This window comes from Pollicipes pollicipes, unplaced genomic scaffold (assembly GCF_011947565.3).
Source record: "Pollicipes pollicipes isolate AB1234 unplaced genomic scaffold, Ppol_2.1 Scaffold_4295;HRSCAF=5057_pilon_pilon_pilon, whole genome shotgun sequence".
Taxonomy (NCBI): domain Eukaryota; kingdom Metazoa; phylum Arthropoda; class Thecostraca; order Pollicipedomorpha; family Pollicipedidae; genus Pollicipes; species Pollicipes pollicipes.
In genome coordinates this window covers 22,025,287-22,096,496 of record NW_023596461.1, presented here as the reverse complement: position 1 = coordinate 22,096,496, position 71,210 = coordinate 22,025,287, and the positions used below count along the sequence as shown (strand labels likewise).

Genomic DNA, 71,210 nt, shown 5'->3' with positions numbered 1-71,210 from the left:
AAGAAAGGTTTTAAAGGTTAAGAAAGGTTTTAAAGGTCAAGAAAGGTTTTAAGTATAGCAGAAAGGCTCAAGCGCATGGTGCCATCATGAGTTACTATGCTGAAAATAAGTTTCCTTGCTTGAAAGGCCATCCTGAAAGCCTGATGTATTTGTTTAACTAGCGCCTCCTGATATAATGGAGACCGGCTAACTTCGGCATAATTTCGGTATTAAGCATGACAGACAGGAAATGTGGTCTTAAATCGTTGCTGACTGGTTGAAGTTATTACAACTTAATCTTTTGTAGCCATCGGTTTTGGAAAGCCTCTCTACCACCATCCACATAAAGATGTAAATCTAAACGTTTTGCTCTATTAAACTAAAACACGAAAACCATCTTCACTTCTGTGCCAAGATTTTGGGGCTGTGGTAAACCCAAGCGCATGCTAAGCCGTCTACAGTTTTTAACGTCGTTCTGCGCCCATGTAAAGGGACGTAGGTTTGTATTAGGCTAATGATATATTATTTAACTTCCGGCACGATATTTCTTGATGACTTGTCGTAGCAGCGATTTAAAACGCGTGCGCATTATGTTATGCAATGTATACCTGGTCAAGACGACGTCCCACCAGCGTGATGACTGTTGCACAGCTTAACTATTAAGACTGGGTGCTGGTTAGAGCGCCCAATCTGGTAGTCACAGCACACGACTGGGGTCGGTTGCACACAAAACTTAATAACGCCATGTCGTCATGACGCGTTGTAAAATTGTGGAGCTTTCTTTTTGGTCAGGGGCCGAGGACGCTGACCTCAGAACGTTAAGCCTACTCTCAGGCAAGCTCAGTGTGTGAATGACGTATAATGGATTGTAAAATACTTGAAAACAGAGGCAGCATCCCTGTTCGGTGCGGTGAGTTTTATTTCCCCATGTAGCTCTGACTCTCACATTTGTTTTGCATGCCTAAAATCACATTTGCAAGATAGGTAGAATTTTAGCATAATTGCGTAATCCTTTAATAGAGTCAAAACACAAGGCGCAGAACTTGGTCATTCCTGTTTTACGCAGTGAATGATTACTAGCCGAACATTTTTCGGATCATTGTCTTCGTTAGTTGTTGGTATATGGTCAATGTTTTACAACGGCATGCTCTTATATTTCGATGGTAAAACACCCGACTCGTAATTAAAAAAACCCGATTCGAATCCCAGTAGTCTTCGAACCAAACACGACTTACCCATTTCCATTCAACCATTTTCAAGACTGAGCAGCACCTGAAGGTGGCCGGATAATTGACTGGCCAAAATGTTGTGACAGATAACTCACCATACGAGGATGGCAGAACGAACGATTTTACATGGGTAATTGTTCATTGGCATTGTATAGACAAAGTCAAGCATTGTTTGAGCATCTCAGAGATTTGCTCAAACGACAATATGACATCAAGTCCCAAATGTTCACTGCCTTCACCACTTTCAACCACCACTAGTATTGTAGGCATGACCTTTAATTCAACCCGTTCACCGCAGGAAACCTCAACTTGTGATCTAAAGATGCGATTTTTCTATCTGTTTAACTACACAAAATTACAGCTGGGATTAATTTAGGATAAGTGACCATGCCCGAGTTTGATGGCATTAAGAAGCTAGGTTTAACCCGTTTTACCACGTATCCTTCTAAAATGTTCTCAAAATGGTAGGATTCGGCAGTCTATGGGCCCAAATGTATATATTTCATGGATCTATGTACCACACATAGCAGTCTTCTGTTGAGTTCGGTGAGAAAGTTTCGGGGCACAAAAATAGCACAACAATATAATCCGAAGTGTCAACCGGAAATCTGCAATGCCCGAAATCCATAATTTGTTCGTTCGGACACCAAATTCCAGGTAATATCACGATGTCGCGTACCTTCGTTATGTTGCAAGAGATTCAGATTCATAATCAGATTCGCCGAGTAGTAAACTTAAGGTTGACCTGAGGATTTCAACAGAGCTGTAAGGTGAACTTCTGACCGTGTTAATTACAAAACCTAAGGCCGGAGCGCAGTTTCACTTAGGTTCTACTCCTGATGCATGTTAACCGATGAACTTAATCGCAGCGATAGCGTGAAGGATCATAGCATTTAAAACGGTCTCCTTTGGTCTTCACGAAGACTTTTGCCAGAGATAGATGCCGACCTCCTCATCACGATAATGACTTAGGCTTTGCCACCAAGACCTTCACAGAGCTCATAGTAGTCAGGGGCGACACCATGGATTTTGCGTTGAGCGCGGGATTTTTTCAGGGGGGCTCCTGGACAAAACGGGCCCTTTTCGCAAGGAGGCCTGCTGGGCGGTGTCGTATTGGAGGGGTGGGGCACCGAGTGTACGTGGCCCTTTATTTAATTGGTGCATACATTACATCGAAATGAATAAATGCCGACAAGGGAGAAACGCACACTCAAAAGCAGGGCCTCCTGTTCCAGAAAAGGGTCTCTTGATGCATATCAGATCAAGGGCCTTTTGATCCAGAACAGGATGCTTCCGAATCACTAAGAGGCCTCTAAATCCAGACAGTCTAGAGTAAGAAGGAATGTCCCTCCTGCCCCCCCCCCCTTCCCGTTCTTGAGTCTATGATGTACATAAGGTTCATAAAACCTGTGGACGTAACTATCAACTGGTTTACAGAATCTAGGAGCAAGAATATGACACCTTCTTTAGGGTCACAATCGCGTTCACCAATTGGAAGGCAAAGATTACGAAAATAATTATGTCGCCAAACACGTTAACACAGTTGGGCTGAGCACGACCAAGGTGCATATTTGTAGCATTACTTTTGAATACGGATAGATGACTGGCCAGGCAGTTTTAAAGAGTGTTTGCATTAATTTTCTTGGATAGTCTAGCCGCTGCACTCGCCAGCGGCAGTCCAAACATCCCACTGGCACAACAAATGAGTTTTAGTAACATACCGGCAAGAGCCGCAGGCCTTCGGCCATCATGCATCATAGCTCGGGCCAAACACAGCGCTATAATATCCAGAAAAGCCTGCGGGCACGGACGGCACTTGAGCTCACAGTTATAGACCTTTAATATACCAGGAAGCACTCGTTGAACGACATGTCAAGCAAGCAGCCTTTAAATTGTCGATGCTCGACGTTCGAGGCGGTATTTATGATCACGAGTGAACAGCGCTTTCCTTTAAGCCCGTTAATCGAAGCATGGCAAATTTTGCTCTTAGCTGGGCACGTTCGGGTTGCTAGCGCTGATCGGGCCAGGATAAACCTTAAACCTGAACCGCTAGTCCATGCTACCCTAAAGTTGTCGCGCTGAACTGGATTCGGCCTCGTTCCCTTCGGTTCGTATTCGGAGCCGGTTCCACTCGTCAGGCACAAATCTGGGTTCATATAATGTACGCCACTTCTGACGGCATGAGTACGATTTTTGATCCAAAAAGAATCAAATATCGGCACCTTACCGCATCACGTTTTGTTTGTTCATCTTGCAACAATGTCATCTGCATATTGTTTATAGCTTTCCTATTTCCATTCAAACAGCGATTCATGTCGTGAACCCGTCCAGATGTTTTGGCTTGTATTACGTAAGAACCACTCGGAATGCAAATAAATCCGCTAAAATAACAAAAAGAAAGAGAGGTTGAAACAGGGTGACCAAAAGCAGCCTCTAATATGGGCAGCTTCTCCAACGGCGTGGCATGAAAGGAAATGCGAAAAACGTGTCCATCACATCATCTCGGAAGCCTCCCCGTCACTGCAAGCAATCCCAGTCTATTCTGATCTCACGTGATTATTTTAGCGGGAAAAATCCGAAACACAGTCATGGGAACAGACTATTTTCCTGTCAGCAATTGCAGTTGAGTGAAAGAAGCATTCAATACGTGATTATGCCGCCCATGCCCGTGTGTGCCTATACCTAATGAGAATGAGTGGGCCCTTTCCATACATTACTGGCCCACATTCAGTCTTTCCGAAGATCGACTGTCGTCTCCGGCTAGCGTCCTCCCCCTGACTGTGAGAGGGAAGGGGCGTTTCGCCGGAGCTTCTCCCGGACGTTTCTTGTGACGTCACGGCGCTGGACGCGTCGAATGGTCCGTGTCCGGATATGTCGGCGCCCGTGGCCGCTTTGTGTGAGTCAGCGACAGTAAAATATGGCGGCGGCCAGTGTCGTGTCTGCACCAGCGTGAGCTCATTTGAATATGAAACGTCTGATCGTCACTAATTCAGGCGGCGCGCGTGCGTACGCATCAGCTGTCGCCATCCGCCGCCGACCGGCGCAACAGCTGCGTTCATTCAGACGGGCGCCGCCGCTGCTGCCACCTGCCGGCCGCCAGCGTCACTAGAGGCCGTTGACTTCATCCTACTGACCTGGTGAGAGCGCATTCTTCCGCGTTGTCGGCTGCCGCCGGCGGCCACATGCATTCCAGCCGATTTATAGGACAAGTGCCGCCGCGCGGCGGCCGTCCGCGGAGCTAGCGCCAACGTGGACAGGTACCACATCTCCGTCTCCACAGCGGACTCATAGAGGGCGCTGGCGCAGAATGCGCTTCCGCCGGCTGACCACCCGGTAAATGCTCGCGGAGTGGAACTAACGAGGGCACAGCCTTCTCACTGTGAGATCCGATCATCTCATCAGGGGAACCGGTCGAACGCATCCCCGGAAGTTGGGCTGCTCTGCGCTCTCCGGCTGCGGTCTCGACTCCCACGGCGCGGCCATTTCATGCCGGCGTCGGCTGCTAATTAACCTCACGCACCTCCCAGGCAGCCGCGGCGCGTCCAATATCTCGGCTGGCGTGCGTGATAGCGGACGCGGCGGAGGCGCAGAGGCGTGTAATTGTCTCTGACTTCAGATGCGCCGGCGGCGCCGGCGGCGGCCGACTCCGCGCGCGGCCCGACCTGACCGGATGGGGGGAGGAGCGTCCGGGGAAGGTGTGCGAAACAGGTCAGCCGGCCGCCAGCCACCCATCTGTCAATAAGCCTGCCTGCCGATCCCGCGATCGCGTCCTGACGCAGGCCGGCTGTTGTCCGCGCACCGCTAATCAAATGTGCGGTAAACTGGCCCGGTCGGACCAGGCGAACGGGACGCGGTGTTTCCGCGGTGAGGCTCTCCGCCACGGCGCCGCCACGGGCTCGTCCCAGAGACCCAGTCAGGAGGCGTCGGCTCTCTCTGGGCCATTGCGCCGGCTGCGGTCACCTGCAGTCGGCGAAATCCCGCGCGTGGAAATAGTTTACTGGTTGCGCCGATCGAGCGGAATCGTTGACCGAGAGACATGCAGACTCGCAAAGGAAACGTTCCTGAAGATGCCGAGGTGCCGTTAGACCGTTCCGACCCGAAGACTATCAGGACCGCTGTGGTCGACTGCTGCGCATTGTTGCATACCAATAAGTGCACGGCCTCCACGGCGCTGCTTGGGCGGTCATTTACACCATCAGCTGGGCGGCGCCGCGCCAGAATGCATGTCACACGCATCATTTCTCATGCTGCACCCGACTGATTGGTAAAACATTGCCGCGGTGAGACAGCGCATGGATGCGTACCTTTCAGAGGCCGGGTCATCAAACAGTATGGCCCCTCACTCCGACTGGTGTTAATTTACTCCCCGCTGGCGCAGGGATCTTGTTCAGGTGACGTGGCGAATTTGCCATGTTGCCTGCAGAACGGAGTTTGCGGGACGTCGGGACGGCGGGCCGCGCAGAGTTTTCGGAGTTTTCAGGAGGTAACAGGAGCGTACTAAGCGTATGAGGAGAGGGAAGGGGCATGAGTTACCTCGCCATTTTAGCCTGAGAGCTGGAGCCATGGAAAGGACGCATTTTTATATCTGAACACATGTAAATTAGGAATTTCCCAACTCGGTTGCTTCCGGTATTCTGCTAGACTTCCAGAAAGCCAGTGGGGCATTCATTCTTGGAAGGAAATAATCAGCAATGGCATGACCGCTTTACTAAATCAGATTCTCCACGTATGGCTTGCATTGTAATGTGACGAACAATTTCTTATGTTAGTATTCTTCACAATGCTTTTGAATAAGCAAACTAAAAATGTTTTTCATCCGAGCGATCTAGATGAAATGTTTTTCATCCAGCAATTCGTGATGCATTTGTTAAGATTATCGTACCATGGCGCAGGCTTTACGCTGAACTCATTTCATGTAAAACATTTGTTATTTGTGCCCTGTCTATGGCGCACAACTAAGAAAACAATTCTTTAATTGCGATGCAACAGGGCGTCTGTTGTTAAAGAAACTCCATTTATCATTGCGGATGCCTCCTGAAACATTAAATTCCAAAACCCGAAAGTGCTAGTGGGCAGGAGCCTTTTGGTTAAACCGGGAAGCAAAGGGCGGTGTGGATTGTTAATGAAAGATACGACTATGTGTCATATCTTGGCATGGGCTGCCCTTTTGGCCTTGTAGGATGCTAAAATATGATAATGTATGCCATCTAGTAGATGCATTGAGTAACTTCTTCCACGCTTTGTTGACAAGGTGCAGGTCCATTGGTGAGCGTTTCCAAAGAAAACGTAGCTTGTTGCCAGTCCTATCTAAACTGTCAGAAGTTCTCCGCGGGCCTTGACTTTTGGTGGTTTTGATATACGTGCTTTCACGCGGTTGGTTCTGCTTACACAGTACGTATGGATAAATGCTGTAAAGAGATGATGTAACGGGGCATATGCTGATGGTAACTTTGAACCCCTGAGATCACGAAATCCATTGCGCCGATTTTGCAGTTGCAGGGCTCAAAATGGTCGCGGGACCATTAAACGTGTTTTGCTCATGTTTCGTGATAAGTGGACCTAATCACGGTCACGGTCAGGTCAGTTTTTAATCACGGTCATGGTCAGCACGGTCAAGCTTTGAAATTTATTTAGGCTTCCGTAAAGATTATCATAGATTGCATATGGGCAGTTTTGATTAAGTCCTCACAGGAACATGCGATTAGCGGGGTTAATCTCACCTTTGGTCGTGGGTTTCAAACTGTTATGCCTTTGTTGTCAAGACACGGTTAAAGTCAGTCAGCACTGAGCAGAATCAATGATTTTTTCTAGGATTTATGAGGGCTCAGAGGCACTTGAATTTGTTTTCCATGCACTGTCGTGAGCCTAATGCAAAGAGGTCCCCAACGTTGAGGAGAGCCACGAGGTCACCAAAGCTCTGCGATAGCGCGATAGTTCCGGAGTCCATATCAAGAAGTTTTATTTTAGCAAAAAGCTGTAAACTTAAGAACGGTCTGTGGTAAAAAGTGAATACACAATTCACTAGGCCTTGCGCTTTACTGCTTTCGATGACCGTTTATTTATAGTTTGTTTATAAGCCCACAATGGTTGTATGGGCAGGCTGGTAGTTATTTTTGGAGCGGATATAAGAACTTACAGGGGCATGTATAAGTGGAAGTGCGTGATATACAGCTATCACGGTAAATCACGCGATGTCCTTTCTGCATTCTGACTGCGTCCTGCTAGCATGTTGCTAAACACAAGCAATGAAATCTTGTCATGATGGCAGATTACAGCAAAGCGTATGCACTGGAACAGCTGGAAGAAATTGGTATCAAATAGTTTCCCTCCACCTTCTTACCCATACACACCTGAGATGTTGACACTGACAATGAGTGTGACGCTTGTAGTAAAAAAGAAGACTTTCATATGTTTACCGCTCGTCTGCCGACCTCAAGCACATACCCGTTGTGTTTCCTCACACCACTTGGCTGGCACCTCGTATGTAACCATGTTTTTGTTGTTCTTACATTCGTGGCATTTACATGTATGATATCATTGACAAATTATACCTACCTCTATTAGAAATATAATGCCATCTTCATTGGTGAGTTAGGTTAGCTCTTGTGGAAATGGAAAAGTCAAAACTCCTCCCTCGATTTACGTGTCCGTCCCTAGCAGATAACCTGGATATCACACCATCCGTTTCTATCAGTTTCATCTATCAGCACTGAGACAGCAGCCTGTTATAGCCAACTCCAATAAGAATAGACCGTGTGCAGTCAAAAACATATCAGCTGGCTGGCTCGTCAACGACAGACTGTGATTTGCCTGAGCAGTGTGCAGGTATCCTTACAATTCCTGGTGTTGGCTATGAATAGTGCAGGAAGTTTTGCAAGTCGTGTGACATTGCCATTAAAAAAATAATGATAATCAAGGTTCCTCACGTCATAATGAGTGGCTTCGAATTCTACCACAAAAAGACACTCGAGCTTGGCCAACACCTTCCCTACCAGTTGCAGAAGACCGGGCCTTCCTTAACTTTTCTTATTTCGGTGAGCTTTTTGGTGTGCTTTTAACTCACTACATTAGAGGTACACTCTAGTAGCCCAACTTATTGCATTCATTTATTGCATCGTGCATTTGCCATATTCATTGTGCGTTTTTGTTTGGCATTTTTCCAGTGCACGTAGATAATAAGCATCCTTTGTGAAATTATTGAGCTGGTCAGTATCTCCCTTATTGTTGCACACCCTGCAGTGCATGGTCACTCGTCTGGAATACACTGACGTACCTTGTGTCAATGTGCACTTTGCGATTGTGTAAATATTTAATGTCAGTTGTCCCACACTCTAACATTATTTATGTTGACTGGATGAGATCTGAGCGATGCCATGTTTGTACGTGACCACGAGAGCTCTGTAGGAGCGCGCCTGTTTTATAACCAGCACCTCGTGCCGCCCGTGAATTTACTTCTCAAAGTTCGAACTTCATCGCGTTCTTTCAAACGGAGGAATTGCATTGCCGTCTTTTAGGAACTCGCAAGCTAATCGAACACCTAGCGTGGCTCAGACCATCACACTCGCTCTGGTCTGAGGCGGCGGCGTCCCCGCTGGAAACCAGTTTCCACAGGTGGACTAGAATCCGAGATCCGGTCCGTGGGGCACGCGCGGCCGAGCTGGGCGTGGCGCCGCCGTGGGAACGGTGAAGCGAATCGCGGCTAGTCCGGCTCCTGGCCGCTGCCTGCCGACCCGTGGCGACTCCGTTCTGCCCGGTCCGCCCTGAGCGGCCAGCTGCCCCGCCCCGTCCGGCTCGGCGGCGGAACGGGGCGGACCGGTCGCTGGCGGGAGGAGCGGCCATGTCCGGAAATGGCAGAGCGCGAGGGCCGTGGGACGGGCGGAGAGCCGTTCGGTACAAGCGAGAGGGGACTGGAGCATTTGCTTTGGAGACCTGAGCTACGGTTTGCTGACGCGGCTGATGGAAACAGGACAAGGAACGAGCACTTACGCACCCTTGGTTCGCCTTCATGGTAACGAGACGGCCAGCATGCCGACCAGCATGCCACTGATGCATGCCGTCTGTGCACACATGCGGAAGGCTAGTTGAGACTGCCCATGACGCGCTACATTGCTGAACGTGAGCAGGTTAGCATGGGTGGAGCTTCTTGTTCCCTCTCTCCGGGGCTCTTCCGTGTTTTTTGAACTTACACGTTAAAATTACGACCGCCGTCTGACAAGAACTGACCTTGCATCCTGACGTTTTGAAAGCTGCTACCTCATCAGTGAAGTGCGTCAGGCCCAGAACTGGATGACCACTACAGCCTGCCGCACCCGGCGGTCAGTCCAGCGCAGGACTCTAGCTGGTGACCGGAGCTGACTGACGTCTGGGGATAATGCGGCGGCGGCGGCGGCGGCGGCGGCTCGCTCAAGCGACATCCTGGCTCGCCCGGCGCCGGCCGCCGCCGCGTGCCGGCCGGCCGCACCGCTCGCCTACACAGTTACCGCGGCTGCTGACCGGCCCTGGTGCAGTTAGACCCGTCTGGCATGTGTGTGAGCGTGTGTGGCCAGCCACGCCAGGCGCGCCGCGGCGGCGGCTGCACAGTCTCACCCCACCCGCTTCCCAGGCTGCATTCAGTCGCCGGGATGCAGCCTCCTGCGGGGTCTCAACAGAAATCCGGCAGCGGCCGGGGAAGTGGGTCGCGTCGCACGCCGCCGTAGGAATCCTAACCAACCAGCTGCCGCGCTCGCCGAGTGTCCATGCTGATGCGCTGTGATGTTTGTGCTCGGACGGCACTGAAACGGCAGTAAAACAGGCCGGGCGGAGTAAATGGCCTCAAAGATTGTGGGCGCGGGATAGCTTGTTTGTGCTCGGATGCATACCCGCCACTAAATGACTTGTTAAGGTCATGCTCATGTTGTTAATTCACAACACCTCACAATTACACGTCCCGAGGCTCTAGCGATGCATCACGGTGTTAAGGTGGTGTCTGCAGTTTGTCGTTAACAATACAAACGTATCCCAAAGTTATAACAACCTAGGTCGGTAGGCCCTAAAAATAACACAGCCTAACTTCCTTCATCTACCTTAGGTCACTGGTGGCAAAATGATAAGTACCAGCTCTGTATCGGCTTTGTCGATGTAATTTCAAATGTTTTATCGTGATGACCTCTCTGGCTTATTTCTGCAGACTTTTCAATGGCTCACAGGGATGTCTCTTCCTAGGAGCCCAATTAAAAATCAATTAGCCGTTCCTCATTATTTGATCACTGTAGCGGTGAATGTGTCTGGTTCTACAAGGCAGCAAATGAGTTATAGGGTAATCAATTCATTCTGAGCGAATTGCAATTTACGTGGTCATTAATTTACCTGGCCCCGAGATATCTATCTAGAATGCGTAGGCTCAAACTGCTTAAGGTATTAAACTAATGTTTAAAAACATTCCTGCGTTTCAAAGGATTAAAACGCGGAATGTCTCCTTTAACAGGTCACTGGAGTTCATGTAAGCTCAGTGACCTTGTTTGGCCTTAACAAGGCCATGATGACCTGAAATCTCACCACATGGTTGAAAGTTTGCATTTTAATCAACGTCAGAGATTGCGCTTGCCGATATGTTCCTAAAAACAAACTGTTGGCCTAGGTCATTTTAAGTCATCGGCCTATTCTATCCTTGCAAAGTCCATGGACAATGTCTGAGGGGGTTCCTGTTTTCCTTAAACTCGAAATGAGCACCAGCCCATGCAGCAATCTCTGGAGTGAAAAGCAGGTTGGTTTAGACCTCGGTCTGACCTTCATAGGTACCCTATGTAGTTGGAATTTGTTTTGATCCTAAATTCAACTGTTGTATTCCCCAAGAACCTATCTAAGATACTATGGCTTCGTCCCACACTCCGTTGTCGCATCAGGTTGGACTATTTCGTTGGAATCGCCTTCGCTGACTTTCGGTCACGGCCTGACCACGGCCTGGCTTTCACCTACCATAGGTCAGCAGTTTTACAAGGGATATCTAGATTTTGCATACCGAAATATGTATCGTGCAATTGTCTACAGCTAAGCTATGCTGGGGCCGGCTTTGCCGTTTCTTTGAAAATTAGTCTGGAAACCCTTCGAAGGGACCAAATTGGTCTCTACCCAAGCGTGGGTTAACCCTTGCCCTGATAACGAGGGTCGGTAGGGCCCGCCCCACCGCAAGGTTTTTTGAGGATATCTGTCTGGCATTTGTCGTGACATAACGACAAAATTTTCAGTAGTCTATGGCGCATTTATTGCGCGTGTTTTGACGACAAAAATGTGTCTCTAGCTTTTCTGGTTTCAGAGAAGCGGAGGTTTTGGAGAGACTCTGCACAGCGATCCACGGCTCGCGCGGACGGCGGGCAGCGGCCGGCATCCTACAATGCCGCGGAACGCACGCGGCTGGCCAACATTGTTTCATTAACGAAGCGATAAATCATGGATATGCGGTCAAAACACGTAAAAATATATGCCATGACACTTGGAATCACATGCGCAACACGCCTGTTTAGGTAGCATGTCCCACGAGGCATGCTCTCGTACATATGAGAATGTAAGGCTAGAATAATTCGATTTTCGGAAAATTTTACTTTTGACTAGGCACAATGGGGTCAAGCATTGTTCTAGCGGCATAAAACTTATCACCGATAGCGTGATCTTGTTGGGACTAATTCACTAGAGTTGTTCGCTAAGCTTTAGCTTTCTTAATTAAGAAATGACAAAAGAAGGATCGAATCGGACCGCTCCCCCCCCCCCAACCACCCCACCCCCACTATAAGTTCGCGTTTTGAAACAGGACGAATAACGGCGAGCGATTATATCGCAAAATATCGCCGAGAAACGTTATCTAATCAAGTTGGCAGAAAATAGCGTATTTCACAGCAATTACCCGCGAGCAACAAAAATAGAGAAATGAATTCTAAGTTTTCATCTGCCAAGGAGTGGCGCTCACTCCCGTTTTGCACAAAGGGTGCAATGCATGACGCGCTGGGGAACGTTAATGGCTCTAATTGGTATGTTCCGTTTCAGTTCCGTTCCGCCTCACACCGAATAACAACACTGCAACAGAGAGTAGCCGGCGTGGGGGTTGCGGGTGGAAACCTCAGCGCCGTTATCAGCGGAAACCTTAGTCCGTTATCGGTGGAAATCTCTGTCCCGTTAACAGTGGAACTAGTGAGAACATCCGAAGACCGAGTGAGGACATCTGGTAAACTGGAAGCCGGTGTAGACCAAATTGGTTTTGGTCATGCATTAGTGAAATTGTCTGCTGTTTTTTGGACAAAGATATTTAGAATATTTCTAATCGTAATTTATTGCAATGCATGAAGGCTGCATAAATGCGTGAGCAAAAACATGCAGCTTCCAACCGTATCCAGATGGCCTTATGGCTTAAATGCACGTTTTAAACATAAGAGCGATCGCTCACAATATCTATTAAAATCAAATAGCACGGTGTTGCACACTGTCACAAATTATTGTCAAGGCTCAGCAAGTGACATGTGAATAAAATATAAACCCAGCTTTGTAGGTAGCACTGTTGGTGGACATGACTCTGAATGAGATATAACTACCGCCAAAAATTGTACCAAAGTCAATCAAATTTTGGGTTTCATCCAAATGGCTAGTGCTCAGCATTCCTGCTTCAGAACAAAATCTGGGAGCAGTCAGCGTCATTTGGAACTTGCATTCCACACCCTGAATTGAAATGAGGAAGACAATCCTAAAATTCCTCAGGTCGTAGAAAGCTATACCACGTCACCAAACCAAAGAACTAGCCTGTGTTTAACCCATGGCAAACCGCATCATATAAAACCTGACTCGACGTTTATGCAACATGTCACCTATTTTCAAAGGCCAACGCTGCAAATGTATTTCAGTGGAACAATTTCGAAACAGGTCACACCACGCGGACGTAAATCACTAGAGCAACACCGGTTTGTCCTTCGAGCCACCACAGATCAGAATGCTCAGAAGACAAACAGCACTGGGCACATGCATCCTCGTCTTCCAGCAAATGTTCTGGTCACATTAATCCTTAATCCCATGACGCCGTGTAACTTAACAAGTTCAAAGTGCCTTGGTGTGCTATAAGTTTATGTTTTGTAAACAAAATTGGATGCACTACTTTCACTTGAGAGGAATCCTTCCCAGTACTTTGAGGTATGCAAAACTACCTGGAAAGCCGATTGCAATTAACATTTTAGTAGAGCCCACGGTGTTTTCTTTCCCGACTTTCTGGGTGAGAACCAAGACATGGGATGATTTTTTTCTTGCACTTTAAATGGTAATTTATGGGCTCCCGCTCATGATATTTCACATGATATGACGTTATCATTATATTCATAAACATTACATATTATCAACGCATTTTACACGTCAGTAACAGACCTAACGTGTATTTCACACCAATTGGGACATAAGATAGTCGGAAAACATGACATGCCGGTGCGCTTTTAATCATTTCAGAAATCGGTTAGTTTTTTAGTTCGAAATTAGATCGGCCGGTTTTCGGACGCGGTGCGCACATCCACATTGGTATCGGATTGGACAACATTTGGAAACTGGTTTCATCAGATACCACTGTTGTAACTGTTCCGTTCCCTCATCCATCCCTTCCGCGGTCGCTTTGCAATCGGAGAGGCGGAGGCGGTCGAGGCACCGCCGGTTCCGCCCCGGCCTAGGATTAAAACAACGCAGCGTGTGCCGAGCCTGGGCTTAACGAACCAGCGCTGGCTGGCCGCGGCGCCGGCGTCAATCTTCTTGCAACGGTTTGCAACGACGGCTTTCTGATCGACGTCGCTGGGCAGCCGGTTGTGTCGCCTTACCAGTTTTAGCAAGCCGAACCGTGCCAAACGGTGTCCGACACCCGCCTGCAAGTCGAACTATGTCAAAGCATGGATGCGAGACGGGTGGGAAGCCGGCGCGCGGCCGGGCTATATTCAGCGCCGTCGCGAGTGATTTGCGAGGCGTTCAACACGCCTAGCGGTGGGCTAGAGAATGCGGCTCGCCGGCGGAGTGTCTGGCCCTGCGCGCCGGTTTTGCTGCGGTTTTTGTCGCCGCTCATACTCGCGGAGGGTTCCAACAGGCGGCTGTGGAAGCGAAATAAAGGCCAGGGCTATGGACCGCGTAAAAACCAGCCAGTCCGGCCTGAGTCCGCCGTTCGCGCGTGGTGCGCTGATTGATATTCAGCTCAGTCGTTTTCGGCAGGTTTTTACCAACGCGCTGCGACTGGGGCGCTACAAAAACAGACGGCGGAAACAAACACAGATGGAAGGAATTCATAACCACGCCTTCTGGATCTCACTAGTGGGTATTTACAGGATATGTTTGCATAAGGCATCGCTTCATAAAACCTAGCAAAAAGTCGTCTGCACTGACACGCGCTTGCTAATTAGAAAACATTGCAGCTGCTTGCGGGCATCTCACCAGCTAGACACAGAGTGTTCAGCAAAGCCAGTAACCTGATTTCGTGAAACTCACAGCATCTCCAAACTTCGCGGGAGGTCAAGAAGCTCGTGCAAGTTCCTGCAGCTTCGTGGCAAGGGCGCCAATTACCCCTGCAGCCCAGGCAGACAACAGCTCTCCGAGAATGCCACAACCCAACCATGCCGACCCGACCCAGCCGCCGGCGCGCTCATGCCACCGTTCCGCGAACGTGCCGGCCCCCTGGCGGCGCGCGCCTTGCAGCCCCACTGCACGGCACTCGTCGGCAGCATATACGGGCCGAAGAGGAGTGCGGCGAGCGCCGGTGCGCATGCTCGTGGGTCAGACGGCGCCGGCGGCGCCCCGATCCTAGACGCTGCTGCAGCGGCGTCTCGCGTTTCCATGAAGCCGGCACGTGACCCGCCGATGGCCGAACAACGACGCGAAGGAGTCTGCACACTGAGCCCTCGCGCTGAGGCCTTATGAGGCATGGCGGTGCTGGAGCGGCTTAGCCGACTGTTCGGGGCGTTCTGTGCCGATCATCCTCGCCCGGTGTTACCAGCTGTTGTCAAGAGCTCGCTAATGCCTTTGCACCTGATTATATGACACGGGAGAGCAGATTCAGTGACAAGCAGATTACAACGCGAGATCCAACAAAGTACTCAACTAGTGTGACTGTGTACCTCGTGCTGCCTGCCTACGCCTCCGCTGCTACGGCTGAAACAAGTTCGTCTCTCAAAGCAACTCTCGCCATGTCCAAGACCAGGTGCGGTCCGACATTGCGCTAGTCATTCCTTTAACCCGTCTTCGACACAAGGGACGTGCGTCCGCTGTCGTCCGTGCACGGAGTGATGCGCGAGTTTCGTTGAGATGCGGACAAACGCGTGCATTGTAGCGCCGGTACCGCTGAAAGAGCAGTCTTCTTCACGTTGCCTACTGCTACCACCACATGTACGATTATGCTGGCTATTAACGCGCTCGTGGAAGTGAGCAAGTAAAGGTAGACAGTGGAGTATGCCGAAAAAGTGAAATAACGGGCGGGTTGAGGAGGCAGAGGTAAATCAACGCGGTCTGGAAGAGGATAGAAATGTCTGCGATCGTTACAACGGACTGCAAAATTTCCCAAATAATATCAATCATGCTGCTGTATTCTATCAAAATATCGCCAATGAGAGCACGATTTCAGAAGACTGTTTTGTATATTCTGGCGATTTATTAGCGAGTTGACCGCCCAATGCCGGCCGACCGGGCCAGATGAGGACAGCAAGCGCCTTGCATGCACGATGTCTTTTGGACACGGAGTGGTCACTTGTGGCAGTGCGTCGCCACGTGTGGCCGTGGTGCGGCTCAGTAAAGTCACCAGTCATTAATGCATTCATTCACATACTCAGGCACCTGAGATGGGCTAACAGCCCGCTGACTTTTCGCTGACTGTGCGGGCGTCACCAACCAGCCGGCTCTAGGCATCCCACCGCCCCGGCCCGCAGCCTCACATAGTCGAGCCCACACGTGGACGGCAGCAGCGGCCGAGCCCGCTCGAGTCCTGCCGCCGCAGGCTGACGGCGCCGAATTTGGCGCCGCGGTCATCGCAGTGCAGTGAGCGGACATCGGCCCCAGAGAGTGGGGCGCCGGGTCAGCTGGTCGCACCGCCGACGGTCGCTGCGGGCGCCAATGAAGTGATGCTCCGATCTGGCGGTCCGGACCGCGACCGCGCGTCATGTCAGTGCACTGCGCGCAAGGGTGCGGAGGTGACAGGCGTGAGTCAGGTGACGGGGCTGGAGGCCCGGGGCTGCGGCTGGAAGACTGCAGTCCTGGAGCCCGGAGTCGGACACCGACGGAGGCGGCTCGACGGTGCAGCGCTTCTCTCTCTCTCTCTCTCTCTCTCTCTCTCTCTCTCTCTCTCTCTCTCTCTCTCTCTCTCTCTCTCTCTCTCTCTCTCTCTCTCTCTCTCTCTCTCGCTCGCTCTCTCTTTCCTCTCTCTCAGCTTGAAATGGATCGGCGCCGACCGCAAAAATATATCACCGACTTGACGGAGCGGAAAAACGCCGCTGTCCGTTCCCATCCGCCCACCGTCCGGCCCAGATGGCGTGAAGTATCCCGACGCGCGCCACTGCTCTCGGCGCGCGGGCTGCGTGGCTGGGGGCTCACCAGTGACCTGGGTCAGGGCGGCGCGGGTCGACGGCGTGACGTCACGGTGTGGCGGCTGCGCTGCTGGGTTGCGGCGGCGTCTGGCCGCCCGGACCAGGCTGCCGCGGTACGCTAGGCGTTGGCAGGGACCTGCCGGGTACATTGTTTCGTCTTCTATTGTTCTCGCGGATGGCTTCAGCTCCCGTTCGCATGAATCGGGTGAAGAAACAAGGGACATAGTTACCGGCTCCGGTGACGTGACAATGGGTGACGCTCGTCGAGGGAATTCGTGTTATAAGAACGCACAGAAGTCCTCGGAGAACACGCCCCGTCACGCGTTCCACTGCTCGGCTCTTACTCCATACCAAACGTTGTCGGATGACAAAATCCCACGCCCGTCTGTCTGAGGCTTGCGAGGTGTGGCAGACTAAATGACGTTCTTTACCTTCGATTCACTATCTTTTGAAGTTGGCCATGCTTATTCTGCTCGTATCCCTACTGTCTGACTTGATTAGATACGTGTCTGGTACAGCTTTTGGCCGGCAACTGCGTGTTTGCCCCGCAGTTTATTTCGTTCCAATAATAGCAAAGTCATCAGACCAAACGTGACAGCCACCCATATTGCAAATCCTGTTTAATGTGCTCCCATGCGTTCCAAGTGTGTATTATCCCAACAACTATTTGAAGAGTGTCTGTCTGTCTGTCTGTCTGTCTGTCTGTTGCTGTTAATGTCTACCTGTCGGTGAGTCTACCCGTTTGTCTGTGTGTATGTCTCTCTGTCTGTCTGTCTGTCCGTCTGTCTATGATCAGTATAATGTCGTTGCAGGGTAACGATCGAGGTAAAAGCCGATTTGTCCCTCAAACCTCCTCAGAGTATAACGCTGTTACCGGAGGCAATGCGTCAAAAGGCCAAGCGGTCCCATTTCAACCCCACAGATCAGGAGAGAACAGTGCTTAATAGTCCCCTCTCGACCAGCCGTGCTTTCCCGTCAGCACCAGTTTAGCACATTTTTTCCTCAGTCCTCAGGTAAGACACCACAGTCCTCAGGTAAGAGACAGCCTCAATTGTACGACTAAGCTCACGAGTATGAATATCACAGAAAAGATACTTGAAGATTAGGCTGGACGAGTCATGCAATGAGCAAAGTGCAGATGGCGTATTTCGTTCGAGGAAAAATAAAAGTTGTGTTGTCATGATACCTTTTTCAACTCAACATTATGGGATTTTGCGAGTTAATTATCACCTCAACAGCCGCCCAGTCAAGGGGGTGGATCACACTTGTCTAAATGACGTTTTGAAGATGTGCGTCTGTCTGTCTGTTTGCCTGAATGCTTGTCGTATTTTGCCTTTTGAGCTGTGTGCAGATTGAACAGCGGGTCGCTTAAAAATGTAAAATGAATGCAGTGTACATGTGCACGAGACGATATGCCACATATCACGTGCACAACAATTGTAAAGACAGATTTTCACGTTTTATACATCTCGGCGCCCAGAGCTGGTGAAGGCGTGAATCCAACTTCAAGGTGTCCACCAACGTACCGGCCGCAATTCCTTTAATCAAAACGAGCGTGTGGGACGTAGACCTGCGCCAGTAATCATCGTGCAAGCTGGGAATGTGGGCATTTGGAAAATGGTAGCAAATGCAATACGCCTTCGTTGAAACTGTAGCCAGGATCACGGCAAACTTTACACCACCTCATGCGCCGATTCATTGCCTGCAGTTACCATCTAATTATTTGCCATTCTCTGCTCTGTGCTGTTCAAGCATTAACTTTACTTTACTTTGCTAACGGTTTGCGATTTCACATGTTCGCGTCTTTAAAATGGCCGCCGATCGGTCGCTTAGTCCCCGCCGGCAAGAATTTCGAATAAAACGACGAAAAGTGCACGCGCCGAGTGTTGTCGGAGTCCGGTAGCTGTCATTTATTCATTCATACATTCATTCATTCGTTGCGACGAAAAAGGTGGGCCGCAGTGATAATCGAATGCGTTACATGAATCCCCTGCGCTCCGACATGTTAGAGAAACCAAGCATGTTGAAAGAAGAACTTGCAAAAGGTGCCGCGAAGGACTAGTGAAATGCAGCTCGTGTGAAACGGAGCTCGCTGCTACGGCAAAACAGCACTCCAGGGCTTCTCGGGCGGGGGTTTTGGAGTTACTGCTGTGTGACAGCACCGAAACATGGCGGCTGTGCTGAACAAGTGGCAGCGGCGAAATTAGGGAGATGTAGCATTACATTGGTAGCAGGTGCGGTTTGCTTGAAACTTTTGGCATGAGTAACAACATTTAAACTACAGTGATAATCTGGAAAGCGTTTGGTAGCAAGTAGATCGTTGGCACCTGATACTTGTGGATCATTTTGTTTTACTGCTTTCTGAGCCTTGATGGCTTCGACGCAAGAGCCCATGCTGCTATACAAAAAAACCGGCTAATACATTAAGTATGTTTTTCGTGACCCACATACGTCCCTGACAGTCAGCATATCACACCCGTTTTCCGTCAGGTATTCCGTCGGCCAGGGGTCAGATCGGCCAGAAAATCGTATGAGCAATTGTCGACGTAACCAGAAATTATGCCAACAAAAATGATCCCTTGAACGCCGCAGGTCTTTCCATGCGTTTTCAAAGAGTTGGTCCCGTTGTTAAGCGTAGTAAGCCCACAAGTAGGTACTTGTAATGCAACCATTTGCTGCCATCCACACGTAGTTGTTTCAGCACACTGCTTTTGTCTCAAGCAGTCGCATTGTTTGAACGCTATTGACACGCCTCATATGTGCATATGTTTGCGGCGTTGTTTATTTAAACAGCTGTTTGCAAACAAGGTCCATTATCCCCGTTAAAAACTATGCACGACTATTAAAAGAATTGTGAAAGCACAGACAACAGCGGAAGAAACTTTGTAAAACCTGCGGTGGCATTCCAAGACAGCGCTGCCAGCGACAATATAGATTAGAAGAGCCGATGGTCGGGACAAAATCAGCCTCAAATTCGGAGTGGTCGACAGGGATCCTGACAGGACGCGTTCCAGCAGGGATCCTGACAGGATGCGTCCCACCAGGCATTCCTCCGAACAGGTCACATAATTCAGATGTTATCATGGCACCACTGTCGTAGCACGCCAAACGAGCACGCCACATCTTTAGTCAAGACAAATGCTTCATTGTTTATTCACACGGAAGTATTTGTCTTCTGTGAATAGATAAGGCTGGATAATTGGTAAGAAATGGACATAGCGAACGGAACAGCGCAGAAATAGGACGACGTTGTCACCAGTAACTAATGGTCTTCTCGTCAAGCTTTCAGCTACAGGCGGCTTTAGAATCCGCAGAAAAAATGCATGTGTGATAGAAATGTGGTTAGTTGTACCAACTTTGGTTTGTGCAGCTGGCTTCAAGATTCATTAGGCTGGAAACCAATTTAAGCAGTTGCAATTTGAAGTGAACGCGTGTCTTCCTCATTGGTTATTCCCACTGGCACCGCGCGCGCCTGCTCATTCACGCATACACGCACACGCGCACGCGCGCGCGCGGTTAAGGCATCCAAGATGACATTATTGGCCTAAGACTGTCAGCGCTCGTTGACACCATTGACCCTGACACCAACGAACCCTGACCCCTGCGGACCTTGGCATCACCGGTCGCTGACAGAGACCTCCAACGCGGATGAGCCTGCCCCTGCACCAGTGGGCCCTGTACCAGCGGACCCTAAGCCAGCACGGCTGGGCCCTGACACCAGCGTCTGGTGACACGAGAGGATGCTGGTGCGCCGTCCCTCGCCGGCCTGACTCGTGCCCCGCGCCGGTCGTCTGGTGACGTAGGCGGCCTGCGCTGCCCTCAGGCCGCAACAGGACTGGGAATTGGCCATCCGCCGACGCTGGGCAAGCCGGCTAGAGCCAGCAGGCCAGCAGGCCGCCAGCGGAATAGTTCTCACGACGTTATCCTGGTAAACAACGCGCTCTCGGCCGGGTCTCATGAGATAAAGTCATCGGCTCATTCTCCTAAAAGCACACACGGCCGGTGGAGCAACGCGCTCTATTTCTAAATTATTTTTCAAAGCCGTTGGCGATTTAGATGGCACGTTTAACTTGTAATGGCCGGGATGCGTGGAACAGTTCTCAGTTAGTTTCGTAGCTTCACTGCTTGAGCTGGATGTAATCAGGCGCTTTAGACTGATCGCGTTTGCATGTACACACGCGTATGGCTTCATCAAAATGCATTGTTCATTGTTTCACGCTTCGATCGCCGTTTAAGTGGTGCTGGGAGGCATGCGATACGTTGTGATCTTGTGCAGTTTTAACACCCTTCACCTTAAATATGGCTCAAAATGAATCAAAGTGCACGCAATTTGTGACGAAGAGAGGAAAGTGGGTTTTGCGGAAGCAGCCTCGATGGCATGTGTTCGCGGATCACACAAACCACGGATTTAGGGTCCGTTCATGCGTTGAAACGGCTAGGATCGCAAAAGTCTTATGCGACACGGGATAATATCTCATTGGATTCAAAATTCAGCGAGTACATGTTGAGTGAATTGAGTGGGTCTGCATTGTTAGGTTGTAGCGTTCCACATGCTATTGCTCCTCTTATATGTACTCTGCACATTACAGCTGGATAGTATTTGACGGATTCCCGTGATTTTTTGCACATGTTTCTGTCGTGATGGATTAAACCGGATCGAATTTGTAAGTTGTAGAAAGGGTAAAGTGGGTGAACCAGCATTTGGAATGTTGGATCAGGTTGGACTGGTCCCAAGAACATAATCCATAACATAACATAGTGCAGTGTTAGTTTAAAAATAGACAAAAGAATGAAAAATAGTTGTGTTTTACTGATCATCTCAAACATGAGGCATAAAGAGCATTAACTATTGTCGAGGAAACGCAAAATCCGCTTCCATTGAAAGTGTCGATGTAAAGTAGAAATCAGTGCATGATTAACTCCAAAAAATATATAAATGCGTATTTTACCTGCAGAAACCCACTGGGATGACAGGCATTGCGGCCTACGCCGAGAAGAACAATTCCTAAACATCACACTTACCTGTCAAATCTCAGTGAGTACTTCTCCCCATAGATACTCTGCGGAAAGGTGCATCAGCTTTCGCGCCGCGGCTCTGTGGATGCTTTCTGAATGGTAACAGCCGCTGACAAGTAAGCCGCCGTTGATTGCCGCCCGTGAAGAATGACATGGGTGTAGCCGCGCTATTACTAAGGTCAGCCACGTCACTCAGCACCCAAACAAAACGGCGCGACCGCCCGACCCCTAATTGTAATTGTCCTGGACTCGGAAACACGCGACAGCACTGACGGCTCCATCGAGTCCCCATCCTCTCCCCAGCCCCTCTCGCGTCCCGGTTACGTCCCCGGTGGCCGTGCCGCTGGCGGTCACAGCCGTGTCCAGCACGAGACCGTCGCCGCCGCCGCCGCCGCCGGCCAGACGGCCGACGGGGTCGCCATCTTGCGGCAGCAGTGGCGGCGGCGGCGGCGGCAGCGGTCCGTTCGCCAGTCGAGGCTGGCAGGGAGGAGGCGAAGGTCTGTGCGCGCGCGTGCCGGTGAGCCCATGCAGCCGGACGACGTACGGACGGTGGCGAGAGTGTGCGCCAGCGGATAGCCGGGTCCGGAGGCTGCCCACGTCTGCAGCGGCTGCTGCCGAGGTGAGTGAGCCGGGTCTGGAGGCTGCCCACGCTGCAGCGGCTGTGCCGAGGTGAGTGGGCCGGGTTTGGAGGCTGCCCACGCTGCAGCGGCTGCTGCCGAGGTGAGTGAGCAGGGTCTGGAGGCTGACCACGCTGCAGCGGCTGCTGCCGAGGTGAGTGAGCCGGGTCTGGAGGCTGCCCACGCTGCAGCGGCTGCTGCCGAGGTGAGTGAGCCGGGTCTAAAGGCTGCCCACGCTGCAGCGGCTGCTGCCGAGGTGAGTGAGCAGGGTTTGGAGGCTGCCCACGCTGCAGCGGTTGCTGCTGAGGTGAGTGAGCCGGGCTTGTCTGACGTCGGGTCCGTCGGTCGGGGCAAGTCCTGTAGACCGCTACCGGTCTCGGCCCCGGTCGGCAGGCATGGCAGGCAGGCAGGCAGGCAAGATGGCTCGGTGCTGCCTGCTGACCTCCGCGTGTCTGGCGGTCACCGCCTGCCGGCACTCCACGTGTCCGGCGGTCACCGCCTGCCTGCACTCTGCGTGTCCGGTGGTCGCTGCCTGCCGACCTCTGCTTGTCTGGCGGTCACTGAGTGCATGAGCTGCGCCATCGTCGGGTCCGTGAGCTGATAGCGCTGCAGTGGTTTGCTAGCTTGCATTCACACTTAAATTTGCATTCATTGCATTGACTATTGGATGTGCAAAGATCAGAGCACCCCGCCGTTTTTTCAACTTCGCTCACCCCTGCCAAGTTCTGCACACTTAATGTACTGATCGCTGCATTTTACAGCGTCAGCTGGCAGCGTGGTGTCGATATTTCAAATGTTGAGCCAAGGTCCTTTTCGATTAGGAGTGCATAACTAAGGAGTTTAGGAGCAAATGGCAAAGTCAATCCTCAAGGAGCTCAAGCGTTATCGTGCTTGCATCCGTTTTGTGCTGCCCAAAGGATGAATATTTTCTATTGATGGATTCGCGTGAACATTATCCCTCGCCAACAAGCCAGTTTCCACCTTCATCGTACGGGTGCAAAAGAAGTGGCATGGTCTGAGATAACACAAAACGCAAAAGACATCATTACCAATGGTAAGTGGTTTCTCAAGGGCAGGAGCACATTGCTACCACTTATCAGCGAGCACATTTCCTTCATGGGATGGGTGTGCACTGAGATGTGTAAGTTCTCACGGATGGTTAAACCCGTCAGCAGTGAGTGAATTGAAACCAACACAATCGTCTACGGTTGTTTTTTCATTAACACCCACATAGGTAAAAATACTGGAAGCAGTAAGTGAAACGCTGGTTCTCTTCCAAAAGACAGGTGAGACTTCCATCTGCCCTTCCCTCAGATCGACAGCCGGAAATTGGACAGGCATTCCGATGGTAAACGTAATAGCAAGGGATCAAAACAAGTAGTAATTTTCATATCGGAAGAGGGGGCCGATTTATCAGCTCTTTAGTGCTTATTGATCGCGGACATAACGCTCACTCCTCGCCCGAAGTTCGCGTGCTTCTCTCCGACGGACTCCAAAGTCGCGGTAATCAGTGGGTGGGGCTCCGTCTCTACTGCGGTCTGGTATGGTGGGGATTACGTGGCTAACGGTTTGTAACGGTGGAGAAACCACGAGAACAATTATTGGACGGGCGGAACGCAGCAAAGGGTGTGGGAGTGGACCTGTAAATGCCATTGGACACACGGCGCAAAATCGTCCGATCCGCTGACCTACATCCTTCCGTGCCCTACAATCCTGGCCGCCTGGTGCAAGGCTTCCTCAGACTGCGCCACAAATGCCGGCCGCGCTGCTTGGCTGTCCTTTTGGCAAGGGAATGATCCGAAATGATGCGTTAGTAAGAAATCAAGTGAATGCGGAGTGATCAGGACATTGAAATGTAAAGGCTGCCAGAATCTGAAATGAGCGATTAACGTCATGAATGGATTCACCAGTCCCGCACTTTTGATTAACCTTTTGCCTTGCTGATGTGAGATTTTGGTTGGTGAATGCTTGGTATTTTTCCTTGTGTGGCCTGAACTATTCCCGAATTTTTAGCAAGCGTAATTGCAATACCTGCGTTGTAAAGCTACGCCGAGGGTCTCAGGATTCATTTGGGTAATGGAATATCTTACGTCAGGTTTCAGTATGATCACCTTAGATTTGGAATATACTTTTATTACAGTTCTACGCCTAGGCACGATGTCTTCCAGAGAGTCCAGTCCGGCCTTCCAGGGAGTCCAAGCTCGGACCGTTCCGGAGTAACCGCTGATCACGTGCCCTCTGCCCCTCTGCCCTCTTACGACCGGCCGGGTGGGACATAGCAGGTGTGACCGTCCTGGCACTGAATCAAGAGCTGGCAGCTCTCGAGCCATGCAAGGCCTAGCTTGACCTAACTGGCACTCTACATGCTCATCGGCGCTGCACAGGTGCATTGAAATCAGGCATCAGTGCCGTGCAAAAGACAAAATGTGGCGGGCCCCAGATCGGCCACCATCCATCCACAGGCCGCTGCCGTGCCGGCACCGGTGCCGGCGCCGGGCCCTGAACATCACTGCACGTGCGGCAGGCGTGTCGCCGCCGCCCCGGCGCGGCCTGGCCTTGGCCGGGTCAGAAAGGGAGGCACGCTCAGTAACGGGGCGGGCCGGGTTTTTCTCACACATGTCCCGTTGAGTGGGAGCTACGGCCGCGGCCCGGCCGGACCGACACGAGCCGGTCATCGCACGGCTCGCGTCACACTGTACGACGGCCGAACAGCGCGCCAAACCGAGCGTCAGCGTGGCGCCCGCAAACTTCAGATCGGGGGTGCATTTGGCTGTGTGGCGTTTCGCGCGCCACGTTGCCACTGTTGTTAAAAGGCATTCGACGGTGGGATATAGGTGCTTTAGGTGTTTTGGTCAAACCTAAGACGCTTACATTTTCCTGGATGTTGATACAGATACTGTTTTAAAATGATGATTACACTGCTAGAAGCCTGTCATTCCAAGGCTTACACACTCAGCTTGCCCGCTCATTTTTCCCGGACTGCATTTGCCCACGTAGGCACCTACCACGCCGACACAGAATATGTCTGCCTCGGCACCCGCCCCTGCTCAGCTCATACACGTGCACTCAACCAGCCTGGCAGGAAAAGCCGGCTATCTGCGCCCAAGCAGCTGGGGACCGGCTAGCGTGTCGTGTCGCCCATGGTGATTGTGCCGTGTGTGGACTAATTTTGGAGGCATTAGTGCACCAAATGCCTCCAACCACGGAGGTGGCAATTGCGTTCTCGTGGGAGGCGCAGGTGCGTTTAGGCCTGTGTGTCAGCTCTGGAAGTGACAATACGCACAGGTAGCAATTTTCTCGGAGGGCCGCAAGTGCCGGAAGTGGGCGAAACGGTTGGACCGATGGCGGGGTCAGAGGACAATGACAAGGAATTGGAGTTACCACCAGTCAGCTGTAATTTGGGAGTTAACAGCCATAACAGTTATCAGGCACGTGTTTAACTACACTGCGCCCTGTCATGTTTGCGTCATTTACTGTTTCCACTGAGATGTGACGTGTTCGGTATTTCATGTTCTTTTTAATTATGAATAGTCCACTGTCCAATGGATGTGAGTTTGGAGGGGCGGTGCAGCAAAACTGTTTGCATTTTAGACTCGTATCGAGCAGCTCTAAACGACTTAATGGCAGATGGCGTAACGCATGGTAGGGAATGTGCGACTGGGTGATAGTCGGCGAATTACACACAGACCGAATACCCGACACTACACATCTTGGGCTCGTGTGCAAAGCAGGAATCTGGGCGAAGATATCCTACTTGGGATGGTATCAAAAGTCAATACCAGCTCTATAACTGGTTATGTGTTCACTCGATACGCCAGAATCAGAGTCCAGCAGCATTCCTTCCCACCCCCGACGACTCGGGTACTGGCGCGGTGGTGGTGGATGAAAAACAGCACGATTACAAAGACCGATTTCCCTGTAATCTCCGACCCAATGTCCGAGCGTGCTTCCCTGCCTCGTCCGTTTGTCGCCTCGCAACAACCCGTTACCAGCCATCAGACTCGGGTCGGTGCCACCAGCGGACGGAAGCAGGCGCGCGCCGCGTGTTTTGTGGTGACCACCGCCGCCGTCCGGTCCGCCGTCCGGCCGGCGTCCGGTCCGGTCCGGCCCGGCGCCCGACAGATGGTGCTGTCCACCATCTGGCCAGCCGACCCCGGATACAACGGTTATTGTGTCAACAACGCGGCGATCGTCGCGCTCTGGCCGCCGCGGCGGTCGTGGCGCACGAGCGACAAACCACACCGCGGACGCGTGGCACACTGACCCGCCATGCTGTGGCGGCTGGGGTTTGTACGTGTTGGCGTGTGCGGGTCGCCCACACAATGGTGTGGGCGTGGTGTTTGAGCAGGACTGGGGAAGGAAGGCTTTCATGGTCCCGATCCTGCCGATCATCGACGAAACTCACGAGACATAGCCAGTGCCAGCTGTACGTTGTCACCCACCTGAAGTTCCAGCGTGAGCACTCTGAAACACGATGCCGTCAGTTAAAAATTAGCTTAGTCAATCGTATTTGGGGTGCCACTACTGCGTTGAGTTATTTGCCCTGATATAATTCCTTATCTGGAGTTGTCTGCATAGCTGGTTCCAGAAGCTTAAGCGTCAAGAAAATATGAATCACGGCGTGGGACATCATTGTGTGTTTACCCGCCTTAAAAGCAGCTCAAACGCGTAAAGGAAAAACTGAAGAGCTAGTGCTGTCTTGGATAAAGACGCTCTTATCAGTCGGATTGAGTCCTTATTCGGGCTGAGCAAATTGCTCCTTGGTGGCCTCAAAACGGCGATTACTCGTGACCCTGCATGAAAGCCGCATGCCCATTCGGCCGGTTAATTACAATACAGAGCACACGGACCGCAGCGGGGCGTGATGACGTCATATCCGGCGCTGCTGACCCGTCGGTCACCTGCCGAGGCCGGTGCGGCAGCAGGCTGGCTCGCCGCCGCTACGGCCGCCGGCGCGGCGCCGCGCGACCACGCAGCGGGGCTTTGGGGGCGGCCGGGCGGTGGCCGCGAGCGAGCCGGTCACGGCGGCAGCCGCCGCTGCCGGGATTCAGCCGCCTGTCCCCCGCGGTTATCGCGCGTCGTTCGGCGCGCGGCGGCGGCCCGACTGTGATATTCTGGAGGCGGGGCTGTAAATCATGGCTGCATGACGCTCAAAGTGGCCAGGAATTAACTGCCACCTCTCGCGCTGAGCGAAATGGCTGGGAGCCGGCCATCAGAGGTGGTGCAATTACAGGGAAGACATGCTCATTGCTGAGTCAACTATCTCCTGGCCATTTGCATCTACCATTATCATTACGATATCAGCTCGTCTTAGCTATTCTGGGGTTTGTCAGCTCGTGTGCAAAAGCGATTACAGAAGTGGACACAAACCCGGAGGCTCTCTGCAGCGGCATCTTCAGCCTACTTTGCTTGATATGTTTATGCACTTTTAGAGATGAACCTCCGCTCATTGCACTTGCTAGCAAGACCATTAATCTGTCTGATGCCTGGGCTCGCAGACGGCTCATCCGGGAGTAGACAACTCACCCTAGCGGATCGCGGCGTGGTGCCGATGTCGGCGTGGTGCCATGCCGTGCAGCGCGGTGCCGTGCCGGTGCGGTGCCGTGCCGGTGCGGTGCCGGTGCGGCGCGGTACCAGCGCGGTGCAGTGCCGGTGCGGCGCGGTGCCAGCGCGGTGCAGTGCCGGTGCGGCGCGGTACGGTGTCGGTACGGTGCAGGTGCGGTGTCGGCGCGGTGCCAGAACAGTACGGTGCCGGTGCGGTGTTGGTGCGGTGCCAGCGCAGTACGGTGCCGGTGCGGTGTCGGCGCGGTGCCAGCACAATACGGTGCCGGTGCGCGGACTGGCGGCCGTCACGCCATCTGGAGGCCCGATGGGTCTTGGCCGGCAGGCTGCTATCGATCACCGACCATGCGGCGATTATTATTCAAACAAAAGATGAAACATGAAGTCGCCCGGCGGCCCCGGGCGGCAATATCAATCGGCCACATCGACAGGCCGACGGTCTGCGTCAGCCGTGACCGACCACCCACGGCCGGGTCCAGCGGGCGCCGCGGCACGCGCGCCCCGCGCCCGCCTCTCCGGGCCCGCTTCGTCACCGGCTGTCCGCGGCGCCGGTCTGTCCCTCGTTTACGGGGTCGTGCGCGCAAGCAGGCGTCGTGGCTGTGGTCACAGACGTCGCTGGGCTGTTCTCGTGGTGGCGGAGGATCCGCTGATCTGAACGGCGGTGGTGTCCAGCCGGGGGGGGGGGGGGGGGGGCACGTTGTTCGACTCTGGCATAGTCACGACACATCTTCAATACGTTCGGCACGTCTTCAGCTCCCTCGCCGCGAAGTGCGTTACCTCCGTGCTTCGACAGCAGCGGTCTGCGCCTCATTTCGAGGCTCCGCACCCCAGCAGTAGCAGCTCAGTCCTCACTTGCGCTGGTGGTCATCCGCTGGCCCCGTTCACAGACGGTCACGCTCATGCGCGGAGTCACGCCAGTCACCATTGCAGCGTGCACTGCAACGGTGCAGCGCCAGGCGCTGATGTATCGTTGCAGCGGAACGCTCGCTTCGGCTTTACGACACATCTAGCGGCATCAGAACAGCTACGGCCTCGGCGCCCGCTTTTTACCTCCGTAAAACGAGGCGCGACCATCCCCCTATCAGAGCGGCGGCGCTCTAACTGCATGTTGCCGGCCGGCGGCGCGGCCGCACCGCTCCGCGCCGCGCCCTCCCCCCGTTAAAGGGGCGGCGTTCACGGCCGTCTCGCCCCGCCCGCCGCTGAGCTACGCCCGCCGGCGGCGCTGCGTCGTCGCCGACGGCCGCGCTCGCTGATTTATCTGGCGGTGCCGCCGCCCCGAATGAATGGCGATGGTCCGCGCGGCGGCGCTGCGCCGGCCGCCGCCGCCGCCCGCAGCCACTAACGGGACCGGAGTGGTGGTGTGCGGAGCGCGCGGCGGCCAGCGCACGCCGCCGCCGGCGCTGCGAGCACGCCACGGCTGTGGCGGCGCTCGCTGGCGTGCACACACGCGCGTGTGTGGCGAGAGCGCGGGAGGAGGTAGAGAGGGGAGGAGCTGAGCCCACGCGGACTTGGTGAGGCCAGATGGAAGGGGCGGTGAAGGCAGAGTGCGGGAGGTTTGGTACACAGGCTGACGCGGAGAACGCGACTTGGGACAGAGCAGTGAGGAAGGAAGAGGAAGCCCGCGCCGGGTAAACAGCAGTGTGCGCATGCGCCAGGAGAGTGGAGGTGCAAATTTGGGCAGGGGCTCCCATGCATCCGTCTGCACCGGCACTAGACGAATGTCTGCATTTCGTCCGCAGTGCCAGTGCACGTCTGCGCGGGCACTGGCAGGCGTTTGACAGCAGGAAAAACTGACGGATGCGTCAACACAGGAACCATGCCATTCGTTTGCGATCAATTCCTGAGTAGCTGTTCTCTGACGAAAGATGAAATCGAAAAACAAATATAGGCTAACTTAATTGCGCGCACGTAAGCACAGAGGCAGTGAATGTTATTGTGCTTAAGCAAGGGCATGTCCCCAGGCCGTGTTAATGTATGTAATGGTGATGCGAGTAGCCACTGAATTTGCATTTGCTGATCAGGACCAACGTGCTGAGATGCTGGTCCCTCCCATCAAAATTGGCGAAAGGTCAAATATATCGTAGGCAGCTTACAAAGAAATAATCTTTCGAGTGGCGGCCCTAATTGCTGCACCAAACATCGGGCTCAATTTCAAAGCTGCGATAAAAATCGGGTGACGCGGAGTACTTTTTAGTGTACCACCATGACTCCAATGAGCCCTGAATATGTGAGTGTTTGTGGAACACATATGGCGTGGTTTTTGTTTGGTGTTATAGTGACCCATAATCTACGTTTTTCAGATAGTTTCTGAGCTTTTCGTCTGCTACAAGATGGCAATTGAGTCCTGTCGTCGCACCATTCTGCTGACCCTTGCAATAGGGGTAAGTACCTGTTCAGTGTGTATGCCATCAGCTTCCGAATAACTACCGTGAGATGGTGCTTAAGTAAGAATTGTCATGTATTTTTTCTCCCAAGGCTGACACTGAAGAAGTATGTTGCACTTTTGCTACTGGGAATGGACCGCTTGTAGCTTAAGGGTTTGGAAGCCTGAACCTGCAAAAAAAACACTGTCCGGTATACTCATGAAAATTTGAGCATGACGTGGTTTTCAAGAAACCCAAGCGTCTCTCTCTCCAAGAGAAAGGGAGGAAGAATGAGAGAGAGAGAGAGAGAGAGAGAGAGAGAGAGAGAGAGAGAGAGGGGGGGGGGGGAGGACGCCGACAATCTAAAATGCGCCAGTGCTGAATCCCGTTACTTGCAGCTAGTGGCACACTGAACAACTGCATACGCCCTCCCCCTTCCCACACTCTTTCGACGCCTACCCGAGCCATGACGTCATCCGTCTCGGGATTCCGTTCAATGGAGTCGGTCGCGCGCGCTCCTAACCACCTCCGCCTCGTGCCGTCGTGGATCATAACCGCGCTCCGACCATGCATTATCAGGCCGTGGAGTGCGTCCTAGTCGCGGCTTGCAGGGACCCTCCCGGCGACACTGGCCGAGCATTATTATGGCGGTGCTTGCCACTGATAATGCTAGTCATCCCCAGCTCCCGTCGTGATTTGTGGAGCGGGTGGGATAATTGATACTTGTGGTGGCAGCTTCTATTATGCTGAAATTAAGCATACAGCCAAAGCGTATGAGTTATGCATGTCTGCATCAGAGGTATGCTTCGCCGCCGTTGATTTGCGGAAATGTGTTTGCATGATCCACTTTTGCCAGCGTTTTCGGCCGCTGCTTCGCCTACCTTACGGGCTAGCGTGCCTCCGCATGGTTCCTGTGGTGCGTTGCAGTCCCAGGCTTTCTCGTTACGTACCTCGCGCGCCTTGCAGTCGCTAGCGTCGTTATGTGCCTGTACCACGCCGCGCTCCCAGGCCCCGATTCCGTTTCTGTGTGGCCGTGCAGTCTTCGGTTATGTACGGACGGTCTTCCAAAGTGGTCGGTCTGTATGAAGCCTTCCCAAGCAGCGGCTGGTCTGTGTAAAGCCTGCCAGAGCGGTGAAACTTTCCCGAGCGGCCAGCCCGTGTTAAGTCTCCCAGAGCGACGGCTGGTCTGTGTAAAGCCTGCCAGAGCGGTGAAGTCTTCCAGAGCCGTCGGTCTGTGTGAAGCCTTTTGGAGCTGCGGCCGGCCCGTTTGAATGAGCCCTCCAGAGCGGTGGCTGGTCTGTGTAAAGCCTGCTAGAGCGGTGAAGTATTCCACAGCGGCCGGTTTGTGTGGAGCCTTCCAGAGCGGCGGCTGGTCTGTTTAAAGCCTGCCAGAGCGGTGAAGTCTTCCAGAGCGGCCGGCCCGTGTGAAGCCTTCCAAAGCTGCGGCCGGCCCGTGTGAAGCCTTCCAGAGCGGCGGACGTTAAAGCCGGGTGGTATGGGCCGGCGGCCGGGCCGGGCATCAATGAGTATCTAGGAGAGCGGCTGCAGCCGTGGGCCATCCGTCACGCGCCGTAGCCAGCCCGCCGGCTGCAGGCCACTCTGTGCGGCCGGCCGTGCCTCGTTGCCGGGCCGGGCAGCGCGCTGGTGTTCGTGACGTGCCCATCCACAACACGGCACGCTGCTGGAGCGGGTCAGTCGAGGGCCTGGGTGGCTGGTTGGTGATGGGGTTAAGTGGTGCTGGGACCGCCCGACCGGAGAGATTGTGGCTGATTCAAGTGCATTGTTGACATAGCACAGCAATATCGAACTGCTCAAAAACCAGTTAACTGGGACTAGCTGCGATAAAAAGCTAAGCTTTCACCACTAGTGAATAGGTTTTGTCACCGATCAAGCGACGAGTAACCTGTCGAGCAAACACTGCAGCGTTTGCCTCCGACAGAGGCATGAAGCCGTTGAGCCCAGTGCCTCTCTGATCGCTCTGTACCGTTGCGGCGCCGAACTGGGTCGAGTCAGACGATCGTCGCTGGCCACCGTCGCCCGTTGGCGTGGTTTTGCGAACGGTGCGGCGGCCGCCGCCGTCCCATATTTCGTGTTCGATATACCCGCCTGGCACATTTCGCTTGGCGCGCCGCGGCTTCCCACCGGACCGCTGTCTGCGGCCGTCTGGCTGGGGTATGCAGCTGTCGCGTGGGGTCTGTTTACGGTAATGGCCGATACTTTGAACCGCGGTGTTCCGGGCGCACTGAGCCATGCGAGCCTTGAAACTGTGGCCTAGAAGCGGCAATTTGTTCTTGCTACTTTCCATCGATTACGAGAGTTCGAAGTCAAGGGAGTATAGATATGCGTTTAGGTTAACCTTAGCTTCTTGCCTACAGCCACACTCTTACCAAGTTGCTTTAAAATCTTAAGCAGCTTTGCCAGTGTCGCTGAGCCAGCTGCCATTCCATTGTAGGATCTTCCGCACTGTCTTAGGTTACAGAGAGAAGACATCACGCTGCACACTGAGCCAAGATCTGAACCGTTCTTCATAACCGTCATTAGTATACGTGAACTTCTATGGCACATCGAGAACCATCCCAAGTTCCAAGACTGTCAATGGTCAGGAGTAAGAGTGTCAGTGGGCACGACAGTTCAAAGCACGAAAGATGTCACCTGTTCCACCAACAGAAAGGGAACCCACCACTACCCATCAAACTTGACCACGCCATTTCCCTGGGGCATAGTGCCCTGCACCACGTCGGCCCTCTCCCTGCAGCAGGGCTCAGTTTCGCCAGCCGTGGTCGTCGCGGCGCTGCTGCCGTCGGGCCCGGTCAGCACGGGACGCCCCTGCCTGAGCGGCGTCCGGCGCGCGGGTAACGGTGTCCGCCCGCCGCCGACAGCCGCCGGCGCTCGTCACAGCCGGCACTGCACCCCGGCGGCGCGGCCGACGCCTGGTCACGCTGCACCCCTAGGGTGGGAGTGAAACTCAGGTCCGGTGCGCTGCCGGGGGCGAATGGGATCCGGGTCTGGTGCGCTGCCGGGGGCGAATGAGATCCGGGTCCGGTGCGCCACCGGAGTGCGAGTGGGATCCGGGTCCGGTGCGCTGCCGGGGTGCGAGTGGGATCCGGGTCCGGTGCGCCACCGGGGTGCGAGTGGGATCCGGGTCCGGTGCGCTGCCAGGGTGCGAGTGGGATCCGGGTCCGGTGCGCCACCGGGGTGCGAGTGGGATCCGGGTCCGGTGCGCTGCCAGGGTGCGAGTGGGATCCGGGTCCGGTGCGCTGCCGGGGTGCGAGTGGGATCCGGGTCCGGTACGCCACCGGGGTGCGAGTGGGATCCGGGTCCGGTGCGCTGCCGGGGTGCGAGTGGGATCCGGGTCCGGTGCGCCACCGGGGTGAGAACGAGATCTGCTCACGACATTACAAAAAACAAAACGGAACTGAAGTTCACCGATGCACTCAACAAATTATGTTGTTAAGCGTGGCAGCCGCTGGCGCCGACCGTCACGGGCGACGCCACCCCCCCCCCCCCCCCTTGGCCGCGGGTCGGGCTCCGCTGGCGTTATCGCGTCCAGTGTCGCACCCCGCGTTGCGAGCAGGGTCCGGGCCAGATGTATATTCGTGTCGTGAGCAGCGTCCGGGTCAGACAAACCACCGCGGCGCAGCCAGGTCTCGGCCAGGTGCCATGGGTGGTGCGAGCGGGGTCCGAGCCAGGAACAGCACTGTGCTTGTACGGCGATCCTCCGCTTAAGCTGGATCCGGGCGCAGTATGGCTCAGGGACGTGACTGGAGAGCGCGATCTGGCGTAGACCACACAGCGGATCATCCGCAGCATCTGCATGAGCTCGATGCGAGCCGGCTCCCCGCTGTTTCGCGAGTGCTGAACCCGAACCTGACACCGACGCGATGGTAACCTTATATCAAACATGACTGGCATGCAGACTGATACCGAACCAGCCCGCTACGGTATTGGGGTTATTTACAGCTCTCGCTTGTGCCGCCTGCGTTGTGCTGGCGTAAGGTGACATTTGCAAGAAGTGAGTTCATGCGATGTGAGGAGTTCAGCCTGCTGCACCTTTGATCCTGTTTTGCCTGGTTGCCTGCTTGGTGTAAACATAAAGCGTGATTGTTTAACTAATGGCCAGGCATGGCTGCACATATCAGTTCCTCCCTACGCCTATATATGAGACCAAGCCTTAAAATTGCTGATGAAGCTGTGAAGTGAGATCGATATCGAAGGTACCATTTCATGCCTTAATGCTTTGAAAACAAAGATGACATTAAGCCCATACTAGCACGTCAAAAAAGGAAAAAGTTGTTGAGAACTACCGGGTCCTTTGCATGTGGAACGAATCCATTTTTATATCTGTAACTCGTTTATAGTGCTATCTCCGTGTTATCTCTGTTAACGATTTCGTTTTTTTCGATTTTCATGACAGTAAAGCCCAACATGTGCGACACTAAAGCCGTGTACACCAAAAATGTGCCGAAATGCTCCCTAAAAGTTGTCACGTTAGTTCTCCCTTTCAGTTGTCTCGCTCTCCCTGCTTTCGGGGCCTTTCCTTCTCAAGAGCTCCATGGTTCTCTGGGAGCCCCTCTAGGAGCTCTTGTCACCCTCCTCCCTGCGTCCGCGGGTAGCAGAACATATTATCCTGCAGCACCCCTACTCACGGCGCAACGCCCTGCGCGGTACAGAGTCCCTCACCACTGCCGGCGTGTGGCTGGAGAGTCGCTGGGAAACCGGCCATTCCGCCGCACACTTCACAGTCAATTAGGCGGAAAGGGGCCGGCCGGCGGTGCGCCGGGCGCTCGGCCACCGCCGTCGACTCCGACGCGCTGATAGATGAGGCGACGCCGGCCGCGCCGACGGCGCATGCGCGAACAGGCGGCGACGTAACGGACGGCGTCGGCGGCGTCGCGCAGTGCGCCTAGCCCACTGACCGCGCGGGCGACAGGTGGCGTCCGGCGCGCTGCGCGCGCGACAACTGTGGCGCGGTTGGACAGCCGCGGCCGGCTCGCAGAACGACGACAGACTGCGGACGGCCGGACGCGGCGAGATGGAAGAAAGAGACGGGAAAGCAGAGACAATGCACAAAGGAAGCGTGTCAACATCGTAAAATGGGACTTTTGTTGGCTTGTCAGCGTCTTCATTCTGCCCGTTTCTCGTTCTAATTTTGTGGGAGAGTCGGAGCGCGTTCGCTTTGTTCGTTTCGTGCCCACTAACCAGCTAATTTGTAAGATGCCAGATACTTACGGTGACGCTTGGTAAGAGTGGATGTTGCTCGTCATGTGCAAAGGAAATGATGCTATTTCTTGACTTTCATGCTGAAATAGTTGTCTAATTCACATGACTTTCCATTGTATTTAATATAATTTGTTTAATACTTCACCAATTCTCACCACTTTCATCACCAATTTTCCCTCTGGATCGCCAGTTTGTCGCTAATTTGAAGTGCGTGACTCGCAGTTGTGTCTTGCCATTAGTGTTCATTAGGATGGGGACAATGCTATTGTTTCATGCGACCAGCTAATGGGTGTTAAATTACTGAACGTGATGTGCATTAGTGAAAATTCCTCGCCAGGCTCTTACTATTATATATGAGGCCAGGACGCAGAAGTACATTAACGCGACAGCAAGTAGCACACGGAGTAGATACACATAACGGTCTGCAATGGCGCCTCTTACACAGCGTTGTAGATTCACCAAAGGCTCCGCTACGTGAACCGATTTTACGCATGAGGCAGGTCCAGTGCTGTTTAAAGGGAGTGTTCCACCCTTAGAGCATATCTCAAAAAGCATACTTTAGCGAAACCTTAGGAGTAGTTACATCTAGTGATAGCGCTGGGCAGAGACACTGCAGCACCGTCAACACATGATAAAGATATCAGTTTCAATTACCCCCGAGTCCGGATTACGCTGCCAACGTTTGCGACAGCATTACGCTTCTCCTCTGCAGTCGCGACCACCGTTGGCATGGCAACGACCGTGCGCACCTGCACTGAAGCAAGAAAACCAGCGTTTGTGATCGGCCCAGCGGACAGGGCCTTGTTACCGAGAAGTTGGTTGGCTGAAGCTTGAACCAGCGCGTCGCATGGATCATGTCTCTCATTTCCAAAGGCAGATTGCGCCTCGAAAAGAGCCACTGTAGTAGACGCCATAGCTGAGAAATCAAAGTCATAGCCTAACGTTTGTTGAATTTGCGGTATAAAGGCTTCATGTTCGCTTGTTTTTGTCCAGTATTTCAAGCTTGTGTAGCATTTGTTGCACAAACACGTTGACACAATAGTGTGTTGCAAACTTCCCGGACCACACACGTTAGAAACAGCAACGCAAATTAAATGTATTAATTTCATAATGGTGAACAGGAATTCAAATGAGATTTCTCCCGCAGGTTCGGCTACTTCAAATAAAAATTCTCAACTATTCAAAACGACTTCGATAAAACTGGCATTACTGATCAAACGTACAAATCTGATGTACCAACAGGCAAAATTACAAAAAGGCGGGATATATCCTGTAAGCCCACTTTATATTGTCTTGACTTCGGGGTAACTATGCTTGTTTTCCGTACGAGAATGTTACCATCCAAATTTTACATGAAAACAACTCAATTTACAGCTTAAGTTGTTTGATAACAAATGGCATGCATGCATACAAAGGCCACGACAGGGTCCATGTCTCCTGTGACCGATGACCCCGTAACTGCTTTCCTGTCCTCGCCCGAAAGAGACGTCGAGACGTCTCCTTCTGCCCAAAGCTGTTGGCCACGACAGCGCGTGTCTAGCATGAGCTCCTACCTCTCATTCAGAAGATCTTCATGCCGCGGACAAAGCGATGCAAACCACGCGAGTAGCGCGTCGTCACAGATCCGGACCTGGTCCGGATCTCACGTATCTGCCGCCAGAACGCCTTCGTAGAAAGGCGAGCGGGAAGACAGCCGAAATCGCTGCGTTGTGGTGCTGACCTAGTGGTGAGATCCGTCCAGTGACGCCACATCCCATCCCGTGGGAGTCAGCATAATCGTCCCCGTATAGTTGTAGATTTTGGTCCAGTCTGAAGAAGGTTTTTAACAAGGCCTTGCCTATCTGATGTCCCCGACTGCGATCGTATCTTAAGCCTCGCAAGCGCAGTCATAATAATGAGCACGCCTTTCGAAGTAGTTTGTGTCGTTTGCAGTGATAAGCACTGCACGTTTTCAAAAGCACCAGACAGCTACGCAAGTGTCCAAATCACAGCGGGGATGACTACGGCCATTAACGACACAACCCGCTCTGCCTGGTCAGGGCTGCTCCGTCCCGTCTCGACGCTCCGCCGGCTGCCGGCCGCCCTCGTGCGTCCATCTCGGGCGTCACGCGCGCCGCGTCTCGGCCGCCGTCCGCCTGCCACGCTCCATCGAGCTGGAGCATCCCGCGGCGCTCCGTTAGACGACGGCCGAGCGCCGTGCCGACATTCCGCGGTCGGCCGTCGGACGGGTCGCCCTGCCGCTGCCGGCGGCCAGCCTGGTCAGCGGCCACCGACGCCGCGCCGGAGGGCACCGTCCCGTCCCGGCGCAGTGACAGACCGGTGCCCCGCGCTGGCAGCGGGCTCCGCCCAGGCCACGCACGTGCCTGCGGCGATGGTATGCAAATGACATGCGTCCGCGGCTTGAATAATTCTGATAACAGGGCACGTATTCATGTCGGCTTTTATTGTTTTCTACGACGCGCGTGGGCGCGCGCCGCCAGGCCGCGTCCAGTAACCTCTGTTCCGGACGGTGGCGCCGACCCATTTTCGGTAGCCTTTGCGAGCCCTTCCGGTGCTGCCATCATCCGTCTCGGCGTGACCGGCTCGGGATAATGGTGCGAGCCACGCCGGAAGTCGATGGCGCGCCCGCCGGCCGCGCGTCGGCCCGCGGCCAGTCACAAAAGGCGCTCGGGCGGCCGGTCACGACCTTCCCCCGCCTCCCGCCGGCCGCCGGCCGAGCCATCGAACGGCCGCGACGAGCCTGTCGCTGCTCGTCCAAGCCGGACGCGTATCAAACGAGGTCGCCGGGGTCGGCGCCCGTCATGGGGTCACTCCGCTGGACTCTGGACGCTTCCGCGGCGCTCACGGGCGGCTTGTGCCGTGGCCGTGACACGCCGCGCATTCGTGTCGGAGCCGCCCCCTCCCCCCTCCCCGTCGAGGTCCTGGCGGCGCCCTTCCTGATCTCGGCTGGCCGGCCGTCGCGTGACGCGACGCGCCCGGCTGCGGCCACGCGCGCCGTCGCCGCCCTGCCCCCGACAGGTGCGGCGGCCCGCTGCGTGGCGCCGCTGACCCACTTGTGTAAGTGGACGAACGGACGCCGTCCGCCGGCGATCGGCGTAATAGGACAGCGGCTTATAAGCTCAAATTTCGGCGGCGCGATCCCATGCGTAATGCGTCGATGCTGCGGAACCGCTCAGAGTGCCGTGTCGTTGGCAGTCGGGGCGCGCGGCGCCGTGTGTGAACGCGCGAGCGTAGGCGCCGGCTCGCCCCGGCCCGCGCCGTTCGAGCCGCGGCGACGTCGTGTGCTCCGAACGACTGGACCGTGAAAGGCGATCCGGCTCTGTAACGGACCGCCACCGGACCAGAGCACCGCCTGGAAACGTCACGGTTGTGGCGTCTGGGCCCTGACCGGCGTCAGGTGTGGCAGAGCCGTGCTCAAGAAGGCAGTGCCGGACCAGAGCACCGCCTGGAAACGTCACGGTTGTGGCGTCTGGGCCCTGACCGGCGTTAGTTGTGGCAGAGTCGTGCTCAGGAAGGCGGTGGCGCATGCGCGGGAGGGGCGGGGAGGTCGTATTCAGGGGTGCCGACCCGCAAACCTGGGCACTCCGATACCAGCCAGGGGGCCCTGCACGCCAACCGGGGGCCTTCTGAGTGATATGGGCCTATATGTCGGGTCAGGCGACACCAGTACTGCACAGTCGGTTCCGTGTCGGTAGGGGCGTGAGGGCCCACTTCCCAAGCGGTGACAGGGCTGAGGCCGACGATTTACACTGGTCGGGCCCTGTATCTGTTAGGGGCCCAAGGCGCCTAACGGGGGGCTCTGTGTTGAGCTCCTTGTCCCCATTGGATGGCTGAAGGGCCCGAACGGCTGGCTGTATGTCAAATTGAGGACCCTGTCGTACGACTGTAATATCGAATGTCAGTTAAAGGGTCTTATGCACCGATTGAGACCCCCGAAACAGTGCGTTCCTCTATTTCAACCAGAGATCACCAACACCGAACAGTCTTCTCTGTGTCGGTCTGAGATCTGGGGGTCCATTTCCCAAGCATGGACAACGACGGGCCCACAATTTTCCAAGGCTCTAGCAGCGCCGCTGCAGGAAGAGAGGGGCTTGCCCGGGAGCTGTGTGCCCTGCGTGAGCCTGTGTTGCGAGTATTGAGACTGAGTAGGGATCAGGCAATGATAAGGCGATATAGATAATTACGCAATGAACCCAATGATGCGATGGCAATGATCATTTCCAAGCAATAAAATGTGCATCATCTTCTGTAAACCATTTACGTTTGATTCGACTCCACAGCGGTCGGAAAAGCCAGCTTAATCCCATGCGCGAGCAGTGACTCTCTGGCTCTCTGACGTGCTCCTTCTGACCTCGCTGCTCAGACTCGTCCTGTCAGCGATATTTGCATACGAGCCCCACAGGACCAGGAAGCCGCCGCGTCGGACAGGCCCGTGCAGACGACACGCACGCGCGTGCGCTGAAGAGTAATGGCGCGTCAAATAGTACTGTTATGCGGCGATTCCTCCAGCGTCTCCGAGGCCCTGATGGACCGCAGCGTAATGAGGGGATTCACGGGATGGCTGTATCGCCAGATCGCACGCAAGCGCGTCTCTTTCAATGGGAGAAGCCATTACGGCTTTCAGTGGTAATGAGTGAGGTTTTGAATGGCCCCAGATATCAATGGTAATAAATTTGTTCCGCCTCAGATTCGGCGTAGATTACACGGTAGCAGGGTCGTCCCGGGTTTGAGTGATGGTATGTGGACGCACTAAAGGCGGTGGCAGACACCATTTCGTGAGCATCAGATGCGCCCGACATCGTGCCCGAATATAGGAAACAACGATGGACGGACCGGAGCACGACAGTCTCCCTAGCCTGCTGGCGGACCTGTCAGACATTGGTCTGGCGTCTATGGCCTCCGATGACGCCGCAAAATTAAGTGTTAAAATTCATCGGAAGTCAATATCATTGTATACGCCTTTTATGTTGGGAGATCGTTGTGAAGCTCACTGCATCATCGTTACGAAGTTGAGCTCTCTGGCGTCCGTTTACTTTGCACACGGTGGACGGAGGAAAGAGGCATCCCAATGCTGCTGAATTGAGAATTACGCTCTTCCTGTGTCATGCTATTAATACAGCATGGAAAAAACTTAAAATATCAGATGCTTGCCTCGCGTAAACGTGTGACAAGAGGTGGAGCGTTTAGCCTTATCGCTAACCACACTTCTGTTCGATCCTAACAATGGACCAACAATATTTGGTACAACAATATATCCTAGCAAGCACGAACAGATTTATCAATAAATTTTTAAGCGTACAACTCATTCAATAAATAAGAACTCTTTTATTCATAACACTTTTCGCGGCATTACCGCGTTCACAGTTTATTGCGAAATGGTTATGTGCGTGTTTTTCGTGTAAGGTTCGGGGTACAGCGCCATGGCGCTTGAAAGGCTGATCCCTCGGAAATCTAGAGGCTAAGGTAACGCTAGAAATCAAAGGCAGATGGCTCTACTTAACCAGCATTACAAGTGTCAGCACTTCATTTGCACTCCATCAGCACTCGCCGAGTTGGATGCATTCTCCTGCCGCCGTGGCGAACACGAAGTGCACTGCCACGTGCTGCCTGCTCTGCTCCCCTCCTGACCCTCCCTGTGACCGGCAGATGTGCTGCTGCCACTTGCTCCCTGCCTACCCCGCTCCCTCTAACCTGCGCTGTGACCGGCATTGTCACTTGCTCCCTGCCTACCCCGCTCCCCTCTAACCTGCGCTGTGACCGACAGGTGCGCTGCCACTTGCTCCCTGCCTACCCCCACTCCCCTCTAACCTGCGCTGTGACCGGCATGTGCGCTATCACTCGCTGCCTCCCTACCCCGCTCCCCTCTAACCCTTGCTGTGACCGGCAGATGTGCTACTGCCACGTGCTGCCCGCCGCGCCCCGCTCCCTCTGACCCGCGCTGTCACTTACTGCCTGCCTGTCCCGCCACTCTAACCCGCGCTGTCACCGGCAGGTCTGCACCGCCCAGTACAACGCCCCGGTCAGCCGACCCAGCAACATGCCTGAGATCTCCAACCTCGAGGTCATGTGCGGCAAGGACCACATGACCGTGCAGCTGGGCTTCGCAGGACCGTTCCAGGTGGGTGCACCGCTCCGAGTCGCCGGGCGACCCGGCGCCGGCTGCGCACACACGCACCACCGACGCTGTGTGCCCAGCAACACGCTGTTGTAGTGCTCCGCCTGTCGTTGGAGTTGATAAACTGGTGATCAGATAGGGGCTGGATGATAACCGTTTGCATGACACGACTAATCCGGTCAGGGTGTTTGGTAAAGATGGATTGCTCCTCTTTCTTATGTGCTTGAGTTCAATGAGCGTTTGTGGTTTTAATCCAGGTCGTGACTGCCTGCAGGCGAGGGAACGTGTATTTATTAGGACAGATGCATACCTTGGGCTTACGCTGTGAGATGTTCTTTGATAATTGGAGCTAATAATATACAACAAACATGACTGCAGTGGTGCAACGCCGAGACCGTATCCAACACCGAATCTAAGGGGAAATGTGTAGCAATGTGCCAATGAACTTCCAAATTAACCTTGGACGTAAATTCTTGAGTTTTCTCCGTTCTAACCAGCGTTGCCCTTTTGAAGTTGGTTTGGTCATCAGGTCTGGTTTGGGGGTTTTGAGCACTTGACTCATCTAAAAAACGTCCACAATTTATCAGCTATCACCTCCAATCTTTGTTTTAAATGCGACACCAATAAATGCAATGGGCTCAGACAGTGCAGAAAAAGTGACACCAGCTGTTCACTACCGTTTTAATTGAATACGTGAGAAATAGAAACTTTGTCACCATCTGCTGCTGACACCCTGTAATCTCACACAATCCATTTCCAAACTAGCTGGCATTTTTCACTCGCACGAGATCCTTCATTTAGATCCGAGCACACATTCGAGTGCACACCCATGATCCACAGTCTACCTACTGGCACAATGCTGCGATTCACCACCCCCACTCCAGCTGGAAAGCGCGCCCCCAGCCCCGCGCAGCTCCACCCTCTACAGCAGCGTGGGCGTCCTCTCGACGGCGCGCGCCGCCCGCGGCCGCGGCCCGCCCCAGCACCGGCCCGGCCCGTGGTCGGAAGCCGGCGGCGCAGGCGCCGGCGCGCCATGCCAATCACGTATTCGGCGGCCGTTAGCGGCACTTTACGGCGACGCCTGCGGGGGACAGCCGATCGCGGCCCGGCCGGGCGGCGGCCGGCTCCCGCTGGCGCGCCGGAACGGTCCGGCCGACGCAGTCCGGTGACGGTCGCGTCGGTCGCACGTTATACATCTCTGTTGGCGAGCCGCCGGCGCGGTTATGTTGATTTGTGGGCCGGCTCCATTTTTGTTTACCGCAAATGGAGGTGCGGCCGGCCGGTTGGGAGCGGGCGGGGTTGGGCGGTGTGGCTGGGCACGGAGCGCTGAGTGGGGTGCATGCAGACCGCCTGTCCACGCCAAACTGCGCGTGTTAGACGCAGAAGGGTGCTTAGTACCCGTTATGTGATCTGCGGATCATGCAGGGAGGCAAATGGCCGCGCTCCGCATAATTGTAAATTTAAACGTAAAATGCGTGATGATTCAGCGTGCTCTACCGGTATAACGGCGTCGTTTCCCCGTTGTTAAGTGCCACGGCAGCACGTGTTGCTCGCGCATTCAGAGTTTGCACGCTCCGTTTGCCCGGATTGGGTGGGTGACTGCTGGGAACAGTGTCAGACGGCCGGACGAGCGCCGCCGCAGCGTCTGGGCTACGCCGTCAGAAGTCCTCAAGAAAGTCGGCGTGACACGAGCCACGACCGTCAATGGCCTGGTGCGTAGGAGCGTGCTGACCACTGGGTCATTTTGTGGCAGAGGGAGCAGCGGTCCGAAACACGGAAGCGTCTTCCGTTTATGGAAGCCATCACATTCCGACGGCCGAGGGCGTCCATCAGTCACCTACGACTGATGCTTCGCCCTCAAATGGTCGACTGGGGTCTGTGAATGGATCCAGACACCCGCACGCAGGCCTACAACAGAGACGCACGGCTGTGAGGGGGCGTCGTCACCAACTCTGCACCAACGCATGTGAAGACGAACATCTGCAGATTGACGGGCTCAGGTGGCGTGCGGGACACCGGCGAGCACATCTACACACGAGCAGATCGGTAACAAAACGCTCACCCGGAGCCTACGCCATCATCACCAGCTTCGGAAGCACTTCTAATGCCCAAGACAAACTAACAAAGACCACAAACGAACCACTGGCAGCACTTGCAAACGCGCCATGAGCGTTCCCGTGCACCACCAACGCCAGCAGGTGGGGACGACGCAGCCGTGCCGCGCTATCCTTCGGCGAAGACGGCCAGGACGCGCCCCATCTCCGGTGCAGGTCCGGCTGGCTCTGACCGGCGGCACGTTAGCGGCCCGCGCCGGCGGAGTGCGGCCGGCTCCGCCGAGGTTGGCCGGCCGTCCTGACGCCGTGGGCGGCGCGGCACCGACCCGCGCCGGCGGCACGCGGCCAGCCCCGCTGACGTAGGCCGGCCGTCCCGACGCCGTCGGCGCCGTGCATGTCTGCATAGCCAACAATGGGTCACTGGGTGTGGGTCTCAGTGGGCAGTGCACGCTCCAGCGCGCTCGCCGGCGCGGCCCATCGCTGACCCATTTCCGCGCCGGCCGCGGTCCATTAACCGCGTCCCGACTCCGGACCGCGGTCCATTACGGCGGCGGACCGGCGCCCACCGCCGGCCATTGATTGGACCGGTCCGGGTGATGACAGAGGTTCGTTGAGGGGCCGCGTCCGTGTGATCATAGGGGTGCGCCGACGGCCGAGCCCGGGTGCAGAGCGGAATACATTCGCGAGGCGGGGCGTGGAGCGCCACTGGAGTGCAGACCGACGCAGTGGGGCCTCTTGTTGTGAGGCGAGCCGTGGGATGTTGTCGTCAGGGGTTTAATCACAGGGCTGTCAGGACGTCCGGTCCGTGTTGGTGTATGGTGAGCACGACGTGTTCGTTGCACGATGTAAGGAGAATCATTTGGTCCCCACTAGGGATAATCGTGAGTTGTCTCGCGTCGGTTATGTCGATAGTTCTTCATGAACAGTTGACCCAGCTTCATAGAAGGGTATGGTTCCCAAGTGATCAGTGAGTCATTCACAAGCCAGGACCAGTCTTTTGAGAGCTCTCCACACAGCCGCGGATGTCACTGCTCTGCGCATTGTTCTGTTGTCAGTAGGCGGGCTGAAAAGGAACAGTTTAACAAAAGCTCCGGTCCTTTATAACGATGCCTCTGCTGATACGCCACCACGGTTCATTCATAAGGTTTTTCGTGGACGACGTCGACATTTCGTTATCGGGGCATGGGCAGAGAGAATCGCACAAAAGAAAGAGGGTGCAGGGACCTTTTTAAGTTGGTTATGACTGTGTATGAACGTAGTTAATCTGAAACATTCACAGGAGGTGGCTGGGCCAATCCCCATCCCACCGCACCCCCACCCCTAGCTCCATTATTTCTAAGCCTGCATATCACTGAACAACCATCTATCACTCTTTAGCATGATCCAAGAAAGCTACAACAAAAAACTGATCGTTCGATTGCCCCCATATACCACAGAACTCACGCTTCTTTATAACACCTCCGCCTGAGCCTCTCTAAAACGGCCACGACTTACACTACTCGTGGTGCATACCGTGATGCAGTACGTGATATTCTGCTGGTCGGCCTTGTTGTCTCAGTTTATCACCGTATCAGTGCCGGCGCCGGTACACCTAGCATGAATCGTGTCAGCGATGCCTATCTCGGCCGTCTCCGCCACCCACCGCGCCATGCTGGCCGCCGTTACGACGCCGTACGTCTTGTCGCGACCGTGTCTGTTTGCCAAACCGGCGACGTTAGTCGCGGTGTGGCTGGCGGTGCGCGGCGCGCGCCGCGAGGCGTCCGTCGACAGCGCGCGGCGTGCGAACGCGGCTGGTACGGCGGGCGTGTCGACCGGGTGACCGCATCGTGCAGCCACCGTCAGCTGCAGACCGCGCTGCCATCCCAGTGGCCGTGTCCGCCCTCGGTCCCGGCCGAGCCGAGCTCCGGCCGGCCGGGCTCCCGCTCGTGCCGCGTGCCGCTGACCTGGTGCCGGCGAGCGTCGGAGCGGCGCCGCTGACCCCGTGCCGGCGCGGGTCGCCCAGATCGGACCCATCGTCGGCGTCACAGCTGAGTGCCGCTCGGCCGGACCGGTTCGGCGGCTCGTGCGGCGCGCTGTCCGGCGGCGGCCGACGGCACCGTCAGTCAGTTTTTACGGCAGATGGCCGGTGGCGGGCGGCAGTGCATGGGCCGGGCCGGTTCCGTTGTTGGCGCTGGCGCTTCCGGGGGGGGGGGGGGGGGCCTGGTGTTGCTGTCGCGGCCGTCAGCGGTGCTGGTGCTCACACCAGCGGTGGTGCGGCGCTGGAAGTCCGGCGTTGCGGCCGCGGCGGCGGAGTGTTGGTGGACGGGGCCGTCTGCGCGCCAGATGCTCGGAATTTGGATTTGTGTCCTCGGTCACCAACAGATGCAGCAGATGGCTGTAGCGTCGTAACGGGAGCCGTCAGAAGCGAGAGGCAGAACGGGGAATGTGATGGAGAGGGTGGGAAACAAAGGTTTATGAGCCAGCCTGAAAATATGGCTGATTGGATGCACCTGACGCATGCTTCTTCAAATTCCGCGCATCTAGATTCCGCGAACCGGCCATCGCACAGCGCGTCTCGTCCCACACCGCCGGCACCTCCTGGGCCCGGCTCGCCAGTCGCCACTCCTCAGCCCTTCCTCCAGTCCCAGCCCCGGCAGCGACATTCTTTAAACATCACAGCTGACCTCAGCGGAGCGATCCGTTCACGGGTCGGTGATTGGCGCGCGGCGCTCGGAGCCAGAGCCGTCCGGTCTGTCGCCCAGAGCCAGAGCCGCCCGGTCTGCCGCCGAGCGGACACAAGCCGGCCGCCGAACCCATTGATAACACGTCGGCTGGCGCGCCTAATTACCGTCAGAGTTATGATAATCGTGCGGCCATCTGGCACGTCGACAGCGCATGCGCCGCGGCGTGATGAGTGCAGTCAGCACGAGACGAGCAGAGCACACGTGACCAGACCGTCTGGAAGCACGTGTGCTCGCAGACAGGTGTCGTCGGGCCGGCTGTGCTCGATGGTCCCGTCTGTGGGAACGTGCTTGGCTTCTTGCTGGTGCGCGCGAAGGGTTCATGAACATCGTGAATGCAGCATGGTCGATTGTGTCCCTGCTTAAAGGAGTGAATTGAGGATAAAAACGGTGCTTGTCCTGAAAACGTGAAAGGCATGAGAAGGCCCGTTTTTGTCAGAGGATTTTGCACGATGCGTGACCCTTTTTATGCCTTTTACAGGGACTGGTATTCTCCAAGGGGCAGTTCAACAGTCAAAACTGCGTGTACGTCAAACCTTACACGGGTCTCGGAGCGTACACCTTCGATATCTACTACAACAAGTGCGGGACCAAGCCTGACCTGAACGGCAAGTTCTACGAGAACACTATCATTGTCCAGTACGACAATGAACTCATCGAGGTAAGAGTCATGCTATTGAAATCGCCAAGCAGGACCGAACATTTTCACGACAGTGCCCGTTCTTGTCACCGTTTTTGTCGACGGTGTGGAAAAATCCGGCACCGCACAGAAGTCATGTTGTGTGACTCTAATTGAGGACGACCATGCCTCTTCTTTAGCTTGTCGTGCCGTTATAATTGCTCACTATCATGTAAATGCAGTCATGCAGTATCTCAATCTGAGCTGTGATTATCTTTGATAAAATTCGCTTTAATCACCTATGTGCGGCGCACAAACTGATCAAGCCTTTGGCACTGCCCATCGATTTCTGCGAACGCTTGAAGTGAACCGCTATGTAATTTCCTGTTTAGGTCTGGGACGAAGCTAAACGTCTGCGCTGCGAGTGGTACAATGATTATGAGAAGACGGCGACCAAACCCCCGGTGGTGATCGCCGACCTGGAGGTCATAGAGCTCAACTTCAGAGGTCAGTGTGCAGCCTTCGTAGTGGGCCCTCAGCGGTAATCGAATTAAATTCCCTCGGGTTCAACGATCATAAAGTGCAGGTCGGGCCGACTTGGCTTCAAGGCTGCACAGGGACGCGCTGGTGCTAGCACCACCTCGTCGCCTGCAGTCCCAGATCCTGCACCCTTGCCGCGGCGGGTGACGCTGGCTCGTCGCCTCGGGCAGCCGCCGGCCTGTAAACCATACAGCGCGCGGTGCCGCCTGGTGCTGAACCCGCGACCGCTAGCTCCCGATTCCATCTCCACGCCCCAGTGGCGGGCCCGCCTCCGTCTCGTGTCCCTCGTCCATCACCGTCCCCAGTCGCGGCCGACTACATTAGTTCTGTCGACCCCACGAACACGCCCGCGTTCGACGCTGATAGTCTAATTACGCAAGGGCACCCCAACACCGGCTCCGCACACCCGCCTCCCACAAGTGACAAGCCGGCAAACCGGCAGATGTAAGCCTGCCTCTAACGGATTCCTGTTCTCGTCGTAAGCTCTGAATTTATTAAAATTCTTCGACATTCATAGCCCGTGATTACCACCGCGTTAAATTCAATTGGCGGGCGCGCGCGCCGGCGCCGGTCGTGGCGCCTGTCTAATGAATGGGAGCGCACGGTGCGGCCGGTGGTCGCCGTGTCCGTCAGATGGCGCTCACCCCAGCCCGGCGTCCGTCGCCCGGTCCGTTAAGGCGCCAGCCCGCTGCGACAGATAACGCGAGCCTCGCCGGCTGCGCCTCCGCAGGCACGCAGGCGCACGCACGCGCAGATAACGCGAGTCTCGTCGGTTGCGCTCCTGTAGGCGCGCAGACACACGCGCACGCAGAGGCGCCCCCACCCGCCACAAAAGCCAGGCGATTCGTTCTCGGTAGCTGACGGGGCATCGGTGGTAGGCTGGTGTACAGTCCAGGAAGCGGGGGGGGGGGGGGGGGGGGCGAACGCTCGATGGAGGAGGGTCCGTCTATCGGAGCCTCACTGAGCGCTCGCGACACTTCTCACTGCTGGCCGCGGTCGTGCTGGCCGTTCTCCGCGCCCGACGCCTTCCTGTCCGGACGCTGTTCCTCCGCGCCCGACGCACTCCTGTCTGGACGCTGCTCCTCTGCGCCCGACGAGCTCATGTCTGGACGTTGCTCCCTGCCGAGCTCCTGTCTGGACGCTGCTCCCTGCCGAGTTCCCGTCTGAACGCTGCTCCTCCGTGCTCAACGCACTCGTGTCCGGACGCTGTTCCCTGCTGAGCTCCTGCTCGACAGCCTCTAAAGTGCAGCCGTCACGCCCCACTGCCCCAGCTCGAGTCCACGCGGTCCGCCGGCGCGGCTGTCTGTCGGACCCAGAGACTTCAAACCGCCTCGTCGAGGGGTGGCGCGAGAGTAAGCATGCTTTCCATCAAGCCGCCAGGATACCCATATTACGGACCTTCTTTACGCCATCAAAATCAAGTGCGTCGCGTTTGATGTCATGATGGGAGGTCGGAATCACACGTGGCCGAACTAACAGAGCGTAAAATCGCAGTTAAAACGCATGGCTTTCTACTTGTGATCCCGCACGTTGACGGAGGTCAGTCAGGCTGCACTTCCGTTCCCCGCGCCCGGCCAGCGTCATCACTCTCGTGTGTGTTGGTTGGCGGACCAATGGCGGCTCGTTTTGGGGCGCCCGCCGTCATCCATCTTCCGCTCGACTTCCTGATTTATTTCGGGGGCAGAGTTCGCCGCCGTCGAGTATGGCGCACCGCCGGTGCTTGGCTTCCATCCCTTCTGAATGGGCCGTCAGTGGTACCGTAGTGCCGCCGTCGCTACAGAGGTACCCAGATTGGGCAATGTAGTTAGCTAAATATTTTGGTCGGCAAGGTTATTCCAATCTTGTTGAAGTCCACGGAAGAGAAACATACTTTCTGAGCGTTAATTCGTGTTCGCTCTGATGCTTGTTCGTCGTCGGGTCCCTTCATCTTACCCCTCTGCTCCACTCCGGTACTAGTGGGCCAGTGGACTCCTGAGACCTAGACCTGTGATGTCATGAAGGTTGGTCCGCAACGCTCGTTCCCTGGGCGATTGTGGCGACTTTGTATGTAAATCTAGGGCATGCAGAGCTTTAATAAAGATGCCGAGCAAAACGATTCTGTGTATCCTGTTCGGCAAGGAGCGAGTACGTCGGAAATGGAAGGTGTCGGGACCCATAGTTGTGGCTCATTTTGATGACTTGCCTTCTTGCCGGTAAAGGATAGCAAACATATAAGAGCATTTCACCATCACCTCGCTTCCTTAAGTGATAAATCACAGAAGAGATACTTTAGAGTCCTTACGTTTTAAGTCCAAGCGCATTGCAACGTCACTTGGCTTTCGTAATGCAAATCTCACGATGTCGCAGTAGTCGACCTCAACCTGCCAGTCCGTCCATTTCCTGCTCGGCGTGTGTGCTACTTTGAGCATGAGCGTATTGTGCACTGCGTTCGCTTCAGGGAAGACCATTAGGTGGTGTACTCCATTCGGTGTCCAAGCCCATCCAAGTTAACGGCTTTCTGACTTATATACACCCTGCGCCCGTGCTATTGGATCCATAGAAAGGATAGAAAGGATATAGATGTACCCATAGAAAGGATATAGATGATGATAATAGATGTAATTCAGAGACCAATAGTTAGTGACCAAGTAGACTATCACTGTTATTCACGTGCTGCCTAAGTCGCCTTGTCTACTGTGGCTGTTCCCTCTCCGTTTGGTTTGTTTGCTTTCCTGGGCATGCTGGCGGTCCCTAGGTAGTTATTTCACGCAGGTCGAAAGCCTGGCAGCCAGGAGAAAACTCGAGAGAAGACCACCTTGTGCTTCCTCTAATACGACCCCTCGTGGTGCAAGCTGACGATCAGCAGTTGCTGTAGCGATCGCGCGTGGATTCCATTTACTCGGACATCTAGTCGTGAAGGTGGAGAAGAAGCCCAAATATGTTTGCAATGACTTACACGCTATATAAGGCTACTGCTTCTATCTGCGTGGAGGGCACAGTGTCGTTCTGCGCGTGACTCACCGTGACGTTGGCACCTTTTCCAGGAGACAATGTGGATTGCTGGATGGAGATTCAGGACGGCAAGGGTCCGTGGGCCAGTCCAGTGACCGGCATTGTGCCGCTGGGATCCACGCTGACCATGGTTGTGGCCATCAACGACCCCAACGGTGAGTGAGGGAGGAAGCGGCGGCCTAAACAGACTATCGTGCGCATGAGTACGCCGAGGCCGATCAAGGATCAACAGCCCTGGTTATTCATTCCCGTTTAAGGGCTTTTTAATGTTCGGTACTGGTGGCAAGTGGTTATCATGCTTAATTAATGGAGCTGGCACGCACTTCGCGACCTAGGGGGCCGTGATCCTATTGGGTTTATTTCAATGGCGTGCAATAAACGAAACATTTAAAACTGCAGTAAAATCAACGGCATGGTTAAAGGTAAGTGGGTCCACAGTGATTAGATCCAAATGCCTCGTACTGGAGCAGCCTACGCTTTAAAGCAGCACAATCAAGAGGAGGCTTGCCTCCGACATTTGCAGACGTAGATTGGCTTCAGCAGCCGTTGTGTAGATATGCAATCGCTGTTGGTGGTTAATCCTGTGCGGCTAACCCTAGCATTTGCCTTCAGCCGAGTTCGACATGCGGGTGAAGGAGTGCGAGGCGTCGGATGGCAAGGGCCGGCCCATCTACCTCTCCGACCAGGACGGCTGCGTGCTGCGGCCCAAGATGATCAGCAAGTTCATGAAGCTGCGCAGCAACGACGGCCGCTCCACCGTCATCACCTACGCCCACTTCCACGCCTTCAAGTTCCCCGACAGCATGTACGTGCACCTCAAGTGCAAGGTGGAGATCTGCCGGTACGGCTGTCCCGACCATTGTCAGAAGGCCGTGGCCGGCGGCTACGCGTCACCTAGCGCGCCGCTGGTCGCCGCCGGCTCCAACTACGACCCGGTCGTCTCCAACTCGGTGGAGGAGTCGCAGCCGGCGGCCGAGCCGCGCAAGCCGGTGGTGGTGCAGGCCAAGCTGGAGGAGGAGTACCAGGCGGCGCCGGCGCCGGCACCGGCACCGGCACCGGCGTCCGAGCACTTGCAGACCGCGCCCGCCGACGCCGACGCTTACGCCCCGGCGCGGCCCCAGGCGGTCGTGGCCGTGCCGAAACTGAAACCGAAGCGGAAGCTGAAGCCGAAGCCGGTGCCGGGCGGGTTCCGCGGCCCAGCGCGCCGCCGCCAGCCGCCGCTGCGGCGCCGGCCCGGCCGCCGGCCGCTCCACCAGCGCGTGGACCTGGTGCGGCCCGGCGGCGGCGGCCACACCATCCGCGGCATCCCACTGCCGCTGCCGCCGCGCGACGGCATCAACCGCATGGACATGCCGGCCGACCTGCCGCCGCTGCCGGCGCATTACCAGCCGGTGCTGATCGCACCAAGCACGCATGATGTCATCGGCAAGCCGCAGGCGATCCCGGTGCCGTTCAACACGGACGGTCGACACGCGGAGGCGGCGTCGCGCTCTGCCGCGGCCGACACGCCGGCCGAGGCCGTGCGAACCTCTGACGCCGGCCTGGGCGGCGTCGACCGCTCCGAGTTCCCCTGGGGACCGCGCAAGCTCAAGATCCGGCGACGCCGCTTCGTGGTCGACGAGCCGGCGGCCAAGTCGGCCGACATCGGCGTCGCCTCCACGCTCGAGGTCATCTCGGAGAATGACCTGCAGTTTGAGCCGACCTACGAGGACAACCAACGCGTGACCATCTTCCAGGGCCAGATCCGGGACGACATCGTGTACGGCATCTGTCTGCCGGCAGCCGGCTTCTCGGCACTGTTCGTGCTGCTAGCCATGTGCGCAGTCATCTCGGTGCTGGTGGCCGGCTTCCTTTGCCACCACAGGCAGGTGCAGAAGGACTCGAGTCGGCAGCCGGCAGCCGTGCCGCTGCGCGACTGGAACATGGTGGGCTTCATCCGACAACGGTTCCAGCCGGCGCACTGAGCCGGCCGTGCGCTCAAGCGAGCTGTCCTGCCGCACCCAGCCGTCCGTCACGTGACTCCGTCGGTGGCAGAGGCCGGCCGTGGCAGTGACCCCCTATCGGCGGCGGCTCCGGCCTAGAAGCGGCGCTGGTCCTCTCGCCTTTCGAGTATGCAACGCTGTCGCCCGGCGCAGTCGCTTTCAGGGGTGGTCCGTCCAGATACGGCGCTCTCCAGCGGCGGGCCGCCCCGACGCGGTGACCTGACGTGTCGGGGCAGGGACGCTGGGGCGACTGACACGTGAGACGAAGACCGACGTCAAAATTACGCCCAGGAGCAGCGCAGCCGTAAAGACTGGCAGAGCCACCGGGCAACTGACGGGAGTGACTGGTTGAGGCATCGGCCAGCTGACATCAGTGACGCGGAGACGGACTCATGGCTCACTCGCTGATTGGCTGAGACAAGTGCAGTCCGCTTGTCTCAGCCAATCAACACCTGGAAGGCTCAGGTGATGTCCACCGTTAGCGACATTACTTCAAGATGCCTTTTGGGAGGATGACACGGTTAGGTTTGATCATTATGAAACGCCCTGAGACGTGAGTGAGTGGGACAGCACAGACGCAGAAGAATGGTGCACGTGGACGAATTCATTTGCTCCTTGGCTTTGCCTGCAATGCTTGCACTTCCGGGATCATTTACATAACATTATCGATGAATAATCCATGAGAACAGATTTAGTCCTGTGACTATTGCATGATAAATCTGAGCACAGGATTAGGTACTATGCTGTCTATCAAGTTTTGTAACGACCAGTTAGGTATAATGGCTCATTCAAGTCTTGGAGTGTTTAATGCTGACATTTTCATTTTAGCTGACATTTGACGAATGCTTGATATGTATGCCTGTTGTTTATTAAGTGGGCGCGTTTCATTAAGTCAGGTGCACTGCGACCGACGTGCGCTCGAAGAGCTGCAGATTCAAAATGGCGAACGTGCACCTGACGTAGCGCGTTCGGGATCGTGCAGTGACAGTACTCTGATTTTTTGCTCAATTTGACACTTCACACAGGTGTCAGACTATGAAGCAACGTGTAATTTATAGACACCGATTGTAGGCATTACCAGCACACTAACAAAATAACCAGCTTGTCTGTGTTATGCAATTTGTTATGTTTCTAAGCTCTTTTGTTTTTGGCCTGTTGTTCTCCGTTATATTCAGGCTTACAAACATATTGTCACGACAAACATTAGGTATGTTATGTTTACTGTTTTTTTGGTGTCCTAATGTTGTATGTCTTCTCTTATTTATTAAACTATTTATGATTGAGTAATAAATAAACGATGACTTCGTTGCTGTTCTTCGTGCCCACCGCTTCCTGGCAGCACAGGGGCAGTATGATCATTCCGTCGCTAGTTTATTCTAGATCATTTCCAGATGTCTATTTCCCACATAGCATGGCTGAGCTCAGTAACGCATGCTCTTTCACAAAACTGCTCCATTGACGATGTTTGGCCATGACACTGGACGCAGATAGCCCAGACATACAGCAGGTGCGGTGGGTGCGCAGCCGGCCTTAATTTTCTTGGACTTTCCCATTGGTGTAGATGTGGCGACACACAATGCATCCCTCCGTCCTTAGTCCCGTGCGCCCATAAGCTTGAATCGGTCCGCCCCTTCATTCGGCCTAGGCCGGGCAGTTTGCACTGGCTTTGGTTCCCAACAGCGGCGGCGGCGCCGAAGCCTGTGGACACTGCATGAGTCGACCAGTAACCCGAATGGCCCAGCCGTGGCGTGGCCCAAGGGACCGAGGTCTTCGGACCGCCACCAGTCTGCTTAAGTATCGGCAAACCAAGCTTGTCCAAACAAACATAGCTGCAAATTTATTTTCAAGACTGATATAAATACGACGTCATCTATTTGCGCTGAAACCGCCTCACTGTTGGCAGTACGGATGCGGGCACGTTACTGTATGCTGCACTCAAGGAATACCTTGACGCCCGCCTGATCCTTAGCTGTTTAGACAGCTGTTGAGAGTGAGAATATGCTAACTGTGGTGAGCTTCTGGCTGCGCCTGTTTGCCCTTTTTATTCGGGTAGCCAGTCATCATATCAACTATGTGGGTCGATAACACCTCCTCCTCCATTTCTATTTGCGCCTGTGTGAGGGGACCGGACGCTCGGTACTGCTGCCACCTTTTGGTAATCGTTCGAACAAGAGATTCCATTGTATACCGTTGTTCAGCAGCCGATTCTACTTCATCGATCGATGACAAGTTGTCAAGCGTGTCGAATATTGTCTCGTAGCCGCTTGGATAGGCATGGTAGAATGTCTGATTCTCATCTTCCAGTAGGTACAGCAGAGGCTTGGCCATCATCGACGGGAACTCCTGAAACACCGTAACCAGTGTTACCCATGTCATAGTGGAATCAGTATCAACCAGGATCGAAGCAGAAACGACGCACCAAAGCCGTCCACATCACATAGCTCACTTCGTGGGCAGACATTGCAAATCCACCCTTACTCGTGTCACCTGCAATGGTGACATGCTACTGTCGGAATCAAGTGCCTTGTTAGTCGCATAAACCTAGAAAACCCGATCACGTTTTGGCATAGTTGAGCTACGAAATAAGCCAAGGGCCCGAATAAAAAGTGCACACATCCAGGCCAGCACAGCTTCATCCTGAACCATCGCAAATAACAGCAGCAGAGATGGGGCAATGTACGTGGGAGCCAACACGGCCTGACCGCGATCGTGACGCCCGCCGCGGGCCGTGACCAGCCGTGATGGCGACGATACGGCCCGTGACTCTGACATCTGAGTCGTGGGCGGGAGGGCGGCCGGCAGCGACTCTGATGGATCACACGCCCCGCTCTCCGGCGGGCCCCGCCCGTTCACACGGCCGTCGGACACGCCGCGCGGCGGGGGGTCGGGCAGGGGTCAGGTGGAGGTCATGCTGCACGGACGGTTGATCAGCCTGCTCGTCATTGCACGCGGTTCGGGCTTTGCAAAGATGATGATGCATGTCGGCCTTCATTGTTGCGTAATGTCAAGGATCTCCCTGGAAAAACTGCTGCTTATGCTTGACCAGACTAGCCTTATGACTTCGTGGAACAAAGGGAGCGAAGCGAATGGGTGACACGCATTTTTTGTTGCCCGGGACGGAAACGAGGCTAGCCACGGGTGGCTTAGGTCAGTCCTGTAACCTTACCGAAGAAAATAGAAGCCATTGCTTCGTGATTTATCGTCGTGTCACTTCGCGAGCGTCACTTATTGACCTCCCCGGGCCTTCTGACCTCCGATACGCTGACCCTATCACTGAAAGGTCATAACCTACCGAATTAAAGTAGCAGGTGAGTTGTGGTCCACGCAAAAAAGCTCCAGCCCCAGGGGCGACGCGTTCCGTCCGTGCGTGAGCTGTGATCTAAATGTAGTAAATGTAACGGCAGAACACCAATCAGACTAAGCTCAAGTGCACAGGGTACAGGCTCAATGGGCAGCGTAGCAAAAGCGACAGCAGCAAAGCAGTTGACAGGAATGGGGAAGGATAGCATCATGATGTCACCAGCGTGCAAATTGTTATCAAATATAAGCTGCCAGCCTGTAAAACCTGTGAACCACGGGTGTCACTCTCTAAGTTCGGTTGAGAGCTCAGCCGAAAAGATTGGCTAGATCTAGCCCCCGCACTTGACTTCTCCCAGATTTCGTTCACTTCAAGCTGTGTGCTCCATGCTGAAGTATAGATGCTTTCCTGTGGAGTACTGACCTCTTATTTCAAGATAATGCGAACTGCATTTCGTGCAAAGCTTGGAATAGGATATAATTTACAGAAAAAACAATATCAGTTAATCTTAGTAACAGATCAATGATGACTACCGCTGTCATTGATCGCATTGCATAACCACCACAGCCATGATTTTGCGACAAATACACTTGTTACTGTTGGGAAAAACATGCGTTAACTTTCATCCGGGTCACCTTGTACTTTCAAAAGCTGCCGTATCTTGTAGTCAATTGTTCTTGATCCCAATTCAGGCACTATCCTTTGAAAAATGTCGAACCTTTGCGGACTGGCTACTGTATGACAAAAATATTTAGCCACTTGCAGGATATGTAGTACAAAATGAGCATGACGCTTCTATTAATATGTCTAGGTACCTACTACCTAGTATACCAATAGCTAAGACAACTGTTCTGTATTTATTAGGCCCAGTATTCTCTCTTTACTTATATGCAATGATGAAGGTCTGAGGATCATTGGGGAAAACTCAGGTTAGCATTAGAGCACTCAACCCCCCCCCCCCCCCCCCCGCCCCTTCCTATAAAAGTATATAAAGTGACACCCACAGCGTTAACGGATTGTAAAAAATACATAATCAGATCACAGGAACAAACACCACCGAACCATAATATGGATGACGTCAGGTCTACAACATGCCACTGTGAAAAGACGGCAGGCATTTTCTTTGGTTCAAGAATGATATCCTTCATCCTCGACCAGGGCTGGTCACAGTACGCCTACGTAACAGCGAAGTGGCGGCTCGCCGGTAACCTACGCTCCCCCCACCAGGGTGACGGTCTGGCCCAGGCTCAGATGGAAGATGTACCACGGAACTTTACTACAAACCATAGCCGAAATTTGACAAGCCCAATGGCTACTAAAAAGGCAGCACTTAGGTCAAAATGTGGAGAGCTGTGCCGTGTGTCTTCTGATCCCCAGTCGTGTATGTGTAGGCCAGTTAAAATATCCCTTCTATCCCTAAAATATCCCTAAAATATCCCTAAAATATCCCTTCCTTGGCGTGACAGCGGATACCTGGAATGCAGAGTGAGGCCTGCCGCTGGAGACTCACGCTCCCACTTTAACAATGCATCCCATTCGCTAAGAAGTCGTAGAAAAAGGAGCAGTTTTTGGATACGCAAATATCCCGCTTATAGTTGACTTTATGTTATAAGTTGTGCTGCGTGCATGCTTAAGGTGTGCAAGCAGGTGAATGCTGCCATAGCATCGAGCGGTTTGCACCGCTTGAGAGCAACGTGGACTGGGGGTCCTATTTTAAAGTTCATACTAGTTCGATTAGCCCCGAGGTGGTGGCGTGTCCAGCTGGGAATGGGGCTTGCCACATATGTGTCAATCGGCTGAACTAGAAATGTGCACGGAGAACGTAGCATCAGCACAAAGTTATCTTAAAACGTCCGCGCACGGACAATGTATGTAGGAGAAATGAAACGCAGCGTTCGTGACCGGTTTAATGTACACTTAAGAAACGCACGTCTACGAAGACCGTACAATCCACCAGACAAACACGTTGAAGGGCGATACACGGCAGTGGATTACGTTCCTGAAATACTAGCTTTGACGTGTAAATTTTAACGACCGCAAAAGACAACGCAGATTCCAGGATACTAGAACCGCAGCAAATTTGTTACATTCGTCCGAAGCTGAGCGAACAAACGTCGCCTTGGGACTTGGTTTGATGGAGGGATGCTTACGTTATGTGCACTTACAAAAAGTTAGCTTGTCGTTGAAGTGAACACTGGCGCTCACTGCTGTATTTCTTTTGTTCTACGCCAGGCACGTGTCCAGGAAAAATTTTGGCTTAGCCGGCTTCGCTTCCGACCGCCCTCAGCACGGTACCGCGTATTGTGTGCCGGGGCATGAGGCCTGGATGTCTGGACTGCTTGTATGCTCGTGCGGTATCATGCAAGTGTTAAGTTGGCGGTAAACAATGATCTAACCTTATACTCGGTAATTTGTGAAAGCCATATGCCTTAAACCCGGTAACCTAATACTTATGAAATTGGCAACATATTGTCGTCGATTCTCCGTCCCGATCCCGCTGTTAGGTGAAAGCCTAACTCATGAAAACCTCGTGAAAACCTATGAACATTTGCGGACTGGCTTAGCATTTAAGAAAGCTCGCATGACAGAAATGCATGATGCGGGACAGCATGTGATACAAATTTGGCTCTGATGAACAGCAGTTCAGCAAAACCCATTTTAGCTGGGCGATCCCATTAGAGCCGGCGCAGGACCGTGTCTTACCAGACCCAGCGCAGCTTTCGTTCTCGCCAGAGCTAGCACAGAGGCCGGGCTCATCAGAGTCAGTACAGAGGCCGGGCTTACCAGAGCCAGTACAGAGGCCCGGCTCATCAGAGCCAGCTCAGCGGCCGATCCCACCGAGGCTAGCAAGGGGCTGAGGGATTTCAGAGACGCTTGAAACTGTGACTTATCTGTGAAATTTGTTTTCCTCTTGCAAGATATGGATTTGTTACTATTTAAAAGAGCGGGCGCATGGTAATGTGGGCTAGTTTCCTCACTGAGGGGACCCAGCCCAACACCGGCGGGAGGGGGTGGGGAGTCGGGCCCCATATGGGTGGAATGGCCCCCGCAACAAGATGCGAAGTTTCCGCCGCGGTACATCAGCTGATGCGTAAGACAGGTGTTAACCAACCGAAGGTGCGAATGTGTTCTCTGACACGTGCACGGTGTGAGGGGATTCCAATCAAGGGGAGTCGCGCGTGGTGGTTCGGTATTTGGTTCGGTATTTCCACGGCAATGTGACAGTCGTGTTGTGAACATTGCGTTTCAAACAGACACAACAACGAAAGAGACGCAAGAACAAGGGGCTATGGGGGAAGAGGGGCTGAGCGATTTCCTGAAAAGTTGCTATTAGCCGTATGGGTGGTAACTGGAAAGAAAGGACAAAAATGGACATCGGCCCTAAGCTTGGGATACCTCCCGGTCCCCACGGATGTATCAAGTACATTTAGCGTTCTCTACATGAGTTGGTAATCCTGCTTGTTTCATCGGAACGCTTGCATGCGTTTGACAATATTGGGTCTCTCTAAAGCTGTGGGGGCCGTCTCTACTTGTAAAGCTGTGTGGAGGCGCGTCTCTGACGACGCGTACATTGCCGCCGCCCCCGGCGAAGTATATTCCTCGAAGTGACTTACATGCATATAGATGTGGCGGACGATTTCCTCCTTTTCCTCTGGGGAGTCGTCGGGCCAGGCGTTTTCTACCCACATGTCCATAATGATTTTGTCTGTAAAAATGTCAAAATCAAGTGGTTCTCAAGGGCTTACACCACAGTCAGTTGACATGCATATCTTAGAGCGAGCACAAACGATATCACAAATATTCGCGGTACTATAACGAACTGATTATCCCAAATATTTCCCCCCTTGCCTACGTGTTGCATAAGTACGTGAACGTGTTGCGAAGCGCACATTTGCGAAAGCAACTGTTCCTCTGAAGACAATGCTCCATGAGAGCCGTCTGAGTGTGGTTGAGTGTTTTTTTTTTGTGCACGCTATGGTTTTCAATTCTATGAAGTGCACAGTCGATACATAGGAGGGAGAACGCCTTTTCAGCAACTGTCTCCCAAAAGACTGAGTTCCCTTTTTCCGAAATGGTTTGAAACATTGCTTCCGTCTCTATGGTTATTTAGAGATTCTTAGCAACTTTTAGACTGTGCCAGCCAGAATGAAGGTTATAGAGGTCAAGCTGGTTAATTAATGAAGTTAGTAGTTGAGCTTGTACTTTGAATAAGTCGACGCTGTTTAGTGTTAAAAGTCATCTTCGCGTGGCAGTCAAGACCTGGAAAATTGTAGAAAAGCTAATAATTATGACGTGTGGTGAAATGTTGTAGAATGCATTCCTGTACCAGCGTATTTCGGATTTCACTATTACAATATCGACCACATGTCTATATATATATATATATATATATATATATATATATATATATATATATATAAAATAGGTTCTCGCTTATATACATTCGTACGGAGGTGAGTAAAACGCTGATTGCTTCCAAAACCAAAAAGCGTCGAAAATTTAAGGAAAAGCGGGAATCTAGATGTTGATAACTCTATTCTAAACATCGCAAAGATCTCTTGAAGAATGTTCATAGGAACGAAAACAACAATGTTAATGGATGTTTCGAAAATATGTTTGTTAGGCGTGGCGATTACATTGCGCAGTGATTGTTCAGCGTTTGAACGTAAGAATACCAGTGAATGTATTTTAGCGCTTTACTTACTAGAGCAGGGGCGTAGCCAAGGGAGCCCCCCCCCCCCCCCCGCCCTCCCCCCTCCCTTAGGCCCGGATTCCTCTTTATCATCATAGACGTATCCTGACAGAAAGTCAAAGTTCGGCGCGGTGCGTGCTCCCCGAGCTCCGGGCCCTATCTTCAAGAAAATACTGGCTGCGCACGTATGCTGAACTCGCTTACAATTTAGGAATAGACCTCGGTACTGGTCCACCAGTCCGTGAACGCTGTCCAGAATGTTCTGCTTCGTTGTCTTCGTTGAGTCTGGAAAGGGTCGCGCAGCTTGTTAAAGGCCTTTGCAGCTGGATTTATCGTATATCTTTGCTGCTGTGAGCACGAATGTAAAGAGGAATTTAGGGAAGCGACAAAAATATTATCCATCAAACATTTACGGAAGGAAAACAGGTATCAAGGCGACTAAACGAAAGCGAACAAATGATATGATAATAACCAAATGACACGTATATACACCTGTATATGTATATGGGTATAAATATATAAATACATATATGCATATATATATATATATATATATATATATATATATATATATATATATATATATATATATATATATATATATATATATATATATATATATATATAGACCTGGAAAATATATATATATATATATATATATATATATATATATAAGTGTGTGTGTATATATATACATATATATATACATATATATATATATATATATATATATATATTATATATATATATATATCGCATGATACTCTTCCAGCGAAGGCACCTGAAAAGTGCCTCGTCATGGTCATTTACTGCAACGGACCATGAATCGGGAAACAATCGAACATAAGTTGTTCAGCTTTCTTCCCTAAATTATGTGCGCAAAAAAAAAATGTTCCCGAGGATGGAACATGCCCACGTCCCCGATAAAATTGCAGAAGTTATCCAGGGCTCAGTCCAGCGATGATTCTGCCCCGCTTAGACAGGACAACAACGTCACCAGTCGCAATTCACTGTCTGCTGTAAGGCGCGACTCATTCGTCTGCGTGGCCAGCGCGGGTGCGTACTCAGTGCGAGTCGGAGGTTGATGGCCAGGGCGGTGGCTGCGGCCTGCTGCAGCCTGCCCGACTGCTCGGCCAGCTCCTGCAGCTTCAGCAGCCGCACCCAGGGCAGCAGCACGTCCAGCCGCACCACCTGCAGTCGCTGCTGCAGCGTCGTCTCGAATTCGGCCAACACGGCACCGTGCTCGGTTGCGATGCCCTGCCTGCGCGCCAGGAAGGCTCAGAAACGAACGACGGGCGAGAAACGGTGCAACATGGGCTACGCCCAGGCGCAACATGCGGTAACGCGCAGGCGCAGCTGGCGGCGACGCGCAGGCGCAACTTGCGGGAAGGCTCAGTAGCGTACAGTATGGCCGATCGCGCGGTGCAAAGACTGAGATGAGATGTGATGGGTATTAGCATTTGTCATCTGTGTCTCAGCTGGGTTTACGGGCGCATGGATCTTTATCCCAGGTGCGGTTGGTTGCTGTACATACATTGTACGTGCAACTGCATGATGCCATTCACATCAACATACAGGAGAACGACGGCAAGATTTTAGTCAGCGTTTCAATGCCCGATCCAGATACTTTGCGACATCGAAGCAGCCTTGTCTGTTCACAGAGAAATCAGGCAAAACTGGATGGATGTTTTTTCTATTATTTTCATTTAAACGCGTCCTCCAGTCCTTACCCCAACAGATATCTATCCAGTATCTCAGGTACTGCTCTTAGATATTTCAGTATATTGACGTATTTGTCCAGCTGATCTGTAAAGAAAGACAAGAAACGCTGCATGCAATGATTCAATGTTCGGTCGGCTCCAGATTAATAATGGAATATTGAAGTGTGTTAACATCACTGACATTATCACTTTAGCATTGGCATCACGGAAAATTGCGTATGTTGTATCTCGAGCACACAACAGGAGAGAACTAGGCATGTGGACGATACCAAACTGTCAATTCGCGTCTTCTCCTTAGCAGACAGGACACGTTGCCAGCAGATGGTAATTACGGGGTTAGACACGCCCGCACGCACGCACGCACGCACGCACGCACGCACGCACGCACGCACGCACGCACGCACATACGCACAGACACACATTGGACTGACGACCACCTCATTCAGTGGACACATCACAACGCACGCACGGAACGGCGTCTCAAAAATGCACATAATATCCTACCATGACCAGCGACTCACCACACAACAGATGGTAGATAACACCACTATGGTAGACAGATACGCGATGTGGGACGACGACATGTGCTCGAGGCTGCACATATTCACGCGACATGGACCCATTCACCAACGGGCCGGTCAACGCGCAGGGAACCCAAGCCCTCTACGAAGGATAAGGGATAATACAAGGTTAGGCATATTACACGGACAAGATGAGACATACTATGAAAAAAGACATCATGCAGATACGACAGAAAGACCGATATGCAAAAGGCATTGCACCTTTAAAGAGGTCATTAAGAATGTGAAGATTTCAGCTGGGGCGCTTTAGCTGTTCGAGATTGTCTTCCATGATTTTGCTGCGAAGTGTTTCACGTTGGATGCCTAGCACGTATCGTATGTTCTTAGAAATGGAAAATGAAAAGAATTCCGCTAGCGCTGTGTTCCGCCTCGTAGCTACGGTGGGTAGGCTTGACTATTCCGTCAGTTTGTCAGTTCATCACAAACCATGGTGGTTGTTACCTATCATTATCAGGTGTGATAAATGTAATTTAGGTTACATGTTTTGAGACTGTTACCGTGCTGATGGAACGTCGATGGCATGCAAGGAGCTTCGAGAGAAATGTGGTCTGCTTGGACTTTGCTCAAAAGGAGTTTTGCTTCTATCCTAAACAATCACAGCCATCGGAAGGCAATCGCTTAATCCGCCAGATCGAAAATGCATCTCAGAAGAATATAAACAACGACGTCACTTGTATTTTAACGACCAGTGTATACCAAAATATATGGCTCCAAAATCTAATGATATATGCGTATGTGTGCATGGAAACTATTTATGACAGCAAATGTGTTACGAAATGTTGTCTTCGTTTTGAAATATTGAGCAGGAGATATGAAATTTGGTGCTATATGGGACAACTTTGCATAAAAAGCACCCGCATACATCAATATAGGTATATATATATATATATATATATATATATATATATATATATATATATATATATATAAGGCATCATTATAAGCATCAATATTCATCAACGCCCACATTGTGACGCTGCGATAGCAATATAAGGAGCAACCAATACCAGCTCTCACTAACAGACAGCTGTGTAGTTACAGTCCGGACGGCACGCGCAGTCTCCGGGGGAACACTTGCAAGTGTACATCACATTGCATTGCTTCAGCAGAAGTGTGTCACGAGTGAAGGGATGGTGTCGTGGGATTTCGGTAAAATATAATTAGTCCTAGCCGGGCCCCTGGGAATGTCGGCTTACATTGTCTCCTGGGGGTTGATCTAATGAACTCTTCATCAACCGTGTAAGCCTCGGGACATTGCATGCTTATAGCACAGTTTGTGCTCTGTAACGTCTAGTGTAGTCGCGGTAGGGCTTGGACAGGTTAAGCGCTTCTGTCGCGTGTGTTTGTCGGTGGACTGAATAGGGTAATTGTTGGTCAGCATTTGCTTTATTTCCTGCAACTCTAAACGCGCAAATTTCCACGACGAAGAATGCTGTACCACCTTGTTCACAGCAGCTTCTATGACGCCATCTTTGTATATTGTTAGCTCTTGAACCGTCAGCTCCCTGCATTTCCCTGTTGTGTTTACTGTGGTGCTAAAACAGGCATGACTACCCGCTTTATGATTTTTGTCCTTCAATTGTGAATTTGTGCGGCAAAAAAGCGAAGCTTTCCTGATGAAGTCTTAAATGGAGATGAAACGATAAAGCCAGCTCTGTTATTTCAATGCCCTAATGTGAGATACCATATAGATGCATATATACGTATGCTGAGGAGTTTTGTGCTTGGGCTTATCCCACTGGCCGTACGAAGTTTCGCCATTCAAGCAAGCGACTAATCAAGTGCCGGAGTTCGACTAAGTGTTGCGGCCGGCAGGTGCCGTCACAGATACAAGGCTGTCGCTGCTGAAGTCACAAGTATGACAACAGCTGACAGCGCATGCGGTGAAATTGCGAATTAACAGGTACATTAGCGCTAAACGATTTCACAGTCACCAAGTGCACAAACTTCTGCCTAACCAATGACCACATAGCCCTAAGCTTTCCCCTCCTTCTGTTCTTTAACTTTGACACATTAAGCATATGGTGCTGCACGAAATAATTGCCTCCAGCAACGGGTTTGCACCTCCCTCTTGAGACCTTGCTACGCTTATGTGCAAACATGACGTGCCGACGGCGACCGTCACCTTTGTTGACGTCGTCGACCTTCTCGCGAAGGACCTCCATGATGGCTTGCGGCCCGAAGGCGTGACACGAGGACGGCTTGGCGAGGGGGTGACGACCGGCGGCGCCTAACACGCTCCCTTCGCCCGCCACCGCTGCGGCCAGCATCTGCCGAGACAGGGGCTGCACCACCGAGATCGGGCTACACCACGTGTCCCAACGTCACATCGTGCTGAACGATCGCCTCTCGTGACAACCGGTGGCGTGGTATCCAGCTGGTTACTAGGATCTGGTGCAGATTGTTTCGAATGATTCATTCGGCATTCCTAGATGGTATGAAGGCTCAGGAGCATGTTACAGCAAAAATAATAAGAAAAATTAAGAAGTGTTAATTTATCACACCGTAAAGGAACGAGGTTAAAAGCACTCGGACAATGGTTCTTAAGGCATGCGATGCAACGGATGTGAGTTGTCTGCACCAAAAACGGGCGTTTTGCTGGAATGAGAAACGGAACAAGGTAGGTAAGTGAAAAGAAACAAAAAAAAGCAGAGAAAGAGAGAGAGGGGGGGGGGAATGAAGAGAGATTGACAAGAAGGGAGAGAGATAAGTAAAGGAGAGGAGAGGGGCTCCGGAGTGAAGTAAGGAGATACGTGAGTGAAGATCTGCAAAATCCGTACCACAACGACGAAGCACAATTCCGAAAGTGCTCGACGGTTCAAAGCCATGCTTCAGGCACTCTTGCAACCATAGAACGTTTCACAAAATCACCAGTTTCTTCTCTCAGACAGTTGATATCGCTGGCCGTTTTCAGACAGATGCGGGTCGCAAGCGGCGCGGCCACTGCGTGCGGCGAAACACCAGCGCACTGTAAGCGCTTCACGCTCGTCCACGTGAAGCTGCGGGCCGAGTGTACTCGACTCAGCGGCCGCCACGTGGGTAGACATTTCGGGGGACTTCTGGTGTCACAGGACTATCGATCGGTCGAGCAAATGCCAGTCGCCGGCGGTGAGTGTCTGGCGCCCTTTGCGTCTGTCAGAATGGGGACCGGCCACTGGTGTGGCGGTGCAGCGGCGCGCGACGGCGGTGACGTTGGAGAGCCTGTCTACTCATCGGTGCGGTATCCAGATCCTGACCACTGGGTCGCAATTAGTGAATGACCTTTGTTCGCTATTATGTGCCTCTTAGTCTCTTAGGATTAGCGAGGCTAATGACAAAATTCTCACAGATGATCCGGATATAGCAGAATTATTTAATTGCGTCTTCACTGAAATTGGACAAAGTTAAAGGACAAGATTCCTAACTCATCATTCAACCCCCTCCAGCTCATCGTAAATGCAGAAAATGAAATGGATCTGCCACACACTAGTGAAGAGGAATAAATTCGTCATCAATGAATCTAGCATTGTTGGAGCTGAAGTTGACGACATAAATACAGACATTCAAGTTGTCTTATAGGGTAATACTCAAAGTAGTTCTTCACCTTTTCAACAGCTGTTTATATCAGGGATATTTCCAGACATTTTCAACAAAGCCGTGATGAAATCCATCTTCAAAGTGGGAGCTCTAAACTTGTAAATAATTACAGACCTATCCGTATTTTGTCGTTTATGTCCGAAATTCTCGAAAAACTTACAAGCAGTAGACTCATCCTTCATCTAAAGCAAAGTCGCCCAATTCACCAAAATCCGTCCGGACTTCGGATGAGCAAAGTACATGCATGTCACTTATTCTTCTCCAGGAAACTATCACTTGGGCTTTTGAAAACGGAGAATATGTGCTTGGACTGCGTTTAGATTTGAAAAAAGCATTTGACACGGACAACATAAACTTTTTTCTAGGCAAACTTACGAAATACGGTATCCGACGAAAATCTCAAGAAACCGTTTCTTCTTATTGGCCTGGCAGAACTCAAGCCGTCAAAATCAGGACTCATCTATTATCATTCAAAAACGTGACGATGGGCGTACACGCAGGATCAATTCTCGGCCCAATTCCATCTACAATATACATAAATGACTTGCCTACGTTAAGCAGTAACACGATTTGCCTCGCCCACGCTGCTGATACTGCGATTTTTTTCAAAAATAAAAGTATTGTGAAACTACAAAACCGCGTCAACGCAATTTTGCTTCTAACGCCTTCCTGGTTTAGTGCTAATTTTCTTTCACTGAACGTTTCTAAAACATTCACTCAGCATTGCATTACACTTTTTCGCATTTCCAAATAAACGTGCAAATTAATACTTCATCTATTGAAGAGGAAAAAATCCAGCACCTTGGCGCGCTCATTGACAAATCTCGTAAGTTTATGCATCAAATGAATTTTGTTGCAGGCATATTAGGTAGAAATATGGGAATAATAAGTAGGGTTAGGTGCTTTATTGATAAAACGTCATATCTACTTTACAAAAATTTGAATTCTTCCTTATTTAAATCATTGCTGCTTGGTTTGGGGTTAAATTAAGCTTCTCAACTACACCGGTTGGTGGTTTTGCAAAAAAGGGTTGTGCGTCTGATAGAAAACGTGTACCCTCCAAAAACATCTGAGACAACCTTTAAACGATACCAAATTTTGGAATTATCGAATATCGCTAAATTCCAAATGTTAATTGCGATGCACAAATTTCAAGATGCACAGCCTTCTGCATCATTCGATGTAACATACAAGCTCCACGAATCAAATGAAATGGATATGAAGCGTGTAAAACATCTAGGTCAACCTTTCTCTAATCGCAATTATGGACTATTTAAAACATCTTGCCTTGACCCTATGATGTGAAACGATATTATGATCCCATATTTTCCAGGAGTAACTGATATAACTGCATCAGAAAGCATCATTAAGAAGATCATCCGCAAGCATTTTGTGAAATGCGTATTAACGTAACCAACTATGTCAAGATATTGCAATTTTTGCCCTGCGCGTATGCCAACTCACTTCATATTCAATCTTGCTTTATGTTCCATAATCACATCCTGGGACCGCTATATTCATGCACTTGTACCCAAATTCACGGCGCTGGCTCCGGGAGCTCTCCCAGCAACAATCTCCGCTTGGTTGGGTAGACTCCCAGGACATCCAGCTCAAAACCCAGCACGAAAATGACCAGTTAATTACCCCTCCGACTCGTGTGTCTGTACATCCCATCCTAATACTGTGAACGAGTGGTTGTAGTTTACTGGATGGCTATAGCGTGCTGTTATTAGCTGACCTTGGCTATGACTACTTTAAGCCTTCTCATATATGACTGTCCTTGCCTATCGCATAACACAATGCCTACCGGGTCTGCACCACCTCTTCGTCTGCTTCTTTATGTTTGTTTCCTCTTCTCAGCTGGGAGTGCCGCGACTTGATTTTATGTTTTCTGGTGCTCAAGTACGGTTTATTGCGTCGCTGGGATAGAGGGAAAGGCACTCCTGGTTACTTGTTCTTGGGTAACGGTATACAAACGTGCCATTTTCGGCACCCAATATTTGTAGTCGTTGGCTGCTGGATTGTGCTAATTTGCCTGTCAACGTCGCTTCCAGTTTTCTCTGTTTCAAGCTAAGGTTCTGTCATATGGGCACTTAATAAGTGTATAATAAGTGTAATTTACTGAGTGTATAAGAACAGAAGATAAGCGTGATAAGATGAGATAAGATGAGAATGGCATAAGGCACTATTCATGTCACGTACTCTAAATTTTTAGTCCATGCAATATTCCGTTCCTGTTGTTAACAGATGTGTGCCTTGTTGTCGTGCTTCCAGCCTACATAGATACGTACTATCGCTCACAAACCACTTTCGACCGTTCCTAAACATATGTGCGACATCAAGGAAGAAAAATGTGCAGCAGTCGTATTGTAAAAATAAGCATGATGGGCTTTCTGCTTAATTTCATGAAGTATAATGTTGGGAATAACTGGATCCGAAGGCACTTATTTTGTGTACAAAAGGCTTTAAATGCGTATATGACAAATATCTTCATGATGAATGTCTAAATGTCTAATGTTTCTGAAATATGGTTCAAAATAATATTGGAGGCTAATTCGGATAACATAGTGACCTAGTTTGACGCTTGATCTCGTTCTCCGAACTACATGATTTCTGTTATTTTCTTTACACCTATACTGTCGGAAAGATCATATTTAGATCGGTTGCAAATAGAATTTGAACAATGGTGGATACGCACGGCAGTACGTTATGACCCGGCCAATCATAGGGCGCGATCAGCTTACTCCGCCTGAAACTGTGACCGCGTCCCTGAAACCATTCATTTCTAGTTTAAACTAGCTCCTTGGACGTTCTTCTAGAGTTCTAAAACATGTTTGAATGACGCATTTCTGTTAATCGACCGCTCATACTTGCTTTTACTAGCTTACTAGCGTACTAGCTTCCTCTTACTAGCGTTCATATTAGCTGCGTACATGGCAACGTCGTGCGCTCCTATTCATCACAGCACATCGACAACTATCATTCAAAGGTGAGCAGGCAGCCCAGTATGACAAGAAAAAAGACTGGTCTGAAGCTACATTATTTTGTCAAATTCGGCCTTGAGCCAGAGCAGTCGCCTTTTATGCTCGGTCAGCACGCCTGGAAAGGCACAAATGGAATTAGACACGGCACGCGTGTAATCCGACACGACCTACGATTGAACCAGACCGGCTCAAGAGAGGGTCAGTGTATATAATGCCGTGTTGCTGGGAGTTCCCGAAAATGGAGAACTACGGTTTCAGCGCTTTCGGTAAATGCCTCTAGATAATGCTTAATAAAAAATAGAGTGAAATAAGTCGACCAAATACAGAAGTTATTGTGTGGCGGAGCGATACTGGCAAGAACGGTGCACGCCACTCGCCATCATCACGACAAGAGTTGATGGCTTGATACAAATATGCAGGACTGCCATATCAAACTGAACACAGTTGCAAACCGATTTTACCTGGAGCACAAAGCAGCAAGCAGAAGCTTGTCACAAAACTGTCGGCAGTTGTCTTGACAACTTCGCTGTAATGGGTGTGGTAGAAACTGGCGATAAGTCGCACACGGCTTGTTAGAAAAAACATCGTCATCCGCCGTTTCAAATATTGATGCAATCCAGTCAGCGAATAAGCGCATAGAAGCCACAGATTCTGTGGACACAAAGTCTGGATACTTCAGCCACGGAAGTGAAGTGCGAGCCCGGATCGTGAGATCATCATCGCGCGACTCAGGTCGATTCATGGCTCATGATTTCCGCGATCACGACTGCAAGGTGCACCATGGAACAGTTACACGCAGTAATGCCCACGATTCGGAAAAATCCCGTCCATCTATATGCGCAGGAAATTACGTGAGTGGTTCGGTGCATTAACGAGGAGCATTATTCACATAGATAAGACCTCAGTATTAGCCTCATTCCTCGGAAAAACCAGGAGAATGGAGACATAGTTGAGTTGACATTCCTGCAACACGTCTTTATCGAAACAATAGCAGCAGAAGTGTTGATAAAGGCATGTTGCCGAAACGCCAACCCAGCTACATCTCCATTCTCCTGTTTTTTGTCTTTTTATCCGAGGAAGGAGTCTAATACTACTGTCTTATCTACATGCGAACGATTTTACGCCTTTGTCCATGCGAACGCGCAACAAGCGGGATGAGCGTGACCCGTATCCTCACCACCCCCATCATGTCTGCGTGTCAGCACGCTCCCCCCCCCCCCCCCCCCCCCCCCCGGCGGCCGGCGTGATATCACACGCTCGGGTGGAGATCAAATTGTCCCCAGCATCTCCAACACTAAGAGAGCTAGAAGCATCAAATTCAAAGTGTGGGTTGGTCTGTACGTGAACTCGCTTGTGTCAGTTCGAGGTGTCTAGGTAAAAACCTTCGGGTTTTGCAAGCTCCGGCCAAATGAGGTTAAACAAGGTCAAACTCCAGATGGGTGTCCAAAGTGTCGTCACACCTTTTCATGTAGCCGCCTGGAACCTAGATACCTGCTGTAATAAAAAAATCACTAGCGTTTAATTCTGGTCAATGAACTTGTTGGCCTTATACATTTTTACGTGAATAAGCACCACGGAATACGCTCAGCAGTATGCTGCCGAAACGAAAGGTTGATATGGGTCACTCTGGATCAATGGCCTACTCTGATATTTAAGAACCCCATGAAAGGTGTCTGTTGCGGTCGCTGTTATAAAAAATAGAAATACGCACCACATAACTATCCTGTAAAGCCAGCTCTTCAGTTGGTATACTGCTAGGTTTTTATCTCGGTCTGATCTTTACAACGGATGTCAAGTCG

General features: G+C 52.7%; 2 protein-coding genes across 2 annotated transcripts; one reads left to right on the top strand and one right to left on the bottom strand.

Annotated features, from left to right (window-relative positions):
• The first annotated feature begins 22,229 nt into the window (after positions 1-22,229).
• Positions 22,230-53,866, top strand: LOC119097304 (uncharacterized). Its single transcript, XM_037220352.1, has 8 exons — positions 22,230-22,394; positions 30,255-30,335; positions 41,530-41,655; positions 46,908-47,087; positions 47,438-47,552; positions 50,609-50,731; positions 51,189-51,610; positions 51,854-53,866. The coding sequence occupies exons 2-8, from the start codon at positions 30,285-30,287 to the stop codon at positions 52,538-52,540; spliced, it is 1,704 nt and encodes a 567-aa protein (XP_037076247.1). The 5' UTR covers positions 22,230-22,394; positions 30,255-30,284; the 3' UTR covers positions 52,541-53,866.
• A 2,992-nt stretch (positions 53,867-56,858) lies between these two features.
• On the bottom strand, positions 56,859-65,790 carry LOC119096192 (uncharacterized). Its single transcript, XM_037218981.1, has 6 exons — positions 65,632-65,790; positions 64,977-65,121; positions 62,280-62,355; positions 61,614-61,810; positions 60,754-60,834; positions 56,859-59,562 (listed from the first exon to the last, which is right to left on the bottom strand). The coding sequence occupies exons 1-6, from the start codon at positions 65,677-65,679 to the stop codon at positions 59,321-59,323; spliced, it is 789 nt and encodes a 262-aa protein (XP_037074876.1). The 5' UTR covers positions 65,680-65,790; the 3' UTR covers positions 56,859-59,320.
• Positions 65,791-71,210: the final 5,420 nt, after the last annotated feature.

Bases quoted from the DNA above. Each gene is read 5' to 3' on its own strand.
- LOC119097304 (XM_037220352.1), top strand. From the start codon at position 30,285: ATGGCAATTGAGTCCTGTCGTCGCACCATTCTGCTGACCCTTGCAATA. The intron at 30,336-41,529 runs GTAAGTACCTGT...TGTCACCGGCAG, and splicing joins TGCTGACCCTTGCAATAGGG to GTCTGCACCGCCCAGTACAA. The intron at 50,732-51,188 runs GTGAGTGAGGGA...ATTTGCCTTCAG, and splicing joins GGCCATCAACGACCCCAACG to CCGAGTTCGACATGCGGGTG.
- LOC119096192 (XM_037218981.1), bottom strand. From the start codon at position 65,679: ATGGCTTTGAACCGTCGAGCACTTTCGGAATTGTGCTTCGTCGTTGTG. The intron at 65,122-65,631 runs GTACGGATTTTG...CTGTCTCGGCAG, and splicing joins AATTGTGCTTCGTCGTTGTG to ATGCTGGCCGCAGCGGTGGC. The intron at 59,563-60,753 runs GTAAGCGAGTTC...ACATTTTTACAG, and splicing joins CCGAGGTCTATTCCTAAATT to ACAAAATCATTATGGACATG.